Raw genomic sequence first — 72,089 nt, forward strand, 5'->3', positions numbered from 1 at the left:
AAAATTAAATATGGAAGTTTCTGAAGCTTTTGAAAATTTTTAGCTTTCCATTAGTGAATTATTTTGGCAGCCTTTAACAATGATGTTTTATTAAAGATGGCGTATGCTCATACAAAGCGGTCCTCAGAATTGTTCCTGTACAACATATAAATACCTACCTTTGGTATATCTATAATGAATGCGACAGATAATGCGTTACGAATGATATTATAGAAAAGGATTGCTATATACTCTGAGTTGCACATCGCCATGCATGGGCGATTATTCTATGTCACACGATTATCTGTCCTTATCACGCTGCAGTTGTCGTCCGTATTTTCTATTCTTTTTTAGTTTAATTTTTTGCATTAAATAATTTGTCGATAATATTGGAAAATATCCAAATAAAAATTAATTGCTAGATGTTTTCATGCACTTACTTGTGGTACGTAACTTTTTCATCCTTTTTTACCTTATAACTATAATTTTTGCATTTCCTAACAACGCAGCTTGGCATTTTAAGTCAAAAACGTGACACAATGATATTCTACGACAGTATATTATAAGTTTATGTTCTAACGTGACACCTCGTCGCTCACTCGCTGCCAACATGCAACTAATTCAAAAGAAGGGACTTACCTTCATTTGGCCGTATCATATCAGACTGTACGCGCTAGTGCGATATATATATTTTTTATAATATAGGCCTTTAAGAACTAACAGTTGCGGCTGGATAATGCATCCCTCATTAGTGTGTGGTAATTCAACGAACGCAACGTCAACATTGTTATTTTTGTTCAGCTTTGCAGTGTCTGTCAGATTATTGAAACATGTGCGACGAGAACATCATGAGAACATTTTACTGGGTGGAATATGTGCGGCTTATTTGTTAATAACTACTAAATTACAAAAAAATAATTACTTAAGCGAAAGTTTTGGATACGGTCAGAGCGCATGCGTCAAGTGCGCTGTTGACTGCGCTATACCTGGACTCAGTCGTTTCGAAACACATTCGATTCAAATATATAATTTTCCTACATCGCCTAGAACACATCTCCCAAATTTCAAGTTTCTACGATCAGTAGTTTAGGCTGTGCGATTACCACTTGCATGTCATTCAGATTAGCGAATACGTGGACTTTTTAAGCTATCGCATAGCATTTATCGCGGGCTTTGAGCGCGGCGACCGAATCAAGAAATTGTGTAACGTAAATAAACCCACCTACTCCGAGCGGCATTGCCGTGCATCGTCTTACGTCGTTTCATTTCGCCAAACTTCGGCACGGTATTTGCGTGCGATTGGACGTATGCGAATTATATGTATATTTTTTTTATGAAATAAAGGGGCAAACGAGCAAACGGGTCACCTGATGGAAAGCAACTTCCGTCGCCCATGGACACCCGCAGCATCAGAAGAGCTGCAGGTGCGTTGCCGGCCTTTTAAGAGGGAATAGGATAATAGGGGAGAGTAGGGAAGGGAAGGGAATAGGGGAGGGTAGGGAAGGGAATAGGGTAGGGGTTTGGGCTCCCGGTAAGCTCACTTTACTCGGCGTGAAACAGCGCAAGCGCTGTTTCACGCCGGTTTTCTGTGAGAACGTGGTATTTCTCCGGTCGAGCCGGCCCATTCGTGCCGGAGCATGACTCTCTCACGTATAAAATATTTGCATAAGTTGATAAAAAATGCTATGCAATAGCTTTGCCGTGGCAGTCTCCGAGTGCCACGCGTATTTTTCAAATTTTTTGTTGTACCATCGAATAAATTTATTCATAGGCAGCTGACGGACCTACGTCGTTTGGTCGAGTTATGTCAATTCAATGTTAGTCGCATAGACTTATTTATATACTGCATTATAAGTTTATCGTTAGTCGTGATCTGTCGGCTGGGTTTGGCATAACGCGGTCAAATTACGTAGACCTCCGCCATCTGCGTGTAAATAAACTTCTCTGATAGTAAGTACCTATTTTAGACATTTGATGCCTGTTTTCACCAACCGCCTCCTAACGCTAAGTGGTCCCCTAGCGGCCATTAAGAGGAGTCCACACCGCCCTTTTTTCCATACAAACGTTGTCCCCTGTTTCCTCCCTGGATAATGCTAGTAGAGTTATAATTTTTTTCCTGAATATCTACGGCCGCTAATACAATATCCCTATGTTTTCTTTTTTTTCATAATTTAATTATTAAATAAGATATGAACGTTCAAAAACCCAAAAAATGGCCAGATTTTCCGCTGTGTTCAAACGTCCAGAAAACCGATTTGGCTAGATTTTACAAAAAAAAACAAAACATAAAAACACGGCTCAAGCCTTTCTTTAATCTTTAGTGAAAAAAGTACTTAAATCGGTTAAGTTTTGGAGAAGGAATCAGGGGACAACGAATCGTTGATTTTCTGGATTTTCTATCGCGTTCTGCGGTATAATAGGCTTGAGGTAAGGGAGACAGCTATAGATATTACACGTACTTTTTATTAATTTCTCTAGCCCCTGATGTATCCTCTTAAGAGTACATATACTTCAAGATTTCACGAATTTTTGTGTGTCACGTTCGTCCTTAGCGCGTAAGAACTTTTGCAAAACATGACTTTTTTTTTTAAATGTGTTTGTTTTAAGAGATATTTGACTCGCAAAGATCGCTAGGGAACACGTCTTAGCGTTAGGAGACCGTTGATGAAAACAGGCATAAGTCAACGGAGCAGATATCTACGCAAGAAACGTGGGAGAGCCATGCTTCGGCACGAATGGGCCGGCTCGACCGGAGAAATACCACGTTCTCACAGAAAACCAGCGTGAAACAGCGCTTGCGCTGTGTTTCGCTGAGTGAGTGAGTTTACAGGAGGCCCAATCCCCTACCCTATTCCCTTCCTTACCCTCCCCGATTTCCTTCCCTTTCCGGCAACGCACCTGCAGCTCTTCTGATGCTGCGAGTGTCCATGGGCGACGGTAGTTGCTTTCCATCAGGTGACCCGTTTGCTCGTTTGCCCCCTTATTTCATTAAAAAAAAAGCAAATAATTTGTATCCGTTTATAATGAAATGTATCTGGTGAACTATAAATCTCGGTAGGCATTAGCATATCCGGCACCGACCCACATCACAACCCCAAACTAATTTATTGTCCATTAAGACGGTCGCCGTGCGATTATTTTGATGATTATTATCGGCTAGGTGCAAAATTTGGTGGCAAATATTATCACTATACCCGTGCTATAGCCACTAGTTTCATTTTATGCAGTATCACGCGGTAATCGTACGTTTTCCCGTCATGAAAATTATCGTATACTGGGTGTAAAATAACTAAGTAATAATACTTTAGGCTGTGTATGTGTCCCCTGATTAGAGTGGGCTGTAAAAGTAGCACCGCTGAAAGACCACTTTTTTGGAATAAAATTTCACGTCGTCCACGATACGACGACTTTGCACTATTTTGCCGGGGGTGAATTTCAAAATGGTGTATAACGATCATGTCTAATAATGTTAGTGTCCTGTATTTGTAACAAAAAGGATCATATTGATGGCAATAATGCATGTTGTATACGATAAACAATAAGTCGGCTGGAAATAAATGAAATGCCGTGGCCAATTAAAGGTCCTACAAGAAGTCTGACATGTGCCTTTGGACACGGGTCAATTCAGACCGCAACGAGACGCATAGATGCATTTCTACATAATATTTTGTATGGATTTGACATCTGGAACTGCCCCGGGGTAGGGCAGGCAGGGCAGGCCGAATGGATGCGGAAATAGCCGAACAAAACCGATGATCCACAAAGCACACTTAGGTAGTACTAGTGCAATACGTAGCTGTTTATATAAACTTCGGCTATGTTCGTATCCGTTCGGGCCGTTGTGCCTGCCCTGCCCCGGGGCACTTTTAGATACCGAAAACTCGGTTGAAATGCATCTACGGGTCGCGTTGCAGTCTGAATATCACAGATTACTAAATAGTACTATTTATAGTTTGTAGTAAGTGAACGGGTTTAGCCTGGATTATGTAATGTATTAAAATATATTCAATTAAACAATAATTATCTAAGTCGCATGTCGCTAAAATATATTGGCAAACGAGTACATAACTTACTACGCAGGTCAGTAGGTGCACTAGATATTGCCCTGCATTCTCTGCTGCCCTTAGTTAAGGTGCATTCGATAATTTCAACTGCGAATAAAAATATATAAGAGTTTATATAACGCTAAGTGGCAATTACAGACAAGTGGCATGGCACATACCTTTAGGGCTCCAACACAAAGCTGCGAATTCGCAATCGCAATGTCATTTTTACTATGAATTTTGTCGCAGATAATATTTGCGATGCGATACGAATTCGCAATTATGTGTGGAAGCCCTTAGTCTTGATCCTATCCATTTCATATTTATAACTTTACTGTCGAATGTCGATAATACTAAATCAACTTTCAATCGACAATTTTAATAGCAAAGTAAAAATTAAAAAATGTGTTAAATTTCGCGCATTTATTTTCATGATCGTCGAATGCAAGTTGTCTAAGTACTCAGTGTAATAAGTAATTTAGCGGACCCTGACCTGGAGCCAGGAGTAAGGACTGGCAGGATGTCGCCACGGCCAAACAGATCAAGACTAGACCTTATAAGTTCTAACTACTATTACTCTGATGTTCTTCTCTGTTAGGGCCGCGCCACACCGGAATGGCAGCGGCGAGGCGAGCACTTTCAGTGTCATGTGATTTTAAACTTTATCTTCATCATTGTAATACATAGTATCGCTTGAGAAATCGCAGCCGCCAACGGCCACGAGCGGCCACGTGCGGCCGTAGACTTCTCAAGCGATACTATGTATTACAATAATGACGATAAAGTTTAAGATAATATTATGACACTGAAAGTGCTCGCCTCGCCGCTGCCTCCGGTGTAGCGCGGCCCAATTATGTTTTAAATATGCTGTGTATCGCAGATTTTGTGTTATCGCAGAGATTCAGAAGTATCTCCATACCAAATTTCAGAAAAGTTGCTTCAGCAGTTTGAGCGTGAAGAGGTAACAGACAGACTGACAGACAGACACACTTTTGAATTCATAATATTACTACTTACTAGTACTAGTATGGGTAAATTAAACACTGTTACTATACAAATTGTTGACTTCTTCACGAAAAGTACTCAGCCCATCAAATAATTGGTAGCTCATCTAGCAAGCTGCATCTCACTTAGGTCATCGTCCACTATTGGCTGCTATATTAGCTAGAAGTGGCTGCTATAAACTGTCATTACGTGTGACAGCTGACCTGCGCCCGCGCACGTTGCTGCTCAAACTCAATTCCAGTTGGGTATGATTGTATGTTATTAGTAGTTTCATACACGGGTGCGTCGCTAGTCGCTATATTATTATGTAGTGAATAGTGATAAATTGCGTTCAGTAATAGTAAATAAGTAATACGTTTATTGATATCCTAAAAACTTACATCTCATTTACAGGCAATGAATATTGTACACAAATTAGGATTTAAACTCGGATGGCACAGGTTGGTTGATCTCTGACTTCGAAACTATTATAATGTGATATCGGAGTCAGTGATTCTCACAGTTGAGGCGGTTGTAAAAGAAGTACAATCCAATGTTCATGTTATTATAATTTTATAATCTATCATGTTTTTGGGTTTAGTAAACAAATACTTTTAGATATTATATATTAAATGTTAAACATAGGCTAGATTTAAGGATAAAAAGGTAATTTTGTGTGTGCGCGTGTGTGTGTGTGTGTGTGTGTGTGCGTGTGCGTGTGTATGTTTGTGTTTATGGTGTCCTAGCCCTACGACACGAGTGTCTTGGGTTCAGTAAATGGTACTGTCCGGTAATGGTAGGGGGAAAGAAGTGTCTGTGTGTGTGGGTGTGTGTGTGTGAGTGTGTGTGTGTGTGTGTGTGTGTTTGTTCAGTGTATTCGTGGGAGTGCTTGTATGAGCGCTGAAAGTGCGAGCCCCATAGCCCTACGACAGTGTCTTGGGTTCAGTAAGTAGAAACTGCTATGGTGCAAGAATTAGAGATGTTGTGTGTTTGTGTGGGTACTAAGTATATTAAATGTATACTACATTTATTTTCATGCCATCATGATTCATATCTAGGGTGCAAATATTTGTGATTACGGAATCAACTTTTTGACTTTTAACACATAAGACCTAATACATTGTGTCATGGTGCGAGTGTGTGTGTATGTAAGTGTGTGTGTGTGTTAGAGTGCATAATATGAACTCAGGCGGTGCATGCACCATAGTACTACGACAGCGTCATGGATTCAGTTGAAAATACTGCTATGGTGCATGAGTGTGGGATGTGTGAGTGTATATGTGCTATGATTGCCGTCACTAAATACATATTTTAATAGATCATAATATTGTATCATATAATGTATGCTATAAGTTTTAATATACGAATACAAGGAGACTTTCAGTTTCTTGATAAGATAGCTTAAGGAGGTATGTAGTGATGGCTTTCTTTACATCATATCTCGAAAGCGGATATATAGAAATTATGGAGTTGATTTTATTATATATTTTAGACGAGAGTATATTATATTGACGTGCAGCGAAAGTGGTTTTATGTTTATTTACTGGGCAGATTCTGCCACGTGTGCGTCGACTAGTGTTAGGTGAATCAAAAGGTAAGGAGGCATGCTTACGAAGTACTGTACGCAGAATATATAGCTGGCGGACAGTCAAGACATTGCATTCAGAGTACAAAAGTTCAGTGCTATACCTGATATCTTTAAATGTCATTATTTTTAGGATAGCTCTTTGGGCTCTCTCAAGTGACAACATTATACTAGACCCAGCACCACCCCAGACTGGGATGCAGTATGTCAGGAGTGACTGCCATAATGATAAGTATATCATTCTAGTCAATTCGAAACTAGCCAAATTTTGAATAAATATATTAATTTGCGGACGCTTGAGTTTAGAGCTGATATTTGGGAATGCCAATTGAGATTTGCATCTATATATACTCCTAGATATTTTACTGTCGAGGTGGTTTTTATAGTAGTACATCCACAATGATCAGTCGGTGATTTACAAGTTTGTGATACTATTGTTAATAGATTGCCTTTTGGACCTGATGATGGGGTGACAGAGAAAGCAATGATATTAGTTTTATTTATGTTTAAGGTCAGTAAGTTTTGTGCCAGTCAATCCTTTACGATTAAAAGAGCGTCTTCTAATTTTTATTTGGCATCTTTCCAACTGGCGCCATATGCAAGGAGGTATGTATCATCGGCATATGCAAAAAGGTCACAGGAGGGTAGTTCGAGTTGAAACAAATCGTTCAGATACAGCTGAAATAGTGTAGGTCCCAGTATACTACCCTGTGGAATTCCATAAGTAATTTCTTCTAGTTTACTAGTGTAGTTGGCAACATTGGCACATTGCGTACGATTTTTTAGATAACTTCGAAAGATGCTAAGAGCTTCTCCTCGAATTCCACAGCGCTCCAGCTTATCTATAAGGATGGGGATTGATACAGTGTCGAAGGCCTTCGAAAGATCGAGAAAAGCACCAAAGCATTTCTGGTTATTATCCAGTTTTGTTGAGATTTCCTGAGTGAGGGTTAATACAGCGTCTTCTGTGGAAATTCCTTTTCTAAACCCATATTGATTACTAGCTATAATATTGTGTTTTTGTAGAAAATTTACTAGGTTGTTATTTAGAATTCTTTCTAGGACCTTCGACATAACTCGTAAGACTGAGATTGGTCTGTAGTTAGAAAAATCGCTTTTTTTCTCCATGTTTATAAATGGGATGAACTAGAGCAGTTTTAGTGCTTCAGGAAAGATGCCACATTTTATTGCTAGGTTACAGATGTGAGTGATCGGTGGTGCAAAAACATCCTTAGTATAGATGATGAAATACTGTCCCATCCGGCTGCAGAGTCAGAGCGTAGACTAGTTATTATGCGTTTTACTTCCGCTGTATCCGTTTCAAGAACAACGAGGGAGTGCGACTGTTTGCAGTTTCCCATTCTGATGGGAGTGCTGGGTGGATTTATTTTTGAAGCTAGGTCTGAACCAATATTTACAAAGAATTTATTAAGATTATTAACTGCGGTTTGGGGATCTGAATCCGATTTTAAGAGATCATATGGGGGATTAGTATGCTCGTTTCTATGTGTAATGTCTTTAATTATATTCCAGGTTGTTTTAGAGTTATTTGAATCTTCCAATTTCGATTTGTAGTAATCACGTTTTAGTTTGCGAATTAGGTAATTTATATAGTTGCGGTATCGTTTGTAAGTAATGATTAATATGTTATTATTTGGATCTGTTTTTAGTCTTTTATGTAACCTGTCTCTGTTTCGAATACAACGAAGTATGCCCGAGGTTATCCATGGTTTGAGAATTACTCTTTTGCTAGGTGTAGTATATAAAGTCGAGTGTGATTTAACCGTTTTAGCAATAATAGAAATAAACTCATTAGTTGCTTCCGCAACATTGTCATTGTTAGTTACTGGAGAATAATCCTGGTTGTCAAGATCTGTTTTGATAGCTTGGTAATCTATTTTTAGTGATTGTCTCTTAGGTCGGGTTGGGACTTGAACGGTTTTTTTATTTATAGAGAGTAAAGTAGGATAGTGGTCAGTAACAGGTGATTCAATGACGTATGTAAGCATATCTGTTGTTAAATTACCCCTATTGTTGACCATAATATGGTCAAGACAGCTAGTTTCACGTGTTGGGCATAGATATGCCGGAAGAAATCCAAAAGCGGCCATACTTGTAAGATATTTATGTGAGAGAGGGTGGGTGTTATTTTGCTTTATGTCAATATTAATGTCCCCAATAGTGTTACAATTATAATATTTGGAGGCACACTAGATAAGATATTGTTTAGGCTATTAATAAATTTATCCAAATTTTTATACGATGGGGATCGATATAGTGAGATAAGGGTAATGTTTTTTCCAAGTTCAGTGTTCTTTGGTTTTGGTTTTTTAACTTATAAAGACATTATATTCAGAAATAATTAATTTTTATGCATACTACTGTTAAATTAAGAAAAAAAAACATCCCCCAACAAAATCGACTATCAGCGATTTTCAGGTACAATTTTAAATAATAAAGAGTCACACTGCGAAGATATTTTGGTTTCAAATGAAAGATAATATATTCATCTCCACGTCTACAATCAACACCACAAAAATGTTATAGCCGCATACAAAATTTTCACATAAATAAGTTTTAACCATCACAATAATCGCAAAATATAAAAAATGGGGTCTAATTTAAGGTATAGCTAAATACACTGAAGTAAGGAAAATAAATATACAAAATAATTGTTGCTTATTTAGTCCCCTGTATGAAGTGCTAAATATTTTATATAAAAATAAATCACATTTCCATTTATAATTAGAAAAATAAGAAACGCTCTCAAATTTCTTCATATACAATTTCGCCCTATCAAGAATGCGGCGAGCGTCGTAACCGCCACTGTACAAGGCGCGCTGATATAAATGTTATTTTAATGTCCTTAACGTCGATATTCGTACTGACAGACATCGACCTGTTAATTTTTATATGATTGCTTCGCGCAAGATGAGACGGCGCAGCGGGGTGGGCCGCAAGTGCTATACTAGGGATATGACTGCGCACTCGATCATAAAAATATTTAAAAGATAGTGGCACCCGGGGTCTGCCGCGATAAAGCTATTGCATAGCATTTTTTATAAACTTATGCAACTATAATTCGCATACGTCTAGTCGCTCGCACACAAACACCGTGCCGAAGTCTGGCAGCTTGTGCCGGTCGGTGCGGCGAGCACCACACCCCGAGCCACACAGAGCCGAAGTCTGCCGAACTGAAACGACGTAAGACGAATGTTAGGTGTTTTAGTTACGGTATTTCTTAAATAGGTCGCCGCACACATAGCCCGCGATAATAGCTATGCAATAGCTTAAAATGCGGCCCGCCCCGCCCCGCTGCGGCCTATCACAAGTCACAACGTGTTTCGCTTTACTCAACGCTCGCATTGTTGTACCTGAGAAGATCTATTTATTTTCACCCCAAGATTAAACGCTTTGTTGATGGATGGACGGCTCCATCAGGTGTATTAAGCCCGTAAAAATGGAAACGTCACGATCGTAATAACAGGTGGAGGCCATTAGATTACGAACACTTAGGCTGCGTTTCCACCAGAGATGTGTTGCGAGGAATTTGTTTTTGAGAATCAATGGAATCGCTTCAATAGCCGCGTACTGACCAAGCGAGCCGCCTCGTGAGGCAGCCTCGCGCGGCAGTTGCTCGGTCGGGCAGGACGTGGCTCGCCCGAGGCAAACACATGCGTTGCCCCGCCCGAGCGTGCTGCGGCCCGAGCCGAGAGTTGTCGGTTTTTGTCGATGCTCAAAGGCGCCTCGGTACGTTTGCCGCGCTCACTCAAGACGGGAGTGTTTTGCCTCGCTTATTTGTTGCTTGTTTAGGACTTATGCGTCATGTATAAAGAACAGTGTCTTAAACTAATACAATTATATGGTGAATATCGACGACTTTGGAATACGCAATGTCCTGATTACAGAAATAGGACACTGGGAAGATGCATGGAGAAAAATAAGCCAGCAAATGAACCTTCCAATAGCTGAATAATTAAAAAGGCAGTGTTGGCGACAGCTTTTCGAATGTGCGGCCTCATGGTGGTCTCGGGAAAACTATACGCACGCGCGATCTCTATTCGACTTCAAGTCAAATTGAGCGTCGATGCTGGCTCGGCCTTACGATGCCTCGGCCTTGTCGCGCGAGGCAGCTTCGGATTAGAAAAATACAGACCGAAAACGCCTCGCGCGGCATGCGTGCCGCGGCAAATGTTCGAGGCTGCCTCGCGAGGCGGCTCGCTTGGTCAGTACGCGGCTATTGACGTGAGCTTGCCGTGACATCGCTCAAGTCGGCGATGCTATTGGATCCTCGCAACACATCTCTGGTGGAAACGCAGCCTAAGGGTAAATTTATAGTAGCGCTGAGTCGAAGCGAATTACCAAATACTGAACATTACAAATTCAACCTTAATTCTAGAGCGTAACGCGTTGATCGCGAGCATTCGCGGGAATTTGCTAGAATGCGCGCGCCTTTTCATAATCTCAGAAGTAATGTGTGCGTAACGTTCTAGAGAGGTTGAATTTGTAATGTTCAGTTTTGGTAATTCGCTTAGATGCGCTTCGACTCTGCGCTAGTATAAATTGACCCTTAGAGCCTGTCCACACGGGCGTTATGTCAGCGTTGCGTCGACGCAGCGCTGCCGTTTGACGCATTGCCGGCCACACGGGCGCTGCGTCATCGCAGCGTTATTACGAAGCAGTCTACGTTGACATGAGCCCTCCCGCTTTGTCTCGGGGGCTGCTGTCCGTCATGTGTGCGTTGCGCCGTGCGCGCTGCTGTCACGACTTCCAAAAAATGAGGAGGTTATATATTCGGCTGTGGTTTTTTTTTTGTATGTAAAACAATGCAACGGCAGCGCTGCGTCGACGCAACGCTGATGCAACGCCCGTGTGGACTGGCTCTTACAGATAAATGCGCGTTTAACCGTTTATATCATACCTTCTCTGTAACAAATAATTATGCGAGGTAGTTGGTAGAGGTGTCCAGTAGAATCTTACCTAATTTGAGATTAGACCCGACTGCAGTCACTTCCATCATATAAAACTCTTTTTACCTGATTTTGCCAGTCATGACAGAGGTCGTCTGCTTAATGATAAATTATAGATGACTTGCGAGCAAAATAAAATCTTGCTGTCGCTGTTGATATATTTTTATATCGAATTACTACTTTTTATCGCGTCCATATCAACAGCTTATGTCCTAGCCACATAGTTTACACGTATTAAGTAGATAAGTAGTCAACAACGTAAGTATATACGTGGGAGAGCCATGCTTCGGCACGAATGGGCCGGCTCGACCGGAGAAATACCACGTTGTCACAGGAAACCGGCGTGAAACAGCGCTTGCGCTGTGTTTCGCCGAGTGAGTGAGTTTACCGGAGGCCCAATCCCCTACCCTATTCCCTTCCCTACCCTCCCCTATTCCCTTCCCTTCCCATCCCTAACCTCCCCTTTTACCTCTTAAAAGGCCGGCAACGCGCCTGCAGCTCTTCTGATGTTGCGAGTGTCCATGGGCGACGGAAGTTGCTTTCCATCAGGTGACCCGTTTATTCGTTTGCCCCCTTATTTCATTAAAAAAAAAACAACATTTTAACTTATGACTTTATACTTACTTAACTAAATTCGAACTTGCTACTAAATTTTGTGTTTACATGCAATTAATAACTTAAAATTTTGTTAACTACTTATCAACTTAATACGTGTAAACCAGCCATTAGGGTCAATTCAGACCGCAACGTGATGCATCTATGCATTTCTTTTGTATGGATAATTGAAAGATTTGCACGACGCCTCACAGAATTGAAGTCTGTCAATTCAATACAAATTTAAAAATGAGCATCTACGCGTCGCGTTGCGGTCTGCGGGGCTGAAATGGTCACATTTAGCAATTCCTCTCAAATACCTCGATCAATTCAGCAAATGAATTGTCAAAACTGTCAAATTAGTACGAATTACTAGACATGAATTGCAAGCAGAGTGACCATTTTGCGATTAAAAAAAATAATCATATTGTGATTCATAATATGATTTTCAAAAGCGACCATTTTAGGCCCGCAGAACTGGAACTTCTCTTCAAAATCGATACAACCCATTAACCCAACGCAATCAAATCTCTCCACATCGTAGACAATAACTAGTATCGGCGCTGACAGTAACCCTTAACTACTCACCTGGTGACAGGTAATTAACACCCGCGCTGTTGCCGGCCGTACTTCAGACCCCCACCTTCCATCACCCCCCGAAACTGCTTTTCGACTATTGGCAGTATTTAAAAGATTATCTCTTCAGCAGGGCTAGCATAACAACAGTAGACATGGGAAAAAATCGACATACTGACAGATTTTATCGACAAAATGGCGAATTTCCTTTGTCTAACTGTCACTTTGTCTATTCTTCCATAGAAAGAAACCGTTTCTATGGTGACCATGCTACGCCTGCTGATGGTGCGAATGTCCATGGGCGACGCTTTCCATCAGATAACCCGTTTGGTCGTTTGCCCTCTGATTTTATTTAAAAAAATTGGTGCTCCCGGGTCATTAGTATAATATATTATATAATATTTTATTGTTTAAAGTCAGTTTTCTATTTAGTTGACTATACTCCACTCGGGCTAACTTGTCGCTAGCGGTCGTTGACTAACTGTCAAAAACTTGTCATTTTCCATATAAACCGTGATTGACAATGAAGTGTCAGATATTGTCAATCGTGGTTTTATATGGAAAATGACAAGTTTTTGACAGGGAGTCAATGACCGCTAGCGACAAGTTAGCCCGAGTGAAGTATAGATACTAATTTTATGAATGGGAAGCTTTCAGCTAGGTACTTTCACAACAAATTAATAGGGGACTCGTATACACCGTAAAGTATTATCACTTACTTTTGTTACACCCTGTATTTCAGCAACATTGATGACAACACCCTATCAAATAGAGTACTTTAGAGTTACTACAGACTCTGAGTAGCCAGAGCTTCTGTTACTCAGCTAAATTACGTATAAACTCCCCTGGCGTCCACTACCGCCTTTTAGTTACTACCGCACTGGCGAATAACGCTATAAAGTGTATAGTATGCTCTAAAACCTTTTTCATGAAAACCTTTATTTACCAGCGAAATTGTTTGCACTAAAATGTAAGTTTATGTAAAACCTCGGCACGGTAAGTAACATGAAAAATTTCCAGTTTTTTTGCTTAAATGGAGGCTTTAGGGCCGGAAAAATTATTTAAAATATAAAAAATATGGATTATATGTGTAGCCAGATATATTAGCTAGGTTGTGTAGTAGATAACTTACAAGTTTTATTAAAATAATTTAGGAAAAAATGAGTTATTGTCCGAAATGTATGTACTGTATGTTACGAAATGTTACTTATTCGATTCTTCTACTCACGTAGGTAGGGTTGCCATCACCCAAATTCCCTTCGCCGGTCAGGCACGACAAAATTCCCGGACATTTGGCCGAAATGTGGTTATTTCCCCGGACACCTCAAACAGTATTTACGATAACGTCTTACAAATTTTTGCTTTTCCAACAAGAATTTGTAAAAATCTGTCTAACTCAAGTCCGTGCAAGAAAACGTATGTATGCTTAGCGCTTTTATCTTTCGTTTGTTGCTGCATGACTTAAAAGTTAAATTTCTCTCATCAAAAGTGTTTGGATTTCACCCGGACGCTTTTTGAAAACCCGGCCGAACGCACCCCAGACGCCCTTCAAACTAGGACAAATCCGGGAAAATCCGGACGGATGGCAACCCTATACTCACGTCTTCAATTTATGTACTGCTTTTGTGTGTAACAAGGAGCCAAGTGGGAGCTGGACTAGCAAACTATATATTCATACTTTTTTTTTTATGAAATAAGGGGGCAAGCGAGCAAACGGGTCACCCGATGGAAAGCAACTTCCGTCGCCCATGGACACTCGCAGCATCAGAAGAGCTGCAGGTGCGTTGCCGGCCTTTTAAGAGGGAATAGGGTAATAGGGGAGGGTAGAGATGGGAAGGGAAGGGAAGGGAATAGGGGAGGCTAGGGAAGGGAATAGGGTAGGGGATTGGGCCTCCGGTAAACTCACTCACTCACACACGTAACACAGCGTAAGCGCTGTTTCACGCCGGTTTTCTGTGAGAACGTGGTATTTCTCCGGTCGAGCCGGCCCATTCGTGCCGAAGCATGGCTCTCCCACGTATAAATACTTATATTGCATCTACACTAATATAGTGAAAGTAACTCACCCCATCACTAACTTACACGTACTGTAGCTGGTTTTAGTGGCTCTGGTAATGATCTAGTAATGCTATTATAATATGTATATTGTATACAATATATAGTCGCCTACTTTTTAAAAAATATTGTTTTTTTTACTTATAATATATACTTACATTGTTCTGTTATAAAGACAGAACATATTAATTATGGTAGTCTGTCTTTAGTAATATCAAAATATATCTCTTTAGCTGGTTAAAATAAGTAATTGAATATTGTTTCCTAGTATTTATGTGCATGATGGAAGAGACTGGTCTCCACGACAAATGGAATCCTAGTGTGGAGTTTGTGTAAGATTAGCGTGTAAGTTTGTTAAAGCGAAATAAAGATTTGTTTATTTGTTTATACTAATATTATTATAATTGTGTGTCTGACTGTCTGTTACCTCTTCACACTTAAGCCGTTGAACCAATTTTGATAAAATTTGGTATGCTCATGAGTCATGCCTCATATTTTGAGTCCCGGGAAAGGACAAAGGATAGTTTTTATCCCAAAAAGTCCCTCCGCTACTACCCTATTCACTCTTACAAGGCCGGCAACGCACCTGCAGCTCTTCTGATGCTGCGAGTGTCCATGGGCGACGGAAGTTGCTTTCCATCAGGTGACCCGTTTGCTCGTTTGCCCCCTTATTTCATAAAAAAAAAAAATGGTACCCGCACGACAATAGCAAAGGAATTTCGGGTGTCATCTAGGTAGTTATTATACCCCCAATTCTTCGAGCAGATTGCCCTTCATGAAATACTATTCGACGATACTTCAGAATATTTCCCGAAGCGGGTCCCGCAGTAAGTAGTAACAAACAGCGGTAATAAATTAGGACCCTTATATTTTGGCCACAAAGGTTTCAAGCGGTTGCCGGTTTTGTTGGAAATTCTTTTGTCCATTGCAAATTGGAGTGCGAACACAAATCATTAGTTATTGAGTTTCATGATTCGTCGTTACACGATTACTTTTTTTTATTTGTAATAAGGGTCAAACGAGCTAACGGGTCACCTAATGGAAAGCAACTTCCGTCGCCCATGGACACTCGCAGCATCAGAAGAGCTGCAGCTGCGTTGCCGGAATGGGCATTGTCCAAAAAAAATCACATGTACTTTTTATATTTTTTTTTTGTTAAAATAGGGGTATTTTAAGAATATAAATTAAATAATTTTGAAATTTATTGGCTAGTTTTTTCTCAATAAATTTTTAAAGTTTCGCTCTGACGTCATCATCGGCCGCCAATTGACCTCTGCAGTATGTTTTAAATTTCCTTTCAATCTTATTTATAATGGCTGGTTCGTCAAATGCAAGTTCTCATTATGTGAAAGCTGATACGAGAAGCTTACCAAAAGTTCGAAACGTAATGTTGGTCGAATTTATTGCTAATTTAACGCCACTGAAGGTCAAACTAAGGTTAAACATATTTGTTCAAAAGTATAAGTAACTAATGGGTATTTTTTTCGTTTATATACAGAAAAACGATCACTGACCTTATTCCTCGAAATGTTTTTGTAATGAGCAAAATTAAAAAAAAATGGACAATCACCATTACGTCTGTGTTTTACGTTTGAATTATCCATTCTAGAATCTAGATGACGCCCTCAACTCCGTTGCGCCAAAATTCGTTTATCATGCGGGAACCGTAAAACTTTCCGAGATATACAGGGTGTAACAAAAATAAGTGATAATACTTTAGGGTGTGTACGTGTTCCTTGTAGACATTTCACTGTGAAAGTAGCAGCTCTGAAAGACAATTTTTTTTTTTCACTTTTGTATGGGCAAGGGCCCGAGCGTCACGAGTTTCCCCATACAAAAGTGAAAAAAATTTTTGGTCTTTCAGCGCCGCTACTTTCACATTGAACTCTCTACAAGGAACACGTACACACCCTAAAGTATTATCACTTATTTTTGTTACACTCTGTATAATTATCCAAATGTCCTTTTCCGGGACTCAAAGTATCTCCATACCCAGCAAATTCGGTACAGCGCGGCGGTTAGGGCGTGAAGAGGTAACAGACAGACAGACACACTTTCGCATTTATAATATTACTAGTAGTATATACTAGTACTAATACTAGTATGGTATAGGTACTATTAGTATAGTATGGATACGAAAGTGTGTCTGTCTGTCTGTTACCTCTTCACGCCCAAACCGCTGAACAGATTTCGCTGAAATTTGGCATGGATATACTTTGAGTCCCGGGAAAGGACACAGGATACTTTTTGTCCGGGAAAAATATATGGTTCTTGCGCGAAACACGAATTTTGGCGCAACGAAGTTGCGGGCGTCATTTGGTAACTAGATGACTACTAGGTGTAATGGCTCCCACATCGGTTTCGGTGACGGTGGCCGGTTTCATTGAAACCAGGCCAGCTACGCAGGAGTAATTTTATAGTGCCCAAGTGTGTGCGCAATACACAAGAGCACTCTCTATTCCTTTACTCTCATAACCCAGTGGGACGGAAGACCGACACGACCGGCGAGAGATCAGGCGCAGGACCGACTTTTTTACATGCCCATCCGACGCATGGATCATCTTACTTGTCAGACAATCAGGTGATCAGCCTGCATTGTCCTAACCAAACTTGGAAATAGCATGCTTCCAACGCGGGAATCGAACCCACGACCTCCGAGTTAAGAGCCGCGCTCTATAAAGGTGTACAAGATTATCGAATAAATATTAATACTTGTAGGGTCAGTCTACATTGCACGTACGCGGTCATGTGAAGTCAGTTTAAAAAAGTTCTTGTGTGCAAGAAGACTCGCGACGACGATAGTTATAATGGGGTGCCTAAATACTCCACCCAATGCCCTAAACTTATTTGAATTATGAATGATGACCCAATAACCTGCCAATAACGCCATAACCTATTAATGGAGAAATTCGCGATGTGAACACCGGGATGTGCTCTTGTGAAATGTGAGCTGTGACGTCACACCTTAACCCTCAAGTGCCGACCACATCACACGGTTCAAAATATGGGGCCCCAATTAATTCACTAATTAAATGTTACTATAGCAGTAAATACGATAATTATCGTTTAAACTTAAATACGTATTGCGTAATAATGAAAATCACGTATGGGCTGTTTTTAGCGAATTCAGGACGCTTCAGTATTTGTGTGTATAATTAAAGTCAAGTTCGTTTCGTCTAAAAGTTGATAAAATTATTCTCGATAAGGTATTAGTACAGCATTTGTAACATTTTAATCAGTTATATTAAATACTAGATGTCCCGCGCGGCTTCGCCCGCGTAAATTAGGAATTATACGGAAACCCTACATTTTCCCATAAAAAAATAGCTTATGTCCCTACTCTCTTCACGTGGTCTACTCTGTATCTGTGCCAAATATTGCCATAAAAATTGCTCTAGTAGTTCGTGAGATAAATCTTTCTAATATTTCCCCCGTTTTTCCCACATTTTCCTGAGTTTCTTTGGTCGTATTAGTCTTAGCGTGAATTATCACGCTAAGACTAATACGACCTCATAAGTACATATAATATAGCCTATAGCCTTACTCGATAAATAAGCTATCTAACACTGAAATAAGTTTTTAAATCGGACCTATAGTTCCTGAGGTTAGCGCGTTCAAGCAAACATACTCTTCAGGTTTATAATTAGATTTTTTTAAATTATCGCTTGAAAAACTCGAGTCTTGATCTAAAAGACTATGAAAAGTACGAATAACACATAATAGGCTCATAATCGACGACGCATAGTGTAATATGCAGTGACGGATTAACCCTTAACCAAATTAAGCAATTGCCTAGGGCATCACGTCTGAGGGGGCACCAGAGGGAGCACAAAAAAATATGTCCTTACGTTCACGTCTCACTCTCAGCCTCACGTCACCAAAAACCACATCAAAAAAAGTTTATAGGAAAAAACTAATGTTTTTAAGCGGCAAAGGCTTAAAGACTTATTCTAGTTGCCATAGTACAGATAGGGGGGCCCACAGGCATGGATTGCTTAGGGCATCAAGTAGCCTTAAGCGCTTATTCCACTTCTTACTTACTTACACTTATCCTAGCTAGGACGTCCTAGCTAGGATTAGTGGAATAAGCGCTTTAATCCGTCACTGGTAATATGATAGTGATGATGATGACGATGAATGTAATTTGCATAGTAGCATAATATGCTTTCCGTTCTTAAAACAACGCCGAAACTCCCAAACTTGTATCTATAAAGAATCAGGAGTTCTCTCAGCACCTTCCGAACCACGGTATACCAGGTATACCTCGGTGCAAAATCTTACTTGTTGGTAGCATATGCTTAGAATACTTCTCACGAAACCGAAGTCACCACGAGTTTCCCTATAAAATTTGAGGAGTTCCCTCGATTACTTATGGATCCTTCATCAGATCACCACTTTTGTGAATATAATACTAAATTGGCATGATACCCTATATATCAAAAGAAAAATTTTGAAAATCGGTTTACAAACGGCGGAGTAATCGTTGAACATAAGAAAACGAACATAACACCTCCCCCATTTTGAAAGTCGGTTAAAATTGTAGCCTATGTGTTATTCTGATGTATAAGCTATACTGTTGTACAGTTTCATTAAAATCCGTTCAGTAGTTTTTGCGTGAAAGAGAAACATCCATACATACACACATCCATACATCCAAACAAACTTTCGCCTTTATAATATTAGTAGGATCTCTTTTTCTTATTAAATAAGGCATTTTTTTAAGGAATAATATTCCATAATTGAAATCGATCAATTAGTTAGCGTCAGGTTGTCGCGATCGGATTTAATAAAAAGAGCAAAAATAAATGGCGAGTTGACAGGTCCATGACGTTCGCCTCGGGGCCCGTCTTCAGTGGGTCGAAGCGCGGAGGCTCCTGTTGACGGGCCGAGGCGCGGGGGCCCCAGTCGACGGGCCAAAACGTGGGGGCCCCTGTCAACGGGCCGCGGAGCTCGAGGGCCATGCCGTTCGGGGGCCATTCAATTAAGCGACATTCTACGATCCTCGCGCACTCAACTCGTTACTTTACAGTTCACAATGCAATGTTGTGAAAATTCTTGAAAGAATTTAGTGCACTTTGCGCTCGGAGCTCGTCAACTCACTACGGTATGTTTGTGTCGTTCAAAGGCTTCTTCAATTTTTCATTCGCTAGTTGAAGCATATTGCAAAGTATTTGTTAAATAACAATATAGTTCTTGGGACACATAATATGTTTTTAACATAATATTACTTCAATAAATTTATATTCATTCACCATCATAAGTAAACTCTGATTCCATACTTTAAATGTAACTTTTTGAGGATGCAATAAATAAAAAAAAACATTATTACGAAGAAGTTGAATCTAAATAGTTTAATTAACGCGAGAGTGTTCACAAAAAGTTACAACCCAGGTTGCAAGAAAACAATTGCTTACGACCTAAGTCTGTAAGTAATGTTAGTAATAACTTACAAACAAGCTGTAAATGATCGCCAATTTGAGGAGAAAAGCTTTTGAACGACGCGTGGAGAGAATTACTTCATAATAGTAAGCAAATAACTGTGATTTACGGAGATGTTGATCGTTCCAGTCAGACTGATCGGAGGCCGACCTGGATGTGTGCTTTAAATCAGGGATGTTGCGGATCCCAATTTTTTCACATCCGCGGATTCGAATGCGGATGCGGATTTTTAGAGGTTCACAACCGCGGATGCGGATGGGGATGTTGCGGATCCTACATAAATATAGTTAATAAAATGAAAAAGTATTATTAATGTATTACAAAATAATAGTACCGGTTCCCTAGAACATATTTTTAAAAACCTCTACCACTTTTTTGTTAGTAAGTACACGAAGTTATTAATAGGAGCATAAAGCATTATACTAAAATTATTAAATAGTATCTAATAATGCCGCTTTTTATTAAGTATGAAGCACAAACAAACACGTAGTGATTAATTTACACAAGACAATTGATGCACCACAATAAACGCGTCGGATCCTGTCGCCGTTTTCAGGGTTCCGTAATCAACAAGGAACCCTTATATTTTCGGTCTATCTGTCCGTCTGTCTGTCTGTTTCTCCGCAGTTTCGCTCAGAGAGTCTTAGTAGTCGGCCTACAAAGCCGAAATTCGGCATGAATGCACATACATATAAACGATGTCGACAAAATCCATCCATACTAATATTATAAATGCGAAAGAGTGTCTGTCTGTCTGCCTGTACCTCTATCTGTCTGCCTCTTACCTCTTCACGCTCAAACCGCTGAACCGATTTTGCTGAAATTTGGCAATTTGGCATCCCGGGAAGGGACATACGATACTTTTCATCCCGAAATAATGTACTGTTCCAGCGCGATAAACGAATTTTGGCGCAACAGGGTTACGGGCATCATCTATTGGTATATAAAATCTTTAAATACATTTATGGGGCCTCCCTTACACATCAAGCGGGGATAGTTTTATTTATTTCGCATCCACTCCACCGTTTGTGTTATCGTTGGATAGGGTTTTTAAAAATATTACGAGTATTCCCAGATCATTTCCGATTTAGGGATCCATTTATTAGATATGCAAAGTTTTAAAGTGGAAGAAATCGTTAGTGTCCAGTGTCTCCCCCTTCTAACAGCTATTAGCTAAACGGTTGATTCTGAAAAATATGTGGAAAAATTCACGGGAGTAGGAAATATGCTAAAAAAAAGAAAATTATCTCGGCTAAGAAGACTTCATAACTTATGAAGTCTTCTTAGCCATATTAGAATCATAAGTTATTGAGAAGTACAAAGGAATTTTTCGTTCAAATTCCTTTGAATGTAACTGAGATCATGTTGTTAGTAGTGTAAAACATGTTATAATTCTACATTCATTGACGATACAAAACTTATCGAAAACTGGTAGTACTATAATGGAACCCTCTATTGTACGTGGCCGATTAATTGGCCGGCTTTTTCGCTCCCATTGGTCATTTGTCACGCACAAACGGTACGCGCCATTCACAGAGCCCGCCGCTTTTTTTCTTGTCGCAACTCGTATGACATTCGCATCCGCATAAAAATCCGCATTGATTTAATGCGGATACGGATGCAGATGCGGATGCCCAAATCTATGCAGATGCTCCGCTTTTACGGATGCGGATGCGGATATTCCCAACATCCCTGCAGTTTAAATAACATAACCTTCGACAATCGACAAGGAACGGCCTGGGTTCCGGCATATAGAGGCCCCCGCGGCAGCTACAGATTAGAGGAGAAAAGTCTTTGAAAACAACCTTTCGACGAATAAAACATAAGTTCTAGTTATCGCAGTTGAAACTGCCGCGGGCGGCGCCAACTTTTCCCATTAGGTAGTCCGTAGTCCTATTTGATAAAACAATAAGAAGTTTTGAAGCTATACGCTTAAAAAAATATGTAGATACATATCTAAAAACAAATTGATATACTCTGTGTGTCAGGTATAGACATAAAGTTAAAAAAATTGAGAGGCGTCAAGGGACACCCGAATGGAACGAAGTTATTTCTTATGTTCAAAAAACCTGTACCTATACGTCATATACATTATATACTCAAAAAAATATTAAAAAAACGCCATCTATTGACGCCCAGGAATACCAACAACGCGTCGCTGTTTATTCTCAAAAAAACCATCTAGATACAGAATAATATCGACGCCCGCTGCCCCTACCATGCTGGTAATAATAAAAAACAGTAGGTCAAATAGAGGTCAAATATCGTTCTGTCTAGCCCCCTTTACGCCGAACCGTGCGATAAGGAACTTTGTTTCAAAAATGTTTTGACTTTGTTTGGTACGTTAGAAAACTAGAACTAGACTGTCTACTACTGTGACTGGCAGATAGACACACTTTCGCGTTTATATTATTAACTAGATGTCCCGCGCGGCTTCGCCGGCGTAAATTTGGAATTTTACGGAAACCCTACATTTTCCCATAAAAAATAGCTTATGTCTCTACTCTCTTCACGTGGTCTACTCTATATCTGTGCCAAATATTGCCATAAAAATTGCTCTAATAGTTCGTGAGATAAATCTTTCTAATATTTCCCCCGTTTTTCCCACATTTTCCTGAGTTTCTTTGGTCGTATTAGTTTTAGCGTGAATTATCACGCTAAGACTAATACGACCTCATAAGTACATATAATATAGCCTATAGCCTTACTCGATAAATAAGCTATCTAACACTGAAATAAGTTTTTAAATCGGACCTATAGTTCCTGAGGTTAGCGCGTTCAAGCAAACATATTCTTCAGGTTCATTCCACTTCTTACTTACTTACACTTATCCTAGCTAGGACGTCCTAGCTAGGATAAGTGGAATAAGCGCTTTAATCCGTCACTGGTAATATGATAGTGATGATGATGACGATGAATGTAATTTGCATTGAGGAGTTCCCTCGATTACTTATGGATCCTTCATCAGATCACCACTTTTGTGAATATAATACTAAATTGGCATGATACCCTATATACCAAAAGAAAAATTTTGAAAATCGGTTTACAAACGGCGGAGTAATCGTTGAACATAAGAAAACAAACATAACACCTCCCCCATTTTGAAAGTCGGTTAAAATTGTAGCCTATGTGTTATTCTGATGTATAAGCTATACTGTTGTACAGTTTCATTAAAATCCATTCGATAGTTTTTGCGTGAAAGAGTAACAAACATCCATACATCCACACATCCATACATCCAAACAAACTTTCGCCTTTATAATATTAGTAGGACTAGTAGGAAGTAGGACTAGTAGGATAGGATATGGACAGTAGAAATGTTAAACGATTCACAAACACCAAACAACTTAGAATAAAAGAGAAACAGAAACTGGTTTGTATTAATTCTTACTAATATTAAAAATGCGAAATTGTGTCTGTCTGTTACCGTCATGTTACCGCTGAGCCAATTTTGCTGAAATTAGTTATGGAGATACTTTGAATCCTGGGAAAGGACATATAATACTTTTTATCCCCGAAAAATTTACGGTTCCCGCGCGATTAACAAATTTTGCCACAACGCAGTTCTAGTCTAGTCTAGTTCTAATCTAGTTATGTATTTCCGATACGATTAGCGATTAGATGAGGCGTAACTGACGTTAACTCGCCAAATCAGTGATCGACCCGATCAGCGATGCCGCCAGTAATGTGATTAGCGCCGGCTATCGGCTGCCGGTTGTTATGGCTGTTAGGCTGTTAGGCTAGGCTGTTGAGGCTGTTGGGCTGTTGGGCTGTTAGGCTGGTAGGTTGATAGGCTATTATGCTGCCGGTTGCCGGCTGACGAGTGCCAAATTTATCATATTATGTCGTCAGTCGTCACTTCAAAACTGTGCATGACATTTCAATAATTGGTAGCATTATGGTCTATGAATTGAGCTTACATGTCTACAATCTATACTAATATTATAAATGCGAAAGTATCTCTGTCTGTCTGTCTGTCTCGCTTTCACGCCAAAATTACCGAACCGATTGTAATGAAATTTTGTATACAGATAGCCTTAAGCCTGAGAAAGGACATAGGCTACTTTTTTAATGGAAAAAAGGGTTGTAAGGGGGTGAAAATGCGTAAATTTGTTCAAATTAACTTAGTTTCAAAAATTCATAACAGATGGCGCCGTGCGTCTGCTACATCGCGCTGATGAGTTTCGATTTCTTTCGATTGTTATTTCTCTTTTACGTTATTAAAATATAACTCAGTACTTTATCTATGCAGTGACGTAACCTTAAACCTATAATCAATGATGAAATATAGTTTATGGGTAAAGTTGTGTAATGGGGGGCTAAATAAGCTTTAAAATTTGGCATAAAATATAAAGTTTAATAATTTAATTCATGAAGAACTAAGCGGCCGCATCCGACCGCGATAATAATAGATAAGCTATTGTGTCTCGTTATTCCACGATCGATGGGTTAAAAAAATGAAATATTATGTACACACTGCACAGCTGCTACGATTAAAGGGGTACCAGGGTTTTTTTATTACCCGACTGCCAGGAGGGTTATGTGTTTGGCGCGTATCATGTATGTTTGTAATATTCTTTATTGCCTTGTATCTCCAGAACTGCTAAACGGATTTTCACAATTGAGGTATCGTTAGTTTTGTCTTAATGACCCAAGTGTTCTTAGATAGGTGACATTAAAAAAAAAACAAAATGGCAGATGTTCAAACATCTGCCATGGCGTCAACGCCATATTGTGAGGTAAAAAAAATAAAAATTCTACCAAGCATATCGAGTGGGATATCAAAATAAAGGATTTTAAGCACTGATTCTAAATATGTATATAACTTGCAGTTTTAATATTAAATGGAACGATAAATCTACACTAATATTATAAAGTTATTATTTATCAGTGTATTCAACCGCGACAATGCTTCGGTTATATTATCAAAATCTCCGCGGAATGCGGACTAAAACCAATGACATCTACGTTAATATTTTACAGCATGATTATGATCTTATCATTCTTACGGAGACTTGGCTCAACAGTAACATTTTGGATTCGGAGTTTATTGACGATAGATATTGTGAACATCAACGCGACCGAACCGTATCTGAATTTTATTCTAAAAGTGATGGTGGCGGTATTCTCATTGCAGTCAAAAAGACGATAGCAAATATACGCTTATTTAATTGTGAAAGTAAATGTGATGATTTATGGGTTCAACTTAGTTTTAATAATGGCAACGAGAATGTAAAGATAGGAATTTGTGTGGTGTATACTTTATGCCATACTTTATGACTTTAATATGAGTTTTATAAACTGGCGCTCTGATGGGGATGATATGGATCTCACGCCACACAATTACAATAATAAGTTGGGTTATGCCTTGACAGATTTTATGTCCCTAACAAGATTATCTCAAAGAAACCACATTAAAACCAAAGATAGCAAAATCCTTGATCTTGTACTAACTAATATCCCATGTGTCGTTAGCGAAGCCATTACTAGTATAAGCAAGATAGACCCATATCATCTCCCGCTTGATATTGACATTTCTTTTGATAATGTGGTTGTTGCTAATGACAAATCTCAGAGAACCGATTACAATTTTCGTGCTCTGCAAGATATTGACTGGCGTGTTACCTTTAGTAATTGTGTTGATGAAATGGTTTCCTCTTTTTACTTGCAACTTAGAATTTGTACCCAGAAGAAGATCTACCAGGTCTAAATACCCAGTTTGGTTCTCTAAAAATCGAATTAAACTTTTAAAAGAAAAGGAAAAACTAAGACTTAAGTCGCGAAAGTTCGGTAACCCTCGTGATAGACTTGAGTATGCAATAATGCGCAAACGATGTAATAAACTTACAAAAAATTGCTATAATGATTATATCAGAATGGTTGAAAATAGTGTAAAAAAGAATCCAAAGGCATTTTGGAGTTATATCAAGCATAAGAAATCTTCCCCTTGCTTACCATCTGCAATGAGTGATGATAATTCGACAGTGGCAGGTAACTTAAATATTGCAAATTTGTTTGCATCTCACTTTAGTTCTGAATTCTCAAGTAGCTCTTCCTCTTGTATCAATCCTCAAGTAACTACACATGCAAGTATAGGCGTGCAACCCAATTCCAACCTTCATTGCATAGTACTATCAGAATCCGAGATAGCAAAAATACTTAAATTCATAGACCAAAACAAGGGTGCTGGGCCTGACAATATTCCACCTCTCTTTGTTAAAAGATGTGCTAGATTGCTGGATCTTCCTCTCATGATGATATTCAACAAATCGTTACAGTCTGGGGTCTTTCCAAACGAATGGAAAAAAGCTAGAATTGTACCTGTACTAAAAAAAGGCGATTCTGGCAAAGTCAAGAATTATAGGCCTATTGCTATTATATCTTCTTTCGCGAAAATTTTTGAGGCACTGTCTTGACACGCCACTGTGCTAGTTCAATAGCGGCTCAACAACATGGCTTCCAAAAAAAGAAGTCAGTAATAACGAACCTCGTCTCGTATTTGACTTCGATTTTTGAGGCTGTTGATAAAAGAGACGAAGTCGATTCTATTTATACGAACTTTGCCAGTGCTTTTGATCTGGTTGACCACAAAATCATGGTAAAAAAACTTAACGAGCAGTACGGAATAAGCGGTCAATTGCTTCATTGGTTCAAGTCTTATTTGAGTGAGCATGAGCAAACAGTGGTGGTGAATGGGTCGGATTCTGTTAGGTATACAGCAACCTCGGGCGTGCCTCAGGGATCACACTTAGGGCCAATCCTATTTTTGTTATTTATTAACGACATTGTCAACTGTGTTCACCATTGTAAATGTTCCATGTTCGCTGACGACATGAAAATTTATAAAGTAATCAAATCTCAAGCTGACTCACTATTACTGCAATCTGATCTAGATCGTATTTATCAGTGGTGTTTAGCGAACAAAACGCCTCCATGGTCTAGTGGTTAGAGCGTCGCTCTCGACTCCGGAGGTCGTGGGTTCGAATCCCGCGTTGGAAACATGTCATTTCCAAGTTTGGTTAGGACAATGCAGGCTGATCACCTGATTGTCTGACAAGTAAGATGATCCATGCGTCGGATGGGCATGTAAAAAGTCGGTCCTGCGCCTGATCTCTCGCCAGTCGTGTCAGTCTTCCGTCCCACTGGGTTATGAGAGTAAAGAAATAGAGAGTGCTCTTGTGTACTGCGCACACACTTGGGCACTATAAAATCACTCCTGCGTACCTGGTCTGGTTTCAATGAAACCGGCCACCGTCACCGAAACCGGTGTGGGGAGTATTATATTATTAGCGAACAACATGAAACTAAATGCTGCAAAATGCCAACATATAAAATTCACGCGAAAGAAGGTCACAGTGCCAGCAAAATACATATGTGGCGGTCCCCCGACACACCGTGACAACAATTATGGACTAAAATATCACTTTACACTTAGGAATTATTTAAACTTAAAGTCAGTAAAATATATTATTTCATTACTTTTTAAAGTTGTTTGGCGGGGGTTTTTTTAAATTTCTTAATTTAATTTTTTATTTAAAAATCTTGAATTTTTTTGGACTACATTTAAACGCGTTTATTTTACTCATTCTTTTAATTCTTACCAAAATAAATTATTCCATCACTAAGTACAGTTTATGTAGATAATATTTGGTCTTTGAATGAATAAAATTGGACATTTGGTTTTGAAATTATGGCGAAATTAAAATATTACGATAGTGCGCGTGCGGGAGGAAGACAATCTGTGCAGGGTGCAGCCTGCGTATAATGACTGCGTCGTCGATGTTAGTGTTGAAGTCTGTGAATTGACCTGGGAATCATTTTGCTAACCGAGTCTTTCCTGAGTATGCTTTTTGCAGAGCTCACCGACATTCACGCGGGAGGAGCCGAGGCCAACCGCAATAGAAATATCAGCACGGTAGTTTTTCAATTTTGTATAAGATTGATTGTCGAAATGGTTAGATGGCTACAACTAAAAAGTCGATAATAAAATAAATTAATTAAAAATCAAAAAACCCGACTGCAAAAAATGTTAACTAAAAAGAACGAAACAAGACCTAATTCTGCCGGAGGCATCGAATCCATGTTTTAATTGATACGACTCTTGCTTACGAGTTTCAAGTCAGGATAAATAGAAGGTTACATAGAAAAATGAAGAAGAAGAAAGTGGATTATAAAATGCAGTCGGAGGCATAATATTTTATGATTTATGAATTAATGTTAAACTTGGTGCGACATGCCTCCGACTGCATTTTATAATCCACTTTCTTCTTCTTCATTTTTCTATGTAACCTTCTATTCATCCTGGCATGAAACTCGTAAGCAAGAGTCGTATCAATTAAAACATGGATTCGATGCCTCCGGCGGAATTAGGTCTTGTTTCGTTCTTTTTAGTTAACATTTTTTACAGTCGGGTTTTTTGATTTTTAATTAATTTATTTTATTATAAAAAAGCTTTTGACACCAATTTTGTTGACATCGCGCACTATAAACTGAAGTCCACGCGGACGAAGTCGCGGGCAACAGCTAGTAGAATATAGTATGACAGTAATGAATTGATTGAAACGAAGTAGTCGTCGATCGTATATAGGACATCGGTATTCTTTTACATCGGAGTTTCTATGCTTATATTGTCAGAATACGGATCTTTCCACGCATAAAATGATTTCCAATGATCTATGGCAATATTTCATTAAAAAATCTCGGCGCCGACGGCCGGTCTGTGGAGTGTTGATCATTATTTATACCGAACATTAAATCTTTTCCATCAGCCCGCGCCGGCAATAAACCGGCTTGTTTATGTAGCGCCACATGGCGGCCCTAGCGCTAGTGTTGTGCCGCATTATCGATACATCATCATTTGGCGTGGGAGAGCCATGCTTCGGCACGAATGGGCCGACTCGACCGGAGAAATACCACGGGCTCACAGAAAAGCGGCGTGAAACAACGCTTGCGCTGTGTTTCGCCGAGTGAGTGAGTTTACCGGAGGCCCAATCCCTACCCTTTTCGATTCCCTACCCTCCCCTATTCCCTTCCCTACCCTTCCCTATTAGCTATTACCCTATTCCCTCTTTAAAGGCCGGCAACGCAACTGCTGCTCTTCTGATGCTGCAAGTGTCCATGGGCGACGGAAGTGGCTTTCCATCAGGTGACCCGTTTGCTCGTTTGCCCCCTTATTTCATTAAAAAAAAATCACATCTTATAGATAAACTATGCAACCTTATCAACAAAGCAGTCTGATGTAGAGCCACATGGCGGCTGTCGCAGTCATCCGGTTGAATCTGCTATTCGATAGTTTATTGAATGACTAGCGAATTAACTAAATGAAACCATTTAATTAACAGTTAAAGACTTAACAAGATGGCCTTTAGTATAGACGTTAAACGTTACAGACCACAGTCACAGAATATATAGGTATTAGTATTAGACCAACTAGTAGACCAACTACAGTCAACGATTTCACGAGTTGGCCTATTTACACATTTTACATCGCCGCACCGCAGTTTGTCATTTTGACGAATCCCATATATATCTCAAGTATATCAGCTCATAGCTTGCGGAAATGATGATGATGATGAACGTGCGAACGTATTGACAGGAGCACGAGGTAATGAAATAATACAGCCTCCATTACACCTCTGGGGGACTCACCGCGAATTGATTTTGATTTTCAGGCCTCGGGGGTAAAATACCTGTTTTTCAATCACAGATCTAAGAGCTCTTACAGACAAACGGCACGTGTCGGCGGCAGTCGACGGCAGCCGTCGACAGTTTATCACGCTTGCAGTTGTGATGTAGCGCGTAAAGGTAAGCGTCCACAGGTCGGTATCGTACGCAACGGACGTCTTGCATCAAACAGATAATTTTTTTACAGTACGTCCACTGTATCGGCAGCATACAGATTACCGACTGCCAGTATGTTTATCTTCAAATTAGTCCAAACAAAGTTCCTAAGTCAAAATTTCTGGTTTCGACTATTCCATCCACACCCCCCTTTTGAGCATTCATTTACTAGGCTAGTCGATAATCCGTACGCTGCCGATTCAGCGGACGTAGTACGTACTGTGAAAAAAATATCCGTTTGATGCGAGACGTGCGAAAATACCGACCTGTGGCCGCTTACCTTTAGGCAGTACGTCACAAGTGGGGGCCTACCACCACCTCTACTAAGCGACACCGTTTGACAGATAAGCAATAATTACTTTAACGTCAAGCTAGCGATCTTAAAAAAGTTGATATTTCACAGTGGATTTAACAATGTTTTGCATTTTTTTATGTTTTTTAGTAAAATTATATTTAAAAAGTGAGTACGGTAATGTTGTTGTAATCTTACAACAAAGTGTTCTGGAATCATCGTTTTAGGAAAGGTCGTGGTAGCCCCCCTGCAAGCGTCATAAACTGTCAACGGCTGCCGTCGGCTGCCGTCGACTGCCGTCAACTGCCGTCAACTGCCGTCAATTGCCGCTGACACGTGCCGTCAACTGCCGTCGACTGCCGCCGACACGTGCCGCCGACACGTGCCGTTCGTCTGTAAGAGCGCTAAGAATAAAAAAATAGGAAAATAGGAAATTCTACTCAGAGGTCGGAGCAGTTTTATTGTTTTAAGATTACATAATTTAATTTTATCGCTCATTTCGATTCATCGTGAATTAACTTTTATGACCTGTTTCATACCACTTCCTGATAAGTGCCGAATAGGCTATCCACCACTTAACTTGACAGATGAAGTATGGAGAATCGGTCAAAAAAGCTGTGAATAGCCTGTTCGACGCTAATTTATCAGAAGTGGTGATACAGGCTCTTAATGTATTACATATTATTTTACCTTATCACCAGCTTATGAACTTCCGTTTTAATTTAGCCATCACTTATCGCTCGTTGTATAGAGTGAAGTTACTGAGTGAGTAAACAAACGCCGTGTGACGTCACACGCATACCTGTTGCCTCCTCCTCCCCCTTCCCGCGTCCACCCCTCCCCCTCCTAGCGAGGAACGATATTACCCTAATAACTCGAGGCACAATTAAATTACTTACCTCAAATATTTCGTATTGAGTCGCGTGATTTAACCCACAACTTTTGTTCCTCCGAGGACACAAAAGGGAGGGCAGGTAATATTTTTGTTATATTTTGTTACTTCAGTAGGATTCTAATTTTATTATGCTTTGTCTTAAATGTAACATAATAAAATATTACAATACTCCGGTAAACGTTGCTTTGTCATGTTAGGTGTGTGTGTGGGTGTGTGCTATAATATGATTAGGTCATTATTTTAGACGTAGTTTGTACCGACGACCTCAGCCCTTTAGTCAAGACGTTTTCTTCATCGCTTCTATAATATAAAATCACCAATTAAAATGTGTGAAATTGACATTTAAAGCGTTTGATAAAATAAAGTCGACATTCGAAAATTCAAATAGGTAATAGTTTACAGGCTGTAGGTTTCATTTTCTACCGACATTTTTTTCTAACGACATTTATACGTGGTAGAGCCATGCTTCGGCACGAATGGGCCGGCTCAACTGGAGAAATACCACGTTCTCATAGAAAACCGGCGTGAAACAGCGCTTGCGCTGTGTTTCGCCGAGTGAGTGAGTTTACCGGAGGCCCAATCCCCTACCCTATTCCCTTTCCTTCCCTACCCTCCCCTATTACCCTATTCCCTCTTAAAAGGCCGGCAACGCACCTGCAGCTTTTCTGATGCTGCGAGTGTCCATGGGCGACGGAAGTTGCTTTCCATCAGGTGACCCGTTTGCTCGTTTGCCCCCTTATTTCATTAAAAAAAAACATTGGTCTAGCGACCCATGCCACCGCAGCTGCTTTGAAGTGGCGCGCGGCGTAGAACTTACGTAGTAACAATTTAGAGATCAGTGGACAGTGGCACAGAATATACAGGGTGTAACAAAAATAGGTGATAATACTTTAGGGTGTGTACGTGTTCCTTGTAGAGAGTTAAATGTGAAAGTAGCAGCGCTGAAAGACCAAAAATTTTTTTCACTTTTGTATGGAGAAACTCGTGACGCTCTTGCCCTTGCCCATACAAAACTGAAAAAAAATTTTCAACTTTCAGAGCTGTTACTTTCACAGTGAACTCTCTACAAGGAACACGTACACACCCTAAAGTATTATCACTTATTTTTGTTACACACTGTATATTAGTAGTACCAATCAGTGGTAGTCGGTAGAGCAATATAAAACTTATATATCTATTACTTTCAAAGTAATATAAGTAATATCCATTCTTGTGAAAGTAGCAGCTCCTAATGTTGTGTCTTTTTCTGTATAGTAACATTAAATATTAATATGTATTTGTAAATTGCAAAAAGGTTCATGAAAGTTCCTCGTTATATTGGCTTACTTTTTACATTATTGCCCACGTATTTCTCTAATTTATATCTCAGTAAAACCGATATCATATTGCGTTGCGGTGCGTAGTCGCTGCTTGGACTGTAATATTGTTTTACAATAACATAAATGAAATTCTAATGTTGCAATGGAAGTTGCCAAACTCCTCCAAAACGGTTGAACCGATTGTCTTGAAACTTTGTATTCCGAGGGTCTAAGAATCGGCCAACATTTGACGTGGGAGAGCCAAGCTTCGGCACGAATGGGCCGGCTCGACCGGAGAAATACCACGTCCTCACAGAAAACCGGCGTGAAACAGCGCTTCCGCTGTGTTTCGCCGAGTGAGTGAGTTTACCGGAGGCCCAATCCCCTACTCTTTTCCTTTCCCTACCCTCCCCTATTTCCTTAAGTACCCTCCCCTATTCCCTTCCGTACCCTCCCCTATTACCCCTTAAAAGGCCGGCAACGCACCTGCAGCTCTTCTGATGCTGCGAGTGTCCATGGGCGACGGAAGTTGCTTTCCATCAGGTGGCCCGTTTGCTCGTTTGCCACCTTATTTCATTACAAAAAAAAAAAAAAAAATTCCAAGTATCGTAGCATTACGGCGTTTAGTTCTAAGTCGCACCTACCTTGATGCATTGCTGTATTTTGACAGAAAATGAAGTGGAAAGGCCCTCATATACGAGAAGGCCGACCGAATCGGAAAATCAGTCCGTACGGATTTGATCGGGCTCCCAAAATGAGCCTAACCGTCACCGTCTTGTATTTTGTATCGCTCGTCCGCGCAACGCAGCACCGTGGCCTCGACTAAGTGGATTGAAGGCCGACCCGTCTCCAGCTAATACTGTAACCCTTTCACATAATACTTTTATTGCCTTTGGAAAATTTGCCTAAGAAGTTTGTTGTAATAATATTATGAAAATTTCTAAGGCCATAATGTTGAGTGTAATTTGCAATGTGTAACCTCTGACAGAAGCTATTTACAAAGGTAAATAGAGATAAAACATTGTAGTGTAGTTAAGAACTTCACCACTAGGTACTAGGGGCCACTACTACTGAACACGTCTAACTCGTATAGCACTCTCTAGTTTCGAAAATGTATGGAATTTGACATATTATGTCACATAACGCATTGCAATCGCCACAACACTGGCTCGAACTCTCATACATTTTGTCATACAACTTCGCTCTCGAAACTAGCTATACGACTAATAACTACAACTAACACTTTGATTACTTACAGCTTCTTTCATTTCGGAAAGTGTTACTAAGGTCAAATCGACGCCTACATAATATTTGTGATTAATGAAATCAATCAGACGCATTAAACACCGATAAGTTGCCGACATTGTTGCCCTAATTATGTTCTAAAATTAGGAATGTCAATAACAGCCCGCGCTGAATGAAATAACTTAATAAACCCGCTCAGCGAGAGCGTGGCGTGTTTGCTAGCGTGCGCGTGCGCTTCGAGATAGCGACGAGCGTTTTTGTTACCAGAGTAAGTCAAAATGCATTCGCTAGTTCGGCAGTAAATTTACATGTCAAAAAAGGATGGGATTTGATATAACGCATCGCTAATTGTATTATCGCTAAATGTTAATTTTGACTAAGTACTGATACCTGTCTGTAATGTCGTTTTAATCGCAGGTTGAACTAACGAGCATTCAACATGTAGTGCGATAGTCTCAAAAGGATATTATAAGTATGAGGATCGGCCCCCAGTTTCCATGTCCGAAATTAGAAATGAAATGAACCGAAACTCCTAGGTATTAAAAGTGAAATAATAAATGAGAAGACAATCTCTCTCGTGCGAGCGAGCGCTCGGCAATGCTAATTAATCAGTCTTCATTACTCATAAGTTATAACACTCCGATTGGTTTATTATTTTGTATCGATTGAACCAAGGAGAAGCGTAAAATGATTTATTATTGTGATCGAATAACTATTATGTTCTGAGGTTTTTTGCCTGGAGTTTATTTATTTAACAGAGTTATTTGTTTACATTTTAACGTAAGCCAATCAAAAGTGGTAGTGAATAAACTAACTCAGAAATCAGAAGCCAGGCTTTATTTAGTAACTATTTGGTAATACGTAGTCATCTATTTCTAGCCTATATTTTTCAAGTGATTACTTGAATTCAATTTACTAAACAGTCTAAAATACACAGTCTGAGCTGTCTTATACTGTTTGTGTATATCCAACTCGCTTTCAAGGCGTCTTTTTCATCTGAAAAATATATTTTTTCTGCGTCTACCCGCCCGCACTGGCACTCAACTTATGAGTTTCACATGTTTTATTATTATTTTCTTTTTCTTTAGTATGTTGGGAACTCATACCGTTTCGATAACAATTTGTTTGCGAATGTACCACTCATGAATTCGTAATATTATATAGATTATGGATTTTATTCTTCCTATGGAGATGCCGTAATTTATCGTTTTTAGAGTCTTATTAACTCATAATTTGAAAGCTACAAAATTGTAATAAAAATACAGCTATAAACTTTAGCATAATATGAACATTCCTTTCTCCATATATTTTTTTTCATCTCTTGTCTCTGGGACTCAGCTGATCTCAGGCTGGCCGTGTAAGCATTGTCTAATAGTATCTAAGATTCCATAAAAAAAAAAAAAACTATAATCCATGTTCAATTTGTCACCTTGTTGTCAACAGACTTCAACCATGAATAAAAGAGTATAAATCGTATGCATAGGCTTGTCACTCAAAAATCTGTCATTTTTCCTAGTGTGTGTGTTGTAGTGTGTGTAATGTTTTATTTGTTAAAAAATGTTAAATAGTAACATTATTTCAAAATAATATTAGGTCGATGCACTCCTTCACCATATAAACTATAACTATGCAAAATTTCATTCACCTACGTTTCCCCATTTTTCGTCAAAAGTGTTACAAAGTTTTTGACTCACGTATTAATATATAGATTTGAAACACACGCCAATAGATCGACCTAAATATTATCATTATCTACATATTTGCCGTTTGATTTTTTTTAGGTCAATTTTGAACTAAGATAAGTAAAAAAATGGATTTTGGTGCGATCTCGGCAACGTGGCAAATGTATCATGGCCAAGGTCGTTTGCTCAGGGGATGGCCTTAATTAGAATAATTTGCACAGGAATAGCTATAATAAAAACTCCCGCACCGGTTTCTGTGACGATGGTTGATTTCAATGAAACCTGGCCACACAGGAGTAATTTCATAGCGCCCAAGTGTGTGCGCTGTACACAAGAGCACTCTCTCATCCCTCACTCTCATAACCCAGCGGGACGGACGACCGAAACGACTGGCGAGATATCAGGCGCAGATAACTTTTTACATGCCCATCCGATTACTCCGACGCATGGAGATTGGATCATCTTGCCAGACAATCAGGTGATCAGCCTGCGTTGTCCTAGACAAACTTGGAAATAATATGTAACATGTCTAACGTGGGAATCGAACCCACCACCTATCAAGAGCTAGACGCTCCAAGTCACTGCAATTACGGAGTCGGTGTAGTCTGTAGTAGACTGTTTGATTTTAGTTTTTACAGTGACGACTTAGGCTTCGTCCATATTTGTATTATTTGTGCGATCAGATCTCCGATCAGATCTCCGTCGCGTATCATCGTCCCGATCGACGCCCCGATCGCAATTAACCGCGTATCTGATACGTGTCGTATCAAATACGCGCATGATCGGTAGAATGATCTAATAGGCGTCCACACGATCGCGCAAATGATACAAATGTGGACGCACCTTAAGAGATTGACTTGAGAGCTACTTAATTTGAGAATTCGACTGAAAGTGGTCTTGCGCTATTCACGTATGCGATGTTAAATGGAGCCCACTAGCGTGTTGAATATTGTATTCGGGGAATGTACTAGGCGCGGCCCAGACGAGCTTCCGTCTGCGATTTGGCGTGTCTCGTGATAGGTACTATTGAAGAATATTGTGTGTAGGTGTTTATGTATTTTACTAGCTAATAGCCGAGCTTTGTGAGGGCTCGCGTCGTCACTTCTTGACTGGTGATAACACATCTACATAATCTTTTTATATCAATAAAAACTAGCTATTTGACCGAGCTTTGCTCGGTATTCGATAAAACACGAATAAAATGACATTTTCTAAGAATAATACTAAATTTCATGAAAATCGTTGGAGCCGATTCATGCAACCGTCTGTCACGCTCTTACACGGTAGGTTATCCATCAGTTACAGCCAAGACTGTGGTAGAACTGACAGCAAAACCTACCGTGTAATGGATGCCTAGGGCTCGCTTCGCTTGCACAGCTATTACTCGCGGCTTCATCTGCGTCCACACTAACAAAAATGTATTAATTATCCCCGTTTTTCAACATTTTAAACTAATCATTCACTCCGATTGGTCGCAGCGTGAGCATGATGTTAGATAATATTATAATCTAGCATAAAACCTTCCGTTAGAAATAGACTTTACCCAACAAAAATGTTTTTTTTTTCATCGAACCGCTGGTTTCTAAGAGCGCGTTCAAACAAACACACTCTTTAGCTTTAAAATTTTTAAACAATATAAACTTCACCGTGACAACGACACACGGGTAGTTCGTTTGCCCGCTCCTAAACGGTTCGAAAGCTGAGGAGACTCTGAACCTCGTACAATATTAAAAGAGAACACGTCGGTGTGAATAAGTTACATGTCGGTAATTTACAGCGTTCTTGTTCATTGTTTTAAGCTGGATCTATATGCGGCGGCGCGAACCCTCGGTTTGGCTGCTACATCGCGAGTTAAGAGGATACCACAGCGGCTAGAGAAATGAAAAAAAAGTACGTGTAATATCTATAGCTGTCTCCCTTACCTCAAGCCTATACCGCAGAACGCGATAGAGACAACTGCAGAAAATCCAGAAAATCAACGATTCGTTGTCCCCTGATTCCTTCTCCAAAACTTAACCGATTTAAGTACTTTTTTCACTAAAGATTAAAGAAGTGCTTGAGCCGTGTTCCTATGTTTTGCTTTTTTTTTGTAAAATCTAGCCAAATCGGTTTTCTGGACGTTTGAACACAGTGGAAAATCTGGCCATTTTTTTGGGTTTTTGAACGTTCATATCTTATTTAATAATTAAATTATGAAAAAAAAGAAAACATAGGGACATTGTATTAGTGGCCGTAGATATTCAGGAAAAAAATTATAACTCTACTAGCATTATCCAGGGAGGAAACAGGGGACAACGTTTGTATGGAAAAAATGGAGGTGTGGAATCCTCTTAAAACGTATCGCCGCGGTCGCGCTGTCATTGGGTGAAGCCAAACGAGCGTAATTTTGTGAGTCGTGAGTCGTGAGTCGCAGAATTTCGGTCGCGTAAATTATTTTTCCCACTAATCATGACTCACAAAATTACGCTCGTGTGAATGAAGTAAAAATTTTATGAAACTGAATGCAGCAGAATTTCAGCCAACCAAAATTCTGCGACTCACGACTCACAAAATTATGCTCGTTTGCCTTCACCCTTACATACAATTGATCGTGGTCTCGCGGTCGTATACAGTGTGTAACAAAAATAAGTGATAATACTTTAGGGTGTGTACATGTTCCTTGTAAAGAGTTCACTGTGAAAGTAGCAGCGCTGAAAAACGAAAAATTTTTTTCACTTTTGTATGGGCAACGGCCCGAGCGTCACAAGTTTCCTCATACAAAAGTGAAAAAAAAATTTGGTCCTTCAGCGCTGCTACTTTCACGGTGAACTCTCTACAAGGAACACGTACAGACCCTAAAGTATTATCACTTGTTTTTGTTACACCCTGTATAATTATGTCGCAGGAACCGTACATTACTGATAATAATAGTAAGGATGCAAGTTGCAAGAGTGAAATAGAACATCGTGTGCCGTGCAAGTTGGTCCGCGTCCCATATAATCGCAGACATTGGGTAGCTAGCGAGGAAACGCTAACACTGTTATCCTCTTCCCTCTTAAAAGGCCGGCAACACACCTGCAGCTCTTCTGATGCTGCGAGTGTCCATGGGCGACGGAAGTTGCTTTCCATCAGGCGACCCGTTTGCTCGTTTGCCCCCTTATTTCATTAAAAAAAACTGTTTTTCCATACAAACGTATTCCCCTGTTTTCTCCCTGGATAATGCGTCTAGACAAATATTTTTTTTATACAATTTTGGGATCTGTTAAAGCTATGCCTCTACGTTCGATTTTTTCTATATTTACTAATCAATAAAAAATGTGACCCTTAATAAATCGCAAAAAATGAATGCCCGCCAAACCACCGACCATAAAAAAAATTGAAAGATAATAAAATAAAAACGTAGGTAGAGGCACTCACTCTTCCCGTAGATATTTAAAAAAAAAATTAGATAGGCTCTATTTTGAAGGAGGAATCAGAGGACTACGTTACCTAGATTTACTGTATCTGTCTCTATCACAAATCACAACACACGGTGAAGCGATGGCAATAGTTTCTTCACTTAAATGAAGCCTCTTAAGAGCCTTGAGCGGTGAGCCTTTGTATGTTTTGTAAACTATGGAATATGTGCTCGGCCGAGGCCACTGTCTTACAACCTTAGTACTCGGTAGATGTAATCAAGGCATAAGATTGTTTCTCGTTCGGATAGCGGCTGTTCGTCGTCATACTGCTCGTAAACAAAAATAAAACACTTCGCACGTTTCTACAGAATTAAAACGATGAGATGTTTATACTTTCCAACTCTTTGGAAATAATCGTACGCAGTACAAAGATGTTTATGTCCCACAATAATTGATATTATAGCTTTAAATAGACATTGAGCGCGGCGACCGAATCAAGAAATTACGTAACAAAAAACCTGAGTGTCTAAACACACCATGCCGAATTTCCGTGGTGGAAGTTCGGCATGATTACGTAAGCAATGTCAAACGCATACAATATAACGCGACGTAATTTCGGCATGGTGTGTCATCGGGTATTTAAAAACACTGACCTCCAACATACAAGTACGCTGGACTTATGATACCCACCTGCTTCTTGTGCCTATTTGAAGCGGAATCAGCGCCCCCAATGCGAGGGAAGAGAACTAAATTCGAAATGGAGAGCAAGACCAACTTCGTCTTGAGGGTCGAGCGCTTGGAGTCCCGCCACAAAGTGAATTTTAGCTCCTTTGTGGTGAGAGTCCCGACGCACCATCTACCGACCTTCGAGAAGGAGGAGTTCTGGCCGATTGGAGTCGTCTACAGGAGGTTCCGAGGACGACTTCCGAACACGTCGCGCCCCACGTCGCAGACAATACGAGTATTATTCATCATTGTGTAATGATTATTATACACTACAGCACCCCTCTTTTCTCAGTCGGTTCTCTGGTCGACCGTCTCGACCTGAACGCTATATTAAATTTCCATCTAATGAAAATTGTTAGCGTTTTTCTCAACATAAAAACGCGCTTTTACTTACATAATCTGTTATTTTTTGTGAAATTTCACCCTGGTATTTTAATACGCACGTATGAATAATAGATATTATTTATTATTCATACGTGCTTTAATACCTCCAAAATTGAAATTTCCGATTCGAAACGTGAACGATATTTCAATTTTTAATAGTGAGATTCATTAATATTATCGCACAGAGATTTTAAGCGATTATTTAATTTTATTTATTTATTTATTTGTTTATTTATTACGGTACAGTTACAGACCACAGAATAACAACATACAGTAAAATAACATTAACAACACACGGCATTTAGACTGAGGTCCAATTACAACTACACCAGCATTGAAGGTTTTATAATAAGGGGGCAAACAAGCAAACGGGTCACCTGATGGTAAGCAACTTCCGTCGCCCATGGACACTCGCAGCATCAGAAGAGCTGCTGGTGCATTGCCGGCCTTTTAAGAGGGAATAGGGTAATAGGGGAGGGGAGGGGAGGGAATAGGGTAGGGGATTGGGCCTCCGGTAAACTCACTCACTCGGCGAAACACAGCGCAAGGGCTGTTTCACGCCGGTTTTCTGTGACAACGTGGTATTTCTCCGGCCGAGCCGGTCCATTCGTGCCGAATCATGGCTCTCCCACGTATAACGGTTTCCCCACCTATTGCTATTATAATAATATATATCCTATGCGCCTCCCTAAAATTCACGCTAAAATACTACGCCCCCTTATCCCAACTCAACTACAATGGGCGCGTCTCATTAATAATTTATGACATGAACATGTATGAATATTGATTATATAAAGTTTAAAAATCCCTCCGGATAAAGTTCAGTTCAGTGAGAGTGCATTCACGTCGCGTCGCGTTAGAGCCGGGGGAAGAGAGCACAGGGAGCGGGGGAAGAGAACATAGGGGTGGAGGTAAGTGTACACACCCATTTATAATATAGCTCTCATAAATATGTTAAAATCCGATACGATAATTCAGTTTCCTCAGCGTTGCTCTGAATTTTTAACTGGAAACGTCGAAAACCTTTTATTGCTAGTTTATTCGTTCAGCTCTTTTACCCTCGACAAAATCGAGAATCGAATCCACTTGATTTAGGTTGTTTTTTGTACTCCTGGCATCTATACGAGCGCACGTGTGTTAGATCACCTAATTTATTAGGCTGGCTGCATACACACGTTTTCCGTTTTCGAAATTCGAATGCATGGAATCAGGAGGAAATATTATGTTAGGTATAAGTAATTATGAAAATAAGTATTAACTGGCGTACATGTTCGCTTTTTCCGAACGGAACGAATTCCGCACGTACTTCTTAAGGGCAAGCCGTCGCGTTCGTTTACGTTGGTGCTAGTTTCACAGAATTCCAAATCATAATTGAAGACGTCAGTGGAAGAATCGAACAAGTAACATTTCGTAACTACCGGTGGTAAGCAACATGTAGTTCAACGTTCTGAAAACATTTGATTCAAATTTATTCAGAAATAAAACAATTTTTATTTTATTTTTATTTTATTTTATGTAACATACGGACAATGACTCATTTTTTCCCTAATTATTTTAATAAAACTTGTGACTTATCTACTTCATAACCAAGCTAACATATCTACACATATAATCCATACTTTTTCTATTTCAAATATTTTTTCCGGCCCTAAAGCCTCCATTAAAACAAAACAAAAAACTTTTTGAGAAAAAGCTTTTATTTAAACACTCTAAAATGAAGAAAATAAATTTCTCCTTAAAATGTTTAACTATTAAGTTATAACTTATAACCTCAATATATTATACAATTTGCATGATAATAAAAGCTTGTCGCGCGATTTGTGAATAAACTAGTACCAATTTAACTAGGAGTAAATTGATATTATATTTTTTTATTTTAATAAAATTAAATACTGACAGATTGTTAAGTCTCGCGACAAGCTTTTATTATCATGCAAATTGTATAATATATTGAGGTTATAAGTTATAACTTAATAGTTAAACATTTTAAGGAGAAATTTATTTTCTTCATTTTAGAGTGTTTAAATAAAAGCTTTTTCTCAAAAAGTTTTTTGTTTATAATTTATTTTTTGTTTTTTAGTTATTCTCTGGCTAGATTTCTTAGTCTGTTTGATTGTAGTTTGTTTTGTTTCAAGAATTTGTTAAAATCTGATTAACTTAAGTCCAAGAAATCGTACTTGATTTTGATCAGTGAAAAACCATGTTCATATTTAGCGAGTTCCGTTTATTTCTGCGTTACTAAAAAATTAAAATTTACTTCACAAAAGTCAAAAGTGACCGAATTCAACCGGGCATTTTCTAAAACCCGGCTGGATTTGACCTGACATTTAAACACGACACGACACGACACGACACGACACGACACGACACGACACGACACGACACGACACGACACGACACGACACGACACGACACGACACGACACGACACGACACGACACGACACGACACGACACGACACGACACGACACGACACGACACGACACGACACGACACGACACGACACGACACGACACGACACGACACGACACGACACGACACGACACGACACGACACGACACGACACGACACGACACGACACGACACGACACGACACGACACGACACGACACGACACGACACGACACGACACGACACGACACGACACGACACGATACGATACGACACAACATTACATTCGTTTCCGAGTTACTCTCAACGAGCCCTTTCATTTGATACCCATATTGCAGAAGTGCATTAACAATAACTATTCCCGTGTCTTGGATGAGCCGCCATATTGGATGTAGAATGACATTACATTACTTTTCGAGTTACTCTCAAAAAGCCTTTTCATTTAATACCCATATTGTAGGACTGCATAGAAAATAACTATTTCGCCATCTTGGATGGTCGGCCATATTGGATTTAGAGTGATGTCATATACCATATCGTGCATTGTCATCCAAACTAAACATGTATGCAAAATTTCAGCTCAATCGGTTATGTATATCTACTTCAAAATTGAGTTGCAAGATTTCACCCGAACATACATACTTACATACATACAGAGCAAGTTAAATAAAAGCTTTTAAAAACGGGAAGTATTTTTATGTTACTTACCCTATTCATCCACTCACGTCTAGAATTCCGTATTAGGAAATCGAATACGGCGCCGCCGACGCCGCGGCGTGTGTGTTAACAGCCTAAGGATCAATTCAGACCGCAACGTGACGAGGCGAGGCGCGACGCAACGCGACCTAAATTTGTATGGATTTGACAGATGTCGTCAGCGTGAGACGTCTTGCGAATCTGTCAAATCCATACTAATTTAGAAATGCATCTACGCGTCGCGTTGCGGTCTGAATTGACCCTAAGGGTTGATTCAGACCGCAACGCGACGCGTAGATGCATTACTGAATTTGTATGGATTTGACAGATTTCAATTGCGTCAGACGTCTTGCGAATCTGTCAAATCCATATAAATTTAGAAATGCATCTACGCGTCGCATTGCGGTCTGAATCAACCCTAAGGGTCAATTCAGACTACAACGCGACGAGGCGAGGCGAGGCGCGGCGCGGCATAAATTTGTGTGGATTTGACAGATTTCGATTGCGCGAGACGTCTTGCGATTCTGTCAAATCCATATTTTAGGAATGCATCTACGCGTCGAGTTGCGGAATCAACCCTAACTAACCAAAGTCGAGAAGTTTGACATTTGATCCTTGCAATGTCAATTTTGATTCAAGTTTGTCCAGAGTAATCACGATCGAAGCTGAATTAAAATCAATATCGAATAACACTCAAGGCTCAATATTCAATAATTTAGAAGTGTATTAATCTTCGGCAATTCAATTAGAGCCGTATCCAATAAAGTAAAACATAAAACATGATGGACCAATGATAAAATAATTGTCTACAGAATCAATGCGCTGTCGTTAAGGCGTGTGACGTAGGCTATAATTAGGCAGGCCACGTACACACGTTTTCCGTATTCGATTTCCTAACGTGTAATTTTGATTTGGGATTTCGTGAGACTAGCGCAAACGTTTACTTTTTCACTCGCGAACGCACCACTTGAAACGCACGTGCGGAATTCGTTCACTTCACGTGTGCGTCTGTTAAAGTATTTTCTACCGACTCCATGCATTACTATAGTTTGTGCGTTTTAAGATGATATGGGTGACAGTTTTCATATTCTTGCTACGGGTATTTTTTACAAGAAAACAAAAAAAAATCAAAATGTAATAAATTATTATATTCCATCTACAAAAACAAATGTTTCCTATAATTATTGTAAATGAATAAAAATGAAAAGTTGCTAAATGCTAACTTATTAATATAAAATTATAAATATTAACTGTGAAATAAGAGTATAAAATTATTTTTACGAAAACATTTGAAAAATGTCAGGTGCATGAAACGGAACTTATGTCAATAGAGATTGACTCTGTTGAATCGAAATCAAATCGATAAAAAAGGGCGGCCTTCTTAAATCGCTGGCACCACTGAAATGTCCACGAAATGTCAGTACGAAATCGATAAATTTGATTGAAATTCCTTTACGAAGTGATTCGATATTTTTAAATTATCGATTAATTTTTGTTAGGTTACTTCCCTACTATTGTCAACGTGTCGGATAAATAACGAGTGTCGAACGATTTGTTCCACAAAAATGCTTGTATTTTCAGATAGTCAAAAAAAAATAAGTAGACGAAAGCGTAATGCCATACTTGTCGGGTGCGGCTTACAGCCCGCCATACCGACGCGAATACGTTAATTTTAATAAAAAAATTGGACCATTTGTAAAAATCACCTTGCCATATTTTTCCGACAGCGCCCAGTCACAAAATGGCCGCCATACCACTGTAAAGGTGTAATTTTTTTTTACTGGTAACCGCCATACTGGTACAAATGACCAAGAATTTTGTGTCAGTATCTCCAGGCCTATACAGTGTGTAACAAAAATAAGTGATAATACTTTAGGGCGTGTACGTGTTCCTTGTAGAGAGTTCACTGTGAAAGTAGCAGCAAGGCAAGGGCCCGAGCGTCACGAGTTTCCCCATACAAAAGTGAAAAAAAAATTTGGTCTTTCAGCGCTGCTACTTTCACAGTGAACTCTCAACAAGGAACACGTACACACCCTAAAGTATTATCACTTATTTTTGTTACACATTGTATAGTATGTGATATGTCCGAATACGGTAAATTCGTAAATCGAATACGGGAAACGTGTGTTTGTAGCCTGCCTTATAGAGAGCTGTTGCTAGGTTATAATTCTGTCTACTCTGGCTAGGTCGACACTGCCGAATAACCGACTGTTCAACGTGACTGGAGGGGTAGCGGGCGGTGCCGCGTGACAGCGAACTGCTAGGCCAGTAACTCAATAGGTTCTTTGTAATATCTATAATAATAGCTCCCACATCGGTTTCGGTGACGGTGGCCGGTTTCATTGAAACCAGGCCAGCTACGCAGGAGTAATTTTATAGTGCCCAAGTGTGTGCGCAATACACAAGAGCACTCTCTATTCCTTTACTCTCATAACCATTTTAGCTACTTAGTTAATTATATATTTTTGATCTTTTATTTTAAATTGTTTTTATGAAGAAAAGTATATCCTGTTATGTAAGCAACTAGTACATTTTAGGAAGGGTTGCCATCCGTCCGGATTTCCCCGGATTTGTCCTAGTTTGAAGGGCGTCCGGGGTGCGTCCGGCCGGGTTTTTGAAAAGTGTCCGGTTGCACGGACTTGAGTTAGGCAGATTTTTACAAATTCTTGTTGGAAAAGCAAAAATTGGCAAGACTTTATCGTAAATACTGTTTAAGAGGTGTCCGGGGAAATAACCACATTTCGGCGAAATGTCCGGGAATTTTGTCGTGCCTGACCGGCGAAGGGAATTTGGGAAAATGGCAACCCTATTTTTAGGTAATGGTCGTAGGTCTACCGCATATTTTTACTGATTTAAAAGTAAATACATAATAAAAAAAGCAACTACAAAAAGCTGCAGCGACACCATTCACACAACACAACTCATAGACTTGTTTTCAGTACTCTCATCAAACACCAGCATAGATACAATTCATTAAAATACCATTTTTTGGAGGGTCCGTCAAAAACATCACCTTTCGAAAGGGTTCCGCAACCAAAAAAGATTCTAATTATTAAGGCCGATTTCACACCGGAAAGGCAGCGCAGCGGCGAGCATTTTCAGTGTCATATGATTTTAAACTTTATCTATATTGTAATACATAGTATCGCTTGACAAACTTGGAAAGTCTCGCCGCTTCGCTGCCATTCCGGTGTGATTCGGTCCTTAGACTTTCATCACTGATTATACCACGGTAGCTCTTCCATGAGTTTAAAGTAATAGTTTTTATCGATACTCGATACCGACTACGTAAATTTTTAGTATGGCAAATTTTACAGCGCCTCTGCGGTCACTTACGGAACTAAAATCTCCATACTAATAAAATACGTAGTCGGAATCGAGTATCGACAAAAACTATAGCTTTAAACTCATGGTAGAGCTACAGGATTATACAGTCGAGCACGTACAGAGTTGTACTGCTCAAGTACGTGGGTCGTGGCGCAGATGCAAGAGATAACATTTGGATCTTATTATCTTAGCAATAAGGTTGACGTGGGGTACGTCGGTTATGTCGGCGACCGTACGAGAGTTGGGCACAGCTGTAGCTGTGTTATTGGAATTTGGAACTCAAATTAGTGTTGCCAGACTTTAATAATGTTGCATATTTGTTGTCTAGTTTTCTCTTCGCTTTCTAATTTAGAAGGCAATTTTCTTTACGTTGTATTATCTGTTTCTTTCTATAGATAGATAAAATAAAAGTTAGACAAAGTACGTTTAAGGTAACAAATAACAATACAAAGCGACAACACTTTAGGGTGTGTTTAGGGTGAAGTTCACTGTAAAAGAAGCAGCCTGTTGGTCTACTTATTTCGAAGCTTATTCAGTGCAAACAAATAAATAAATATTTCACTAAAATATACCTTTTCAATATTAACATAGATATTATATTACCATAATATAATATTCATACTACATTTATCTGTAGCCGCACTCCGCGAGCTATTATGTTCCAATTCAGTGCTCCATTACGCGCGTACATACAATATATCACCATACTATATTATCATATTATATATCAGCATAATATTCGATGGTTTGGTTGAGCTGTCAAAATATATCTTACCCTTGATGTGCGCTAGACGACGATTCGTATCCGTATTAGTCATTCGAATCGATATGATGGTTAATTTTTGGTTTAAAATTGGGTTCCTTACCCACTCCTTGGATACAAAGAGATGGGTTTCTTATTATATCAGTTAAGTTCTTGGCCACTGGAGGATGACGGGGCAAGAACGTACGTGGGAGAGCCATGCTTCGGCTCGGCTCGACCGGATAAATACCACGTTCTCACAGAAAACCGGCGTGAAACAGCGCTTGCGCCGTGTTTCGCCGAGTGAGTGAGTTTACCGGAGGCCTAATCCCCTAACCCCTACCCTATTCCCTTCCCTACCCTCAACTATTCAATTCCCTACCCTCCCCTATTACCCTATTCCCTCTTAAAAGGCCGGCAACGCACTTGCAGCTCTTCTGATGCTGCGAGTGTCCATGGGCGACGGAAGTTGCTTTCCATCAGGTGACCCGTTTGCTCGTTTGCCCCCTTATTTCATAAAAAAAAAGAACTTAATTTGATGTGGGCTACATAATATTATGTTTTGCGAGGCACCCTGATGGATGGCGCGCCGAATTTTGTAAAGCGAAATAATTTTTTGATGATCAAAATATTATTATAAACAATTTGAGTATCTAAACTCGTAAATCCTAAAAAAATTCTTGTGGGCCCAGGGGTGCGAGGCCCCTTGGATCACGAGGCCGTGGCCCACTTCGCCCACGTCTGATGCCGCCTCTGCTTGTATAATATGTATTCCTCATTGCTGAGCGTTTTGGGCGTTGACTGTCGACTTTGTCTGTTATTAAAAAAACCTTTAACGGAATATCCTGTAAAAAATAGAGATGAGGTGCATAACTATAGGGGTGTTTCGTCGCATTGAATACGTACAAAGTCAATTGTAATCTTCTTCTTATATATAAAATTCTCGTGTCACAATGTTAGTCATCGTACTCCTCCGAAACGGCTTTACTGATTTTCACCAAATTTTATATGCATATTCAGTAGAATATGCATATACGGCTACTGGGTACTTTTTATTTTCATAAGTGCATTTGTTGAATAAATAATAGTAAATTATTACAATTTACAACTCGAGACTGACGGTGACCATTGTTTGTGCGACGGGATAGCGATAGACGTTGCCATGGTGACATAACTTATTTAGTCACTTCAATAAAATAATACGGGCGAAATACTTTGTATTTCTCTATTGTGTATTCATATTGTATAGATTAAGTTATTTACATTGTAAATTTTATTTTTTTAAAAGACAAATTTTCCACTTTTTTCGAAAAAGTGGCCCCGTGCGAGTTTCTTACGCCGGTTCTTCTCGCCGGGTTAGTTCCCGAACCGGTGGTAGGCAACATGTAGTTCAACATTCTGAAAATATTTAATTCAAATTTATTCAGAAATAAAACAATTTTTATTTTATTTTTATTTATCTAGATTCTAGAGGAAGTTAGAGCTATGGTATTCTAGAGTGTCAAAGACCGTAGCTCTACGTAGAGCTTCTAGAGACTGGTTAGGTACTGGTTGGGTAGAAACCGTTGTTTTATGTAGTACGAGCTTTTGCCCGCGGCTTCGCTCGCATTACGAAGCATTATTATACACAAACTTTCATCCCCTCTTTTTAACCCCTTGGGGGTTGAATTGATCAAACTCCTTTCTTAGCGGATGCCTACGTCGTAACATCTACCTGCATGCCAAATTTCAGCCCGAGCCCTCCAGTGGTTTGGGCTGTTCGTTGATAGATCACTATGTCAGTCAGTTACTGCCGTTCCCAATATTTGATCTATCTCTGGTTTTGCCCTACTAGAGATAGGAATAGCTCACAATTGACATAAAATATATGTCCCTAATGTCTAATGTGAGCTATTCCTATCTCTAGTAGGGCAAAACCAGAGATAGATCAAATATTGGGAACGGCCGTTAGTCACCTTTGAGTTTTATGTATTTAGATACTAAAAGCCATTATAAGATCTTTCAATTACAATTTCACATTATCTACATCGTTCATATATTGTTCTTTCACAAAAAACATGTGTAATGGATATAAAAATATAAAAGTTTGGCGAACATAGTTTGTACGAAACTAAACTACTTAAGTGCTGGGCGGGCAACAGAAAATCGAAACACGCAGAGCCCTTTACCCGGGGCTGTTTAGGACACCCGGGGCCTCGTGAAAGGGCACCGGGGCAAACAAGGGCGCCAGGTGGGCCCTACGTGACGTAACTCGACGCATACAGTTAGCGAAACTTGGATCGCTGACGTGTGAACACGTGTTAACATTGCGCGTGTTAAAAGGAAGACTAAAGCAAAATTGATGATTTTCTAATTATTCATCTATCAATAATTACTTGATAATAGGCTACGAATTGTTTCATTTTTTTAACATATTGGTTGGGGAAAAAGTTTCTTCGCATTTTATATTAATTTCTATAAAATTTCTTCGCATTTTATATTAATTTTTTTCTTTATTTACTTATACAAAAATTCAAAAGGTTTTTTTTATAAAGTTTATTTACAATTGACTAAAGTATATAGGTGCCACTTTGTTCGATAACTTTTTGCCATCTTGTTGGTAGAAACATAATCCCATTAGTTAATTTTAAGAGAGTAATTAATTCGGCTTTCGCCACAGTCTGTGAAGTCTGACTGGCCTTTGACCACGATCTTTTTCGCACGTTCTTGTCGTACGTGATCCACTTTTCATCACCAATTATCAGCTTCTTCAAAAATAGTTCGGTTTTATTACGTCGTAATTAAGAATCACAAATGAGTACACGGTTCATTAGGTTTCCTTCAGTGAGCTCATGAGGCACCCAAATATCCAGCTTTTTTGTGTACCCAGCTTCCTCCAAATGATTTTTATTGTTGTAAGTATTACAGTCGTTGTTTTGACTATTATAACGGCCTGTTATATATTTAACGGACCTCCCCAGCAGGAATTAAAATTTAACACCGTGTTAGGCGATTCGACATGACATTAGCTCTAACAGGCTGTTAACTTACTTAACAAGCCATTATTTATTTAATATTGCTTGATGAAACTGGGTCTTAGAGTATTAATAACATCGCCCTCTTAACATTGTGTACTGTTGCGAGTGATTCAGTGTACACTTACTGTCTATGCTATTCCAGAGAGATCAAACACTACCTTTTTTCAAATCGATGAAACTTTAAGTTATCATCATATCTTCTTTGAATAACTACTTGTTAATAATGTCTGCCAAGGCTCCTTTTGCAACCTTTATTTCCCCTTAAACCGTTATTTCCTATAACCATTAGTAACTATTGTTATTTAAACTTGTAACTGTATCGATACTAATATTATAAATGCGAAAGTGTGTCTGTCTGTCTGTTGCCTATTCACGCCCAAACCGATGAATCGATTACCCTGTTTTATATTATTATGGAGTTGATACTTTGATTCCCGGGAAAGGACCTAGGATACATTTTATCCCGGAAAAATGTACGATTCCCACGCGATAAATGAATTTTGGCGCAACGGAGTTGCAGGAGTCATCTAGTAACTAATAATATTAATCCTAATGTTATTAAAACTTTTAACTGTATTTATAAAACCCCTACAAATCATACTAGCAAGTTTTGTAAACACCCAGTCGGTGTTGAAATGAAACAAGTTTAATACATACTGTAACTCGCTGAAAATACTCATTATACTAGAGACAACATTTCAGCCAAGTGCGAGTTGGACTCGCGCACGATGGGTTCCGAATTATTTGTTGATATCGAGCAAAAATTGAGAAAAATGGCGTTTTTATATAGGAAAAAAAAAGGAGCACGTCGGATGTATTCAGTATTTTTTTGTGTTTGTTTTTATAGCGGTAACAGAAATGCGTATTTTAATATTGTGTAAAAACAACTGTCAGACACAGCCTGGTGACAGATGGATAGACGAATAGCGAAGTTAGAGTAATATAGCGTCCCATTTTAACCAGTTGGGCGCGGTACCCTAAAAATTGGGCGATTTTCAGTTACACAAAACTTTTATACTAGATCTGTATATAGAAAGATTAAAATAGTATCACGTTGAATTGCAGCATCTAAACTCTATCGTACCGTTCTGTCACCACCGTGTCTTCTATCGAAAGATGTTCTGTCACCACATACACATTACACACTATTATTATAAATGCGAAAGTGTGTCTGTTTGTTACATCCTCAACCCCAAACCGCTGAACCGATTTTACTGAAATTTTGTATGGAGATATTTTAAGTCCCGGAAAAGAACTTAGAATATTTTTATCTCGATTCGGTTCTTTATATGTACGGTCCTTTATCCCGGAAAGCTTTGGTGCAACGGAGTTGCGGGCAGCATCTAGTATTATAATGTTGTAAATGTCACATCATTCGCGCGCTGTATCCATTGATTTATAGAATCTTTGGCACGGTTACGTTTGCTAACCCCGTTGGTAGCTAGTGTTGGTAAAAATAGCATTAGCAATAATCTTATATCTTTCAACGAGCAATTCTTGTATATATATAAATATATAATTGGAATCTCGGAATCGGCTTCAACGATTTTCATGAAATTTAGTATACAAGGTGTAACAAAAATAAGTGATAATACTTTAGGGTGTGCACGTGTTCCTTGTAGAGAGTTCACTGTGAAAGTAGCAGCGCTGAAAGACCAACATTTTTTCACTTTTGTATGGGGAAACTCGTGACGCTCGGGCCCTTGCCCATACAAAAGTGAAAAAAAATTTTCGTCTTTCAGCGCTGCTACTTTCACAGTGAACTCTCTACAAGGAACACGTGCACACCCTAAAATATTATCACTTATTTTTGTTACACACTGTATATAGGTGGTTTCGGGAGGGGGGGGGGGGAGGGGTTTTCTATCTAGCTAGCTATTTTACTCTAGCAAATAGCAAAGCAATTAGCACGTTAATGAAATTAATAGGAAATAGCAAAGTTCCCATTACTAGTTAGTACACACCGCCAACCGTGACAAAGCTGTTGACGGATCATAAAAACAGCGATGCGACGATGCGTAATATACAATGTGTCCCAACACCTGTGGTGTCCGATCCTTTCATGTTATGAATTATGATGTACATGGCATATTATTTTATTGACAAATTGACTCTTATTTTTTTTCTCTGGCTCTCATACAAATCTGACTGTAACCTAGCTAAGCTGCCGGTTGCGATCTTCACATACTATATATGTATATAAAAACCACTGTAAAACTAATTAATAATAATAGCTTTATAATTGTGTATTTCGATTAAGGTTTTTATGTTTTGAGCTGAATAAACAATTTCAATTAAAAAAAAACTGCAAATCGTTATTACGTCTAAACTTAGAGCATAGAAGTGAATAAATTAAATTTAAGTAAAAACCTTCTGTATATTTTTAAAATAAAAATAACCAGTTTAATGTGCTAGATTTTTCACAAAAAGCCATTAATTAAGAAATACATTTTTTTCCTTAAGCATTGTTTTTTTATGTTTTATTCCGCGAAATTAATAACATAATATTATCGGTATCGTAGTCCTTAAGTTTAGCAATCAAATGAGACACTTTTTATTTTTATAGGATATTTCCATGAGAAGTATAATTGGTCAGATTAGTATGAAGTCTGAGTAAAACTAAAATGGCTGCCATTTTATAATCGTGAGAGAGAGACAGAAAAAATGTGAGAGCCAATTTGTGATAAAATAATTATGCTATACATCATGACATTAAAGGAACGGACACTGGTGTCGGGACATATTATTTAAAATACGTCGCATCATCGCATCGTGCACTAACCTTTTTTGACACTACTTCGCGAATGCATAACGTTGAAACTCGAAAAATATATTATGCAGCTCGGAAAAATAAAATGAATCTATGACACCGGGTCAGCGACTTACCGGCTCATCGCTCTCGGACTTACCTACCGGGGCCTATAGACACAAGTGTCAAGCGATTATCGTAAATGCCAACAAAATTTATGGGATTTGACATTAGTATTCGCTAGCGAAGCGATGACTTATGTCAAATCGCATTACGATAATCGCTTGCCACTTGTCTAGTAGGACAGGACAGACGATTACAAAACGCAAGCGAATAGAATATTCTTTGTCGAAACTGAAATTGATCTCACAAACTTTGTAACTTCGTAAACAAGATAAAAAGTTATTACTTATTGTATCATTTCGGTTCTCGGTACACTTTGTAGACTCCAAAGCTTTTAAAAGTTCCAAGTGTTATGTGTAAACATCGTATGAAGATGGAAGACGCTACAGGCTACAGTAAGTTGGAACAATCTGGGTCCCTATGGCGTACAAACTTTACTTAATGTGTTCCACCTGTGAGCCGTGATTAATCATATATATGACTCCCGAAATTCCGTTTATCTCATAGAAATTGTACATATTTCCGTGGTGAAAACTATTGTAGGTCCTTTCCCGGGACTTAAAGTATCTACATACAAAATTTCAGCAAAATCGGTTCAGCGGTTTGGACGTGAATAGGTAACAAAGAGATATCTACAAACTTTCGCATTTTTAATTTTAGTATGGTTGTGGATGATAACAAGGACTACTGCACCAACTCAGTCGAGTATGTATTTTCCGAGTACCGATTCAAGACAGACAGACAGACAGACACTCTTTCACATTTATAATAATAATAAGGATATTTACATAACTTTATTTAAAACAGGCAATATAATTTATTATTCACTAGATGTCCCACGCGGCTTCGCCGGCGTAAATTAGGAATTTTACGGAAACCCTACATTTTCCCATAAAAAAAGCTTATGTCCCTACTCCCACGTGGTCTACTCTATATCTGTGCCAAATATTGCCATAAAAATTGCTCCAGTAGTTCGTAATTTCTAATATTTCCCCCGTTTTTCCCACATTTTCCTGAGTTTCTACGGTCGTATTAGTCTTAGTGTGATATGTGATAAGTAATGTGAGTCCTCCTCGATAAATGAGGTATCTAACACTGACATTAGTTTTTAAATCGGATCAGTAGTTCCTGAGATTAACGCGTTTAAGCAAACATACTCTTCAGGTTTATAATACCAGGTAGGTATAGATAGATTTAATTATCGCTTGATAACCGTGGGACGATGCATGGTATACTATGGTAGTGATGATGATGAATGTAATTTGCATAGTAGCTTGCGCTTTCCGTTCTTAAAACAACGCCGAAACTCCCAAACTTGTATCTATAAAGAATCAGGATTTCTCTCAGCACCTTCCGAACCACGGTATACCAGGTATACCTCGGTGCAAAATCTTAATTGTTGGTAGCATATGCTTAGAATACTTCTCACGAAACCGAAGTCATCACATGTTTCCCTATAAATTTTGAGGAGTTCCCTCGATTACTTATGGATCCTTCATCAGATCAGAACTTTTGTAAATATAATACCAAATTAGGATGATACCCTATATACCAAAAGAAAATTTTTGAAAATCGGTTAACAAACGGCAGAGTAATCATTGAACATAAGAAAACGAACATAACACCTCCCCATTTTGAAAGTCGGTTAAAATTGTAGCCTATGTATTATTCTGATGTATAAGCTATGTTATTGTAAAGTTTCATTAAAATCCGCTCAGTAGTTTTTGCGTAAAAGAGTAACAAACATTCATACATCCACACATCCATACGTCCATACATCCATACATCCAAACAAACTTTCGCCTTTATAATATTAGTAGGATTTATCATTTATGTTTCTCAAAGTTAAAGCATAAAGCCATCTTACATAATAAAACTCAAGGCCTATTATACCCAAAATTATAACAGACGAATACGTAGGCGCTCCGAGACGCCTACTCTTATTCTACTAATTAGGTTCGTAACTTTGATCGTAACTAAACTGTAACTGAAGTCGTGAACTCGCGGCAATGAATTACTATGAGCTTTATATGCGTCCGCACGAACGCGCGGTTCGGCCGCTACACCGCGAGACCACAAGCAATAGTATGTAACGATTTATTAAAGTAGCGGCGCGTTTGCGCTATCATTTACATCAGGGGCTCCCAAACATATTTTATCTACTAACTAAATATTATGTTTTAGCGCCCCTTTGTTTCGATTTAAAATGCATCCGAATGAAATAAATCACCCCCCAAGCCTCTACACAACGCCCCCATTTTTTTTCTGGGTCCCACACCTTTAGACCTTCAGCGCCCACAAGGGGGCGTTATCTTTGGGAAAGGCTGACTTACATACAATTCTGTATCTTGTATATTATGTGCATGTATCTCTGTATCTATGCTTCTGATCACGCGCTGTAGCCGCCAAACCGAGCGTTCGGGCGAACGCATATACGCGCGCGAGAAATGGTCAAAAACAATATTAATATGATCACTGCACTTCGTACTATAATATTATTATGCAGCAAAGTATCGTATAGTTATCATACAAAACTGCGACGTCGCAAGCAAGTGTTATGTAATCATTATGTAATAATAATAATTATGACCGTTTCGATATTATATTTTCGATAACTTTAAAACTAATAATAATAGCTCCCACGTGGATGGGTTTTAAATGTGTTTAAATGTGTATACTATAGACGACTTATTTGCGTTGTCCACCCGTGACCACAGCTGCAGCTTTAAAGTAGTCGAAACGTTAGGAATAAGAACTCAGCGGCAAAATAATTATATTGCACGACACGGCCTTGAGATAAGGAAGGCGATGTATAGTTAGCATATTTTTCGCAGGAAATGGCGATGAAAACAGCTATAAATGTTCCATGATCTTAATGTGATTTGGATCATAAAACTAAGCCCAGAAAGGATAAAAAATAAAAAATGCTGATTTCATATTGTGCGTTGTTGCGACGCCGCAGTTCAGTGTGCAAGCCCTTTTCAGTTGTACATGAATCGTGTTGTCCGGGATGGTACAGATGAATCAAGGATATAAATGTTGGGGGTGATCTCAGTTAATTAGCTATACGGGGTCCGATTTCCATACCTCGAAATTCGAATGCCACTGCTATATCTGGGACTGTCACATTTTACTGCTTAAAAGGTCGACTAACCCAAAAAATCAAACTTCCTTCTCTCTTCACATTCACATTTCACACCCGTCTTTCATAATATTATGCCAAGTGAAAAAGAACGAGGCGGAATCATCGTCAAGTTAGTTAGTTAGTTTTTTCTTATTAGCTCGATAAATATACAACATTTTAAAAATCCGCCAGGTCAGTATCTCAATTATAGAATTTTATACGATGTGTTAAAATATTAACTTATTTTAATGCACGATTATAGTGCTGGCGAAAATGCTCAAAATAGCATGGACCGCCTTTCGTACCAACGTCTCCATCCTTAGTGACTTAAAGAATAAATAAAAACAAGCCTGTCGTCGATTTGCCTACGTGTTTTTTTGGATTTCTTTGGTCACATCGCAAGAAAGAATGGCCATAACCTCGAACAGCTTGTGGTTACAGGCAAAGTTGACGGTCGTCGCCCAAGATGCCGAAGCCCTATTAGATGGTCTGAATAAGTGCACACAACTCTAGATACCGGCTTCCATGATGCTATACATTCCGCCAAGGATCGCCACAGATGGCGTAAATTAAATGTGGTCGTCACTAAACTCCATACGGGGAATCACGACCCTCAGCAATGAGATACACGACGCGAGGAGGAGGAGGAGGAGTATGGCAATATATGAAAAATTCGTGAAAATTAAACCACCTTTGTGATTTTTTCCATCGAGAAAATTTTAAGATATCAAGTTATTGCGTAGATTCTTGGAAATATAATGTACATAGTACTTTTCCATGTTTAAAAAATGAAGCAATTGTTGGAGTTAATTTCAAGTATAAAAATGATTTATAAAATCGACAATTTTGGGTTAATCGCCCCCTTAATAACTCACTAACGCTTGGGACAACAAGAGCACATTCGAGGTATGAGAATCGGTCCTCAGGAGCACCGTGTGGTCGTAAATCCATCTTACGGACGTGGCGCACGTGGCTTGTCTTGAGAAAGAGTAACTCATTCTGTAACATTTAGTACAGTCGCTAGCAGACGATGGTCAGAAGGGTCAGCGACACTGTGTAGTGTGTACAGCAAATATAATATCATAACTTTTTTTTCTAGTTTTAACACTTTTTCAAATCTTCCGATAATAATAATTAATCAAAAGGTAGCACTTTTGCTATCGTAGTTTTTGACAGTAAAAACCGAGAACAGGCTGTCAAATTCAAATCTTCGGACGTGTAAAACGCGCTGAAAATTTATAATCCCACCAAAACATTAAATGTAAAAAGGAGCCAAGCAAAATATTGCATAGCCATGCAATATATTTATCGTAAAAAGTTTTCAGATCACATTCAAGCCAAGCCTTCAACTTATTTTGTAATTTAAATCAACATTAAGTGAATTTATCAATAGTTTTCTTTATTTTATAATTATTATGGCTTGGCAATGAGCACAAGAAAAACAATATTTTGCTTGGCTCCTTTTTACATTTAATGTTTTGGTGGGATTTCATTTCTTTTTTTAAGGTTTCTTTTCTTTTCACGTCACGTTAAAACTTTTCTGTACTTAGCTTAGCACCCATTCTCTATCTCTAGGTATATATTCTAGGTCGTAAAATTAATTGATAATAACAGGTAGATACTTCTACAAAGTACAAATTCTATGACGATAGCCCAACAACTTTTGAACTTTCAGGAGGTTATTCGTGCACCGATGTTACTTTCGATTGAGTATTACGACCTATCCCGGATTTTTTTAAACCATAATAATTATACTCCGCAAACAAGCGATACCGCGATATAAAGGGAGTGCTACACCATCTATCGAGCGAGTATGGAGTGTACATCGTAATTCGCAGTTCTGAATTCATTTATATTTTAATCGAATTTAATTATCATAGTTTCATTGTTAACTTTGTTAACACTATTTTTCCTTTTGTACGTAAAATAATTATTATGAAGTCGAAACTCATTTTTAATGTTCTTGCAAAGCCACAAACATAAAAATCTTTTCTTTTATTTAATAAAGTTATATTATACTGTTCAGTTTTTAGGTTTCCTTGCCCAAAAGATGAAAACGGGAGCCTATTCTTAATGAGTCTAGACTTCGCTGTCTGTCTGTCGTCCGTCCGTGTGTACTTTTGTTGTCGCTATAAAAGCTAATAGTCCTACTAAAATAAAATAAATGATTAATCGGGGGTCTCATACAACAAACACGTTTTGTGCCCTTTTTTGCTCTATATCCATAATGGTAAAAGTAAGGTTTTTGAAAATTTCAGAAAATACTTAATTGTATGTCAACTTTAATAATAAGTAATAAAAAGTACATAAACTTGTGATTTAAGGGGGGGCTCCCATACAAATTTACTATACGGAACCCTATGTACGCCAGTCCGACTCGCACTTGGCCAGTTTCATAATTTTTCCTTTCATTGTGGATAACGACCTACCTTGTTGCCAAATTTCAAGGTTCTAAGTCTGCTAGAAGTACCTTAGAATTTTGATGATCTGTCAGTCAGTGAGTGACAAAATGTAGTAACTTTGATCATCCGTAACTATTTAACTATTTATCGAAATGTTATGTAATTTGGAGGTTAAGCTAGTTTTAATACTTTCTCCTAGTGACCGAAATTCTAAATCCCTAGCTTTGTTAACATCGAAGATAAAGGGGGTGTGAAAAAGCCGCGAACTGCTTCGAGAAAAGTATGCTACGGCCGTGCCTTTGCTAAAAAGCTTGGCTGGAACACTGCCGTGCTCCCAGATATTATATTATAGCAGAGCAGCAGATGCAAATTGATAGGCCAATTCAAGTGTATGCTAATAAAATAAAGCAGCAAATAAAGTTTATAATATAATGAGTCATAAATTACAAAATCACATGGTTGCTTAAAAAAATTCAGCTGAACATAGAATTTTTTTGGAAGTCGGTAAAAATAATTTATAAGCATGTAAAATATTACCAGTATGATATTTATTATTTATCCTGATGTTGACAATGATCTCTGCCCTGTTATTATATTCTCACTATAGTCACTACAAACACTATTGTACCTAATAATAAACTTCACTACTCGCTTAGACACTCACTATTCTGTATTCAAAACTATTCAGAGACTGTATTCAAAGTACTTTTGATCAACGACAAATTGCAAAGTAACTGGCTATCGAAGACTTTTTTCAATATTCCACTAGGACTAATGCGCCTCCAATTTAGTGACTTACGAGTACTAGCTGTGCCCCGCGGTGTATTATTGGAATTAAAATGTACTAACTATTAAGTCACTAAATTGGAGGCGCAATTAAAACCCGCGCTTTATTAGGAAAAATAAATTGTGAAAATTTCCCGCAGGAAAAATAGCCTATGACGTGTTAATCTGGGGTATCAGCTAGTTCTATACGAAATTTTATTAAAGTCGCTCCAGACGTTTAGACGTGAAGATGTAACAAACACACAAACTCACTTTCAGCCGCGTAACTTCGGCCTAGTGTGTTTGGACACAGTGTGATTTGTCATCGATATAATGTAAGTATATGTGTACGCTACCTAGTTTATGTGGGCTCTATCGTTACTGCAGTGCATCTGGGATGTTTGCCGATGCATGAGTCGACGATTTCTATGCAATTATGCGCAAAAAAGTAGCGTCAGTGGTGCATAGAGTTCGAGAAAGCCGGAATAGTGTCCTGAGATGACAGCGGATGAGAGGATTGCGAAGGAGAGAATTGACTCTTCTCTCCTTCGCAGACTCACTGAGCTACATGTCAGGGTAGCAAGATGAGCTGCATCATAATTATTGTTATAATAATTAGATTGTTATTATTATTAGATTGTAACAAAACATTTCCTATTATACACTTTTTTGTTTGATAATAAATTACTTTTATTTATTAGGTATTTATTTATATCTACTATTGTATATTATTGTGTGCTAAAGAATAATTTGAATTTGAGTTCTCTTTCAGAAATACGAGTAACGAAAGAGAACGAGTAGTAAGAAAATAAGTAATTACAATCGATATACTTTTTCGGCTTTTCGTTCCGGCTTTACATAGAGGCTAGAGCACAGACAAAATAATATGAGTAACAATACGTGTTGTTTGAAGTCGTCAACTCTAACGACGTTTGATGTGCCGTTGTATCGTTCTGTTGTTCTGTTGTTGTCGTTGTGTTGTTCTGTTGTTGTTGTGTTGTTCCGTTGTTGTTGTGTTTTACTGTCGTTTCGTGTCTCGTTACAGCACGTACCGTGATTTGATCAATACGCTTTGAACGCTGCTGGATATCATGTTTAGTTTGTACTAAATTCGATACCAAGATAAAGATACGATTTTATGTGTAGGTCTAACAAAAGTAGGCGATAATACTTTAGGGGGTATCCCTATATATAGACTTCGCTGTGAAAGTAGCAGCGCTGAAAGAGTAAGTTTTTAAAACTTCTGTATGGAAAAATTCATGACGCTGGGCGATACGATGTAATTGTTTACAATAATACTAAACTAGCTGTTTGACCGAGCTTTGCTCGGTATCCGATGTAAATGACATTTTCTAGAAATGATTCCTAGGTAGATCGATTTATCGCCCCCGAAACCCCCTATATACTAAATTTCATGAAAATCGCTGGAGCCGATTCCGAGATTCCAATAATATATATATATATATATATATATATATATATATATATATATATATATATATATATATATATATATATATATATATATATATATATATATATATATATATATATATATATATATATATATATATATATATATATATACAAGAATTGCTCGTTTAAGGATATAAGATTGAATCTGAACGTTGAACAATGTATATTAACTCAATAGATTTGGCGTGGTTTCGATCTGAATTGAGCAGTAAAGTTTAGTGGATCGGATTTAAAAGCTTGAGGACAAAAGTCGGGAAAGTCCGCAACCGCAGACCGAGCGGTCCCAAACTATCGGGACTATAGGGACATAGGGTTTAACGAAGCGGTAATAGTTTAGGCCAGCGGATTTTATGCTTTAACTTTCGTTGATTTTTTTACTTAGACTGACTATAGAATAGATGGAACGCAAATTGCAGTCAGGACCGCCTGCTCTAGAGCAACCACTCAACGTTGGCACCGACCGCTCAAAAACTACTCTAGTGGTCACTGGATGAATTGAGTATGATAACTGCTGATCGCCGTGCGGCGACCGCATCTTGCAGTCGGTTTCGACTGCAATTATATGCGGTCCGTCTATGGCCGACGTTCGGCATACGCAGGTAAAAAGATCGTCAAAACAACTCAAGTATATTAAAACATAACTTAATTATATGTTGTATACGTAAGCAGTAAATTACATGAAATTATAATACTATGACATTAATTCCCGAGCACACAATAGTAAATTGTAGCACTAGATCATAAAACTGAATAGTCAATTACCAGCTAACGTTCTCACACTATTCGCTATATTCATGTGTGTACAGTGTGTAACAGAAATAAGAGATAATACTTTTAGAGTGTGTACGTGTTCCTTAAAGAGAATTCACTCTGAAAGTTGCAGCGCTGAAATACGAATTTTCACCATACAAAGGTGAAAAAAAAGGTCTTTCAGCGCTGCTACTTTCACAGTGAACTCTCTACAAGGAACACGTACACACTCTAAAGTATTATCATTTATTTTTGTTACACCCTGTATATATATATATATATATACATATATATATACAGGGTATATATATATATATATATATATATATATATATATATATATATACAGGGTGTAACAAAAATAAATGATAATACTTTAGAGTGTGTACGTGTTCCTTGTAGAGAGTTCACTGTGAAAGTAGCAGCGCTGAAAGACCTTTTTTTTCACCTTTGTATGGTGAAAATTCGTATTTCAGCGCTGCAACTTTCAGAGTGAATTCTCTTTAAGGAACACGTAATATATATATACAAGAATTGCTCGTTTAAAGATATAAGATATGTCTCTGAAAATTCAATTAAAGTTAAAATATGTCTCTGAATGTGGCCGTACAAAATTCGTCTATCGCGCGGGAACCGTGCATTTTCATAAATTAAAAGTATGTCTTTTCCCGGGTCCAAAGTATCTTCATTGTCCATACCTAATTTCAGTAAATTGCTTCAGCGGTTTGGGCGTAAACAGATAACATACAGACAGACACACTTTCGCATTTTTAATATTACTATATGTCGCCCGCAACTCCGTTGCGCCAAAATTCGTTTATTGCGCGGGAACCGTACATTTTCCGTGATAATTTTTCCTTTCCCGGGCTCAAAGTATATCCATACCCAGCAAAATTGGTTCAGCGGATTGATCGGAAAGAGATAACAGACAGACAGATAGACAGATAATTTCGCATTCATAATATTAAGTAAGTATGGATACAGAGCCGCGGAAAATGTCTGGTAGACTTTTTTTTTTATGAAATAAGGGGGCAAACGAGCAAACGGGTCACCTGATGGAAAGCAACTTCCGTCGCCCATGGACACTCGCAGCATCAGAAGAGCTGCAAGTGCGTTGCCGGCCTTTTAAGAGGGAATAGGTTAATATAGTAAGGAAGGGAAGGGAATAGGGGAGGGAAGAGAGGGGAATAGGGTAGGGGATTGGGCCTCCGGTAAACTCACTCACTCGACGAAACACAGCGCAAGTGCTGTTTCACGCCGGTTTTCTGTGAGAACGTGGTATTTCTCCTTTATATTCTGAGGAAAATTTGGACAATAGAGGGGGGCTGGTTATTTTTACAACCACTGATGTTACTTTTATGGATTTTGGAGCGGTTTCTCTTTTGTTAGTTTTTCCGAGGCAACCGTTAAGCTCGCTCTGAAATACAATATTAAGGGCCTGTTTCGCCACTTTCTGACAAGATGCCGGACAGGCTATCCATAACTTATTTGACAGATGCTCCATACTCTATAATTCTATATATCAAGTTAAGTTGTGGATAGCCTATCCGACATACTTATCAGAAAGTGGTGTATCTAAATATATCCATACTATCCATACTAATATTATAAATGCGAAAGTGTGTATGTCTGTCCGTCTGTTTGTCTGTCTGTCTGCTACCTCTTCAAGCCCAAACCACTGAACCGATTTTGCTGAAATTTGGTATGGAGATACTTTGAGTCCCAGGAAAGGACATAGGAATCCTTTTTTCCCGGAACAATGTACGGTTCCCGCGCGATAAACAAGTTTTGACGCAACGGAGTTACAGGCGTCATCCAGTAAATAGAATAAACGTGGAAGTGGGTATGTCTGTTAGCACTACAAGTCTAAATCCCTAAACCTATTTTGATAAAACTTATCCAGGATAGCACAAAGTAAGGTGTTAAAATATACCGCAAAAAATACGGCTCCAGAGCAAAGTAAATTGATTTCAGCCATCGTTACCTTGGTAACGAGCAACTTGAATTAGAAATATATTATTAGATTATATAAAATAATATATTAATATATATACTTAAGTTATTCTCATATTATATTTACACTATATAATCAAAAGAACCTTACAAGTTATTAAAAATTACTAGTTGATTTAATATTATTAATAAACTAGTAGGTAATTAAGGCGACGCCTTGATAATTTGGCTGTAGCGATATCGATTTTTCTCAGCAATGACTAAAGCTAAGAAATTACAGTTCATTGTCAGTATTCCTCAAGTCTTTGTCTTTGAATTACCACGATTTGCATAACACGATTGTTTAACTTTTATAACACAGAATAATCAATCAAAAAGACCTCTGTAAAAAAGGGATTCCTATTTTGCCAACAGAGGAGAGTGATTTAAGCTTCCATACATAGATTGGTTCAAGCATACACTTTAATTTGCCCATAGCTTATATAAAATATATTTTCATGGTTTTTAAATTACGCGACAAAAACCATTTTGTCGCTTACGCCCTTTCCATTTTTTGCTGTTCCATTGCTTGTTTTCTCTGAGAGGTCGGCCTGGCCTCTCATAGAAAACAAGTAATCTAAAACATATCCATATAAAACGCCGCGTTAAAGTAAAAATATGTTTTTGACTTTAACGCGGCGTCACCTTAATAACGAATCCTCACTAAAAACCTATTGCCTATTGCCCTTTGTCATAACTCATAGCCGTTTCCATACATAAATCTACGCCAATTATTATAATTACGTTTATGTTACCCAAAATAACCCTATAGACGAGGAAATCTGTTATGTAATGATAAAGGGTTTTATAATAAAGGATTAATGATAAAGAGTACTAGACGACTCCCGGAACTCCGTTGCGCCAAAATTCGTTTATCGCGTACAACCAAAAAAATTTCGGGGATAAAATACCCTATATCCTTTTCTGGGACTTAAAGTATATCTATACCAAATTTCACCAAAAGTCGGTTCAGCCAATAGGGTGTGAAGAGGTACCAAAGGAGACATACAGACAGACACACTTTCGCATTTATAATATTAGTATAGATTCCCAAAATAGCCCTAAATACAGGAGTAAATCTGATTAATAATGATAAAGGGTATGATCCCGTATATTATCACACGATCCTGCACTACGATGTAAAGGTTTATGAATGAAGACGCCTGTGGCTCGCCTAATTAATTAAAACCACGTGTAATATTTACACTGGCGACTGTCTGACCCTGTCCTACGGTCCTGTGGTCCTACGGTCATGTGGTCCTACAGTTTTGTGTGCCTACGGCGCGGTCCCGCGTGTTCCTACGGTCCTGTGGTAATACGATCCTGTGTTTTACGGTCCTGTGATCCTACAGTCCTGTGGTCCTGCGGTCCTGTGGTCCTACAGTCCTGTGGTCCTTCGGCCCTATGGTCCTACGGTCCTGTGGTCCTAAGGCACGAGCTGGTGTGGTCCTGCGATTTCAGTCGCGTCTACAGCGAGCGTAGTGGCGGTCGTGTCGTTTGTTAAGAGTTGCGCGCTCCTAAACTTCGCGAAGAGTTCTTGTGTGTTACAGTGTTGGCTGTGTGTGTGTTTGTGTGTTTGTGCAGAACAGCTGGACATTTATGTATGTATATTTTAAAGTACATATTTTTTTGTTGAAGTATTTTTATGACTCTTTTTGTATCTATGGTATTGCATAGAAACGTTATAATTACTTACCTAATCCTTTAATTCTCATGTAATCAACATAAAAAGTTAGTAATTCAATTTACATATTAAAATTAATTGAAATATCCGTAATTCGTTGTAACTGCGTTAAAAGTTTGAACATTATTAATTATAATTACTTAATTTAAAAAATCTGAAATTAGGTTAAGACGTATTTACCTATACCTATAGTCTATACTTAAATAAAAATTATTTTCTACTTTCTTCGGAGTTTCAAAAAACGTAGAAGTACTTTTACGTCATCTCTAGAAAGTTCTAGGAACAAACAAAAAATCGGCCAAGTGCGAGTTGGACCATGAAGGGTTCCGTACCATTATTATAGATACTTAGGGTTGGTACTACTGATATATATTCTGTGCTTAGGGCAAAATGGGCAAACATTGGGCATTTTGTATGGTAGACATTTCTATGGGATTATTTATTTTATCTTAATTTTACAATTAATTATTTTTAAAGCATACTTAAATAAAATTAAGTGTTTTGTGAACAATTCAAGTGCCTACCATTGTGTGCGTCTATTGTATAGGAGTCCTAAAATAATATTATTTTTTAGTATTTTTATAACGGCAATAGAAATACATAATTTGTGAAAATTTCAACTCTCTACGCGGTTCTTGAGATACAGACTGGATAGGCGGACGGACTGGCAGAAGGATAGACAGACGGACAGACAATGAAGTCTTAGTAATACGGTCCTGTTTCTACTCTTTGGGTATGAAACCCTAATACCATATTAATAAAAAGTTATCACAAGCGACCTACTATTGAACTGTACGAAGAAACTGTATCAGTCTCGAACCACACAACAATCTACAATTAAATTAAATTAAGTAATTAAAATGTATATTGTATTATTATGTGTGAACATGTGTGTGATTCTATAGTTTTTTGTACTTATAATATTAATAATAAGTAGGTATAAATTATGGAATTTATGAAAATTCTCGAATTTATTCAGCAGTTAATTAATGATGAATTAATTATGGATAAAACACTCTCCATTTTAATGATATTAGCTTTTAAACAAAAAAATATGAATATCGATGAGCTACGGATAGACATACACACAGACAGAAAGACACATAAAATCTTATGCGTCTTCGACGTTTTCTTCATCGGTGGATTCGGTGGTTATAATATCTTTCGCTCCTGATAGTTGTTTTAGGATAGGTTAGTGTTTAACGTGTCTGTTTGTCTGTCTGTCTGTCTTTATTTGTGTCTAGTGTCCATGACATCGTAGTATTCAAACAGGTGGGCTGATTTTCATTTTTTTAAAGCAGCTCGCTCACTACCATTTCCGGGATAAAAATAAAAAATAAAAAATGTTTTATTCTTCACACAACAGGAACTTACAAGATAATTAGGTACATGAAATATTATACTCAATAGCTAAATCTTTGTGTGAACTGGAGCCTAAACTAGGGATTTTAAAATATTTCTTATTTTATTTTTTACATGTTTCGCTAGAACCTCGCCAGAACAGATATTATATCCTATCGTTCAAAATCTTTCCATTAATAAATTTAAAAAAGTAGTCAAAGAGCGTTTGTGTGCCAAAGCTTATTATAAGGTCAATGATTTCATAGAAGATGGCACATCTTGGGAGTAGGATGGCTTCTTGCAAGGCTGCTTCTACATCATTATATTATGACTTACAATTATGTATGTTGACATTGTATATAATATTAAGTTACAAAATTGTAAACTTTATTTTAAAAGAATAATTTTTCTCTCACTTTTTGGTAAAAAGTGGAACCCGTGCGAGTTTCTTACGCCGGTTCTTCTCGCCGGGCTAGTTCCCGAACCGGTGGTAGGCATCAGGTAGACATTATGAAAAAATTTGATTCAAATTTACTCAGAAATAAAACATATTTTTTTTTTTTTATCAACTTCTTGGGCAGATAATCAGGGCGAGGGTAGCGTGTCCAAGTATATCCAACAACCTGAACATTTTGTGGTACACTTCACGAAAAAACTATAACGCCTATTGATTTATTCTTTAACCTAGTCATTTTAATTTATATGTAGATGTCTTATCATCGGTCAGTCAAGGTTTGGTTACTATTACAATATAAAAAAAAAAAACTGCCATATAAGATTATTACCACGCAGAAAAATTACGCAAGCCCTCACAAAGCTTGGCTTTTAGCTATATAATATTTATTTATATTCTATCTAAACTTAACATACAAAAAACTACGCGCCTCTATAGTTTTCCAAAGGGCATGCCACCACGTTTTTAATTACATATTTAATAACGATAGTAATTATGTTAATAATTGATATTTATTGTCAGCGACAACGTCACGTAACAGTCGCCACGTGCCGCCCGATGTCGCACGCGACGGTAATTATACTATCTACGAACACTACATTACTATCCTAAAAGGATTTTTCATAAAAAAGAAATCGGAAATCGGAATAGGGGATTACGCAAACTTCGGCGTAGAGGGCGCTACTCGCACGTACAGTGAATAATCCGACCAAAAACCAATACATACATGTTATAACTCACCTAACTGTACCCTTTTTGCTTTACCAAACCTACATTCAAGAGCAAAGTCTTTCTAAACCACTCTGACATTGGCAACTCACTGAGCTAGCCATTAAAAAAGAAGAAGAAGGACCCACATATTGACAGAAACGTTGTCAAACGTTGAACATACAGTCTGTCAAGAAAGTGAAGAAATTAAAAAGCAACATCGTAGTGTCATCCCTTTTTTCTTAGATTGATTTGAAAGGGATGAACCTACGATGTTGCCACTTTTTAATTTCTTCACTTTTTTGACAAACTATACACTATTTGTTGTCTGCCGTCTCGTGAATACACTGCAGTTATATTTCTTACTAGATAGATATATAGATCGATACTTTATTCCGCTAGGTATGTTAACTTTATGGTTCACATTAAATTACTAGACGATGCCCGCAACTCCATTGCGCCAATATTCGTTAAAGGAGTGAGCACACTGAGAAGGGCCGTGCCGGGGCTCAGCGTGCCGGGGCTCATCGCAAAAATCCGCATCCATACAATTTGTATGGAAGCGGAAATCCGCTGCGCCCCGACACAGTGATTACCAAACACACACAAAATACAAGTCTGTAATCTGTAGCTGTAGTCCCTGAAAAATTAATTAACTCCATTCTAAAAACAATCGACTGAAAAAGTTTATACGTGGGAGAGCCATGCTTCGGCACGAATGGGCCGGCTCGACCGGAAAAATACCACGTTCTCACAGAAAACCGGCGTGAAACATCGCTTGCGCAGTGTTTCGCCGAGTGAGTGAGTTTACCGGAGGCCCAATTCCCTACCCTAACCCTTTCCTACCCTCCCCTATTGCCGGCAACGCATATGCATGCATGCTCGTTTGCCCCCTTATTTAAAAAAAATCCCTAACATAGCCAAAATGTTTTAATCCCTTACCAATCAGAATTTTCGATTTACCTACTCATGTACAAAGTTGGTCTGTCTGTACATAAATAGTAACCACTGTCCACCTACTAGCAGCCGGGCAGAGTGCTGTCACAATATTGACACTGCCCAACTGTTATGATGAATCAACAACTGTACTGTCACATCCAATTTATATGTACGTAAACAAAGGGATAATATTCACGTGTGGAGTGTTACGAGTACTTACGAGCCAGGGGTTATAGTGAGGGAGCCCTAGAACATTTTTTTTTTTGATTACTAACAAGCTAATTTTTGTGAGTCAATCAAAATTTGTGTCAGTCAAAATTTGTGAATCAACAAAACTTGGTTGACTACGGTACCCTAACCAGCCGATTTTTTTGTAAATTTGTAGGTTAATAGTTTATCTTATATCTTTAAACGAGCAATTCTTAATTGGAATCTAATTGGAATTTCGGAATCGGCTTCAACGATTTTCATGAAATTTAGTATATAGGGGGTTTCGGGGGCGATAAATCGATCTAGCTAGGATTTTTTAGAAAATGTCATTTTATTCATGTTTTATCGAATACCTAGCAAAGCTCGGTCAAACAGCTAGTATATAATTTAAGAGTAACATTGTCATACAAATAGAACAATCCATATTTTAGCACCGTCAAAGCAAAATATGAAATCCTTTCTATCTCTGTTAGCTAACTACTTTCAAGCCTAAAAAAGTTGTTTGTCAAGATCAAAATGAAGCTAAGTTTATTTTTTGGGCGAAACAACTTCTCCAAAGGCGTAGTATACGATTAAAATTAAGGAAAGGTTCGATTTTCAGCATTTTTTTTTGTTTTTTCATACATTTCTTTGAAGTATGAAACGAAATAATAAAATTTCCTTAGGTTTGCCATATATAATATTACGATTGATTTTCTGAAATTATTTCTTAGTCCTTACTAGCAACATTATAAATTAACTCAATGGTACAGGGGTTTTTTTGTAATCTTCTTACCTTCTACCCTCGTTAACTTTTTTCTCTCATGGTTCAGAGAGAGATCGTCATACACTAAAATGTTTAACTTTTTAAGCCCTTTCATTTGATATCCACAACAGTTCGGGTACCGAATCCATACAAAATTGTCTCTTGTCCTTTCTTATGGAGATACTTTACCAGGAAAGCGCATAGTATATTATTTATTTTTATTTATTTTATTTAAACATTTATTGCACACAAGACACTATTTACATAGAAATTGACACAGAAAAACGACACAAAGGACTGCTTATTTCCAAAGAAATTTCTTACAGCAGCCCTACGGAGAGAGATGTGACATAGGTAAGACATCAGATAGGGCGTGCACAAATACAAAATTAAACTTTGAATCTATGTTATATACTTACATAACTAATAATAATAATACTATATGAATTATAAATAATAATAATTAATACTATACAATATGTCTATAATACATAAATACTATATGTATATTTAATAACGGTACTTAAATGGATTGAGATTCATGAAGATAGTGCTCCTTTAGGCGTCTCTTAAACACATTTACTTTTCATCCGTACTTTTTATCCTGAAAAAATTGTCGAATTTTGGTGCAATGTCATCTAGTTGGTTTAAATATAATACGAAGGAAGGATGCGCACAGTTTCTGCTTCAACGGTGTCGTTGTTAATACAACGCTACCTAATCAAAAGCATATACAGGGTGTAACAAAAATAAGTGATAATACTTTAGGATGTGTACGTGTTCCTTGTAGAGAGTTCCCTGTGAAAGTAGCAGCGCTGAAAGACCAAAAATTTTTCACATTTGTATGGGGAAACTCGTGACGCTCGGGCCCTTGCTCATACAAAATTGAAAAAAATAGTCTTTCAGAGCTTCTACTTTCACAGTGAACTCTCTACAAGGAACACGTACACACCCTAAAGTATTATCACTTATTTTTTTTTACACACTGTAGATAAACTTTAGTCAAACATCAGAACATTAAAGGAGTAATTTTAGTAGTGTCAATGACCTCCGGGCTAGGTCCATTATCGTTTGAGTATCACTTTCCATCAGTGTCGGATAGCGGGGTTGTATCAAAAGGCTGCCCGTTAAATATTTACTTTCTATTATCAAACAATAGGTGACAGTAGGAGAGATGAAAAATATTTTTAAAAGTAAGATTAAAATTTGAATTTCTGCGCGTGTTCCGCGAGCACGTCTGTACCTCAGGGGAACGCTACCATATTATGTGCAATGTGTGCAATGCACATGGGCGCCATCCTCTAGGGGCGCCAAATCGTCATCTTTAGGGGCGCCAAAACCAAGGACCCAAAAACTTTGCCTAAATGGTCGCCAAAATCCTTATTCTGCACACAGGCGCCAGTTGCCCTTACGGCCGCCCTGCCGAATCTCCGCTAGGACTTAGGAGTAACTGTGTCCTGTGGTCTGAAAGCGCCCTGTGAGTTAATACTGTATTGTACCATCGAAGAAATTGATTTATAGGCAGCTAATGGAGCTACGAGATTTGGTCGGATTATGTCAACTTAATGCAAGTCATATTGTCGGCCGGCTGGGTTTGAAAAAATGCGACCAAAATACGTTAACCTGTCCGCCACCTGCATATAAATCAACTTCTCTGATAGTAATTCAATGTCTAGCTTTTGAATATCGTGTTTATAAATTAACTAGATGTGCCGGGCGGCTTCGCCCGCGTTAATTAGCTATTTCACAGACAAATTAGTCCACAAAAAATAGCCTATGATCCTTCACGTAGTCTACTTCTTATCTGTGCCAAATAACATAAAAGTTGCTCCAGTAGTTCGAGAGATAAGCCCTTTCAAATAATTTCCGCCGTTTCTTTTCCACATTTTCCTCTATTTCTTGGCTCCTATTAGTCTTAACGTGATAAAATATAGCCTATAGCCTTCCTCGATAAATGGGCTATCGAACACTGAAAGAATTTTTGGAATCGGACCAGTAGTTCCTGAGATTAGCGCGTTCAAACAAACAAATAAACAAACTCTGCCGCTTTATAACATTATAAATTAATAGATAATATAGATTTTAATTTAAATAAGTAATTAAAATTACCAACATTATAATTAACTAGCCATTATAATTATAATAATAATTAATGTAAGCGCTATCCACTTCATCCCCATTCATCTTCATTTATAATAATAATATCTATGGACGCTTCCCACCACGTCAGTCTGGCCCCGTGGTAAGTACCTGAAGCACTTGTGTTACTGGTACCAGACAACGGAAAAACTTTTTGTTCCGTCGGCGGGATTCGAACCCGCGACCGCGAGCTACCAACAGCCCACCAACTGAGCCCAGAGGTCGTATATTATATCCATACTAAAATCATAAATGCGAAGGTGTGTCTGCTGGTCTGTCTGTTACCTCTTCACGCTCAAACCGCGGAATTTTCATCACGCAAAAATGTACAGTTCCCGCGCGATAAATTAATT

General features: G+C 38.5%; 1 long non-coding RNA gene across 1 annotated transcript; it reads right to left on the minus strand.

Moving 5' to 3' along the window:
- Positions 1–11,076: 11,076 nt before the first annotated feature.
- On the minus strand, positions 11,077–39,411 carry LOC121733291. Its single transcript, XR_006036542.1, has 2 exons — positions 39,373–39,411; positions 11,077–11,160 (listed from the first exon to the last, which is right to left on the minus strand). It is a non-coding gene; the product is annotated as an uncharacterized LOC121733291 (long non-coding RNA).
- Positions 39,412–72,089: the final 32,678 nt, after the last annotated feature.

Source organism: Aricia agestis, chromosome 13 (genome assembly GCF_905147365.1).
Source record: "Aricia agestis chromosome 13, ilAriAges1.1, whole genome shotgun sequence".
NCBI lineage: Eukaryota > Metazoa > Arthropoda > Insecta > Lepidoptera > Lycaenidae > Aricia > Aricia agestis.